The sequence below is a fragment of the Protopterus annectens genome, chromosome 9.part0 (assembly GCF_019279795.1).
Source record: "Protopterus annectens isolate FY-2018-M chromosome 9.part0, PAN1.0, whole genome shotgun sequence".
NCBI lineage: Eukaryota > Metazoa > Chordata > Ceratodontiformes > Protopteridae > Protopterus > Protopterus annectens.
Genome location: NC_056743.1, coordinates 791,761,775 through 791,833,863, shown reverse-complemented (window position 1 = coordinate 791,833,863; position 72,089 = coordinate 791,761,775).

Sequence of the window (72,089 nt, the reverse complement as noted above, 5' to 3'; positions counted from 1 at the left end):
TACAGCACAAACACTAAGACATCTGCTAAACAAAGCAATGCAATCTCACAATGAAAACAGACTTAGCATTAAAACTTCTCTGCCCTTGAAACTCACATTAATTGAAAGAGCATAGAAACCCACATTCAAAGAAAATACATTTTGCCAGTGATAGATAAAGATCAACTTTGGGCTGTTTTCAAATAATAGACCCTTTGCACATGAAACATACACATGGTCTTTGATACACCTTTCTGATTTTATTAAATTATATTCCTTGTACAATATACTACAGCTGTAGAGGGTGTTTTAAATTTGTTTTGAACATTTTTCCAGTAAACAATGAAACAAAATGCATGCACCAATAATGACAAAACTGCCCAATTCAGAACATTTCTATCATAAAAGTCTACTCAAACTTCTACAGTGCACCAGTATCAGTAAATACGCACAATCTTTGAAGTAAAAGTCATCTAAATAATTCCACATTAAAGAAATCTGTAACTAATGAAGAGGTTGCTGCTAGCAAACAACTTTATATGTCATTGTTTCATCTACAAATAAAGTGTCTGTTGCCCTTGAGGAATAAATTGCCTACGTTTCATTAAAAAATGATAAGCTAGTAATATTGCAATAGGGAATGCATGGCAAACTGATAACAGGTTCAGAGTTACATGGTATCTTAACCAAAAAGGACTGCAGCATCCACCCCCTTTACAATACAGTACAGTATCAGCAATTAATCTACCTACTGTGGGAGCAGAACCCACAGCCTTCTGCATCAAAAGCAAGTACACTATCTGTTGTGCTAGTAACAATGCAAGCAGACTTAGCATAAGCATCACTAAACTTTTGTTCCCCTGCAGCACTCAGCTTCTTATAAAATCTACTTGACACTCAGCTGTATCTCTGAACTTTGCAGCACAAGAAATCTGGAAAAAGCCAAAATTTAGGGGGGGGGGAACCAAAAAACAGGGACACATTTTAAACATTGCTTGTATAATGTTGGAAAGTTGCTAGAATAAAATGCTGTGTTACCACCATACATTTCGCTGCCAAGCATTGAACCCAGGACCCTGTGCAAAACAGTCAGAGCAACATACCACTATACCAAATCATCTATTTTATGAAAGAGGAAGACTGAAACTTAAATGGCTACATTCAGTTCTCACCATAGCTGTCAACATCTTAGCACAAAACACCTGAACAAAGCCAATAATGGGGGAATACAGCCCCCAAACATATTCAGTGAATTCAGTTCTCACCATAGCTCTCAACCTCTTAGCAAAAACACAGACAAAGCCAGTAATGTGGGAATACAGCCCCCCAAACATATTCAGTGAGTTCAGTTATCACCTTGGCTCTCAACCTTGGCACAAAAATCCTGGAAGAAGACAATAATGGGGGAATACAGTCCCAAAAATAGGGGCAAATTTCAAATTTCCATCTTATAAACTTAGAAACGTACTATAATAGTAGGTTTTGTGTTACCATGTACTTTCTGAAGAATATGAAGTCTGAAATTCCAGTGCTTGTCATTTTTATTTAACATTTGTTAACCAGGGAAGTCTGATTTGAAATAAAAGCCAATTTTTGGCAGAGGAAGAAACACTCCAGACATGTCTTTGTAAGATGAGAGGACACCAGAGCAAACCCACACAAACACAGGAGGACATGCAGACTCCACATAGAAGGCACCCCAGCCAAGAATCAATGGTACCACTGTACAACTGACTGTGTTGAGAAACAAAAATACAGAAACCACAGAATTTATGAGGAACAGAACAAATATGAGGCAAAAATCTGCATTATTTTTACAAATGGTGGTGGGTAGGGAATTCAGGCTCTTGCCATTTGGGCCCAAGGTACAGGGTTCAAGCCTTATTCTCTACCCACCACCATGTAGTGACTGGAGCATTACACACACACAGACACACACACACACACAGTTGCCGAGCTGTATAATCCATTCCTACACACATGTACCTGCAAAGCTCTGAGCTGTACAATCCATTCCTACACACACACACACACACACACACACACACACACACACACACACACACACACACACACACACACACACACACACACACACACAGTCGCCAAGCTGTACAATCCATTCCTACACACACTTACCTGCAAAGCTCTGAGCTGTACAATCCATTCCTGCACCATCATCCCCAGCCAAGCTGTTAATCCATGCAATAGGCAAGCCCTCCTTCCCACGAGAGCACCTAAGGCTCATCCTATCTGTCCCGTGAGACCACCCTGCCTGCGGACATTGCAGTCCAATCCCCTTCCAGTCTATGGAGTTCTGACTGCATAGACTGCTGGAAAAATGTAGACTCACATGTTGTCTTTGTATTATGGACTGCTGGTGGAGACAGTCTGGATTCTGTGCGCATGCTTCAGACTGGTTCACCAGCAGTCCGAATTTTGGAAATGCCGCAAGTGTGAATGTGTGATGTTCCGGGACTCGCGCTTATTTTATTATTTTCTTTTTGTTATTTTTATAATATATTTTGTTTAATTTGTCTTATTTTACAGCTGGGAGGGCTGCAGTTCTACAGTCCAATAGCACAAGTCGCCCCTGGATTCAAGTTACCTATTCCAGGGATCTTAATGTACACTATGACATACATAGGACATGCTGGAGAGACAGATATATCACTTTACAGTTCTCTTTCCTCTGCAGTAGGCTTCAAATCTATGTCAAGTAGACCACATCCATTACCCTGTTGAAGGACAGGTGGAATGACTTCATGTGAAAACATTATCTGCCATGGATCACACTCCTGGACATGGCTGGCCCTTCCTGTACTACTGTATTTCTGTTCTGATGAGATTGGTCTTCAGTGCTGACATACACTCCTGAGCTCTGAATCTGATGGGTTGATTTTGGATGTGCACCCTTACATGTGTGGATGTGCACCCTTACATGTGTACTAAACAATCTTTAAAGAGAAAGTTAGATGTATTAATGATACATTTAATTGACTGAATTCACAGCCCTTATAAAAGCATCCACTATAAAAGTAGATAGATTATTATGCTAGCACCTGTCTAAATGGCTGCACACAATCTAAATGACAGGTACAAGTATTAGTTCAACAGCACTAATGGAGGTAATAATGTCATATTAATATAGATAGTCACCATGTGCATCAGTATACCTTAACCCAAAAGACAGACAAGGATGTGGCAAGTTATCACTTGCACAGAGTGTTGTGTGGGGGTCCAGGAGGCCTAGGCTGACACAAATGGCCGGCGAGTGTGTGTGTGAGTTAGCAAAGGAAGCAGGCAAGATGGACTATGTAAATGTTGCATGTCTGTGGGTGCCTTCAATGTGACATTGGCATGTGAGTGTCTGCATGAACACAGCTAGCTTTGCATGTCTGTATGCCCGACAGCTGTAAGCCATGCATGGTACAGCTGACAGTTTATAGTCCCCGCCCCCAAAATGAGAACTGTCTCTGCCAGGAGTTGCACTGGCACCTCAGTGCCCAAGGTCAGATGCTGTGCTACTACTTAAAGGTGACCTATGTTTGCTGGGCATGCTTCCTTTACAGGACTGCCCAGGAAAACAACCCCATGGCCTGCTACATCTGGGTGTGGACAGCACACTCTCTGCTGGAGAATTGGATGTACTTCCACTATGGGAACATAATCGGTCATGGCCACGTTGGCTCTCAGCAGCTGCACTTGCTAACCTACACCCACAAGGCCGATGCTCCCCTCCCACCAGATGTTCCATCACAGACAATTTACTTTCCATGACAGATGCACTGTGCTCTCTCACAGACACAGCCCATTCCAACATGTTATTCAACTGATCCAGGGAATCAAAAACATGGTGGAAGCAGTCATGGATGTCAGACTGTGCTGCATCTGTAACCTTGAGCATTCTTCTGGACTGTGCCTGTGCCTCCATGACAGCCCTAAACATACGTCGAGTGACATGTGATGAGACACCTGCAACTGGTTGGGGAGGGACAGCAGGCCTCCTCTGAACATACCTATCAATCCGTCTGTGTGGCTCTTCGTCAACAGTTAGGCTGTGGCCATGTCAATAGTCACTGAAGCCGCAGTAGTAGACACTTCCCTGGTCAATGTCCTCCCCCTCCAACTGTCCAATATTGTTTACCTTCATACTGTCGGCATCCAGAATGTCGAACCCACTTCTTTGAACACCGAACTGCGATGTCAAAAAACTTCATATACTGAAAGTCCGAACCGCAAAATCTCGCCCCCTTTTTGACCCATGTTAGCACTTGTTCGTAGGTGTAGCACGGTCGGAAATGTCAAAATATGAGGTTTTGCAATATTCAAAAGTTTTTGCTGTTCTGGTTTCGCAGAAATGGTTCGGTGATGTGGCCGTTCGGTCATCCGTGATCGACAATATGAAGGTAAACCGTCCAATATCTAATGCCTCAGTGGACTGGGTATGCATAGGCATACTACCTGTGTCTGGTGATAATGTGGGGGGGGGGTCACTGGATGTCAACCCCTCAGCATATGCAACCCCCGGCTGTCTCTCATTTTCACCACCATCATCAGAGTCTGATGAGACATTGACATCAGGTGGCATAGGGAACAAAGAACCACTTCACCTGTGATAAAAGGAATTAAAAACAGGAATACATTAATACCTGCACTACTATGCTGCAATATATGTTAAGCAATTTACACTGCCGTCACTATTACAGACATCCATACCTCTCAACTTCTTAGGGCAGGGAATGTGGACAACTGAAGTGGGGCTCATCAATTTTGTGATGGAAATAATTTTACACAACAATTACATTACATTTGAAGGAGAATACTTTAGACAGTTGAAGGTGGTGGCCATGGGTTCTAGTAGTCAGCTATAGATGCTTACCTAGTGATGATCACCTGGGAAAAGAAGTACATTTTCAACACAGACTTCAACAATGACCGAAACCTTTATCTTCGTTATTTGGATGATGTGTTTTTCCTATGGAAGGGTGAAGAAAACATTAACAACTTTTTTGAAAACCTTAATCAAGTGTGTTCTTATTTTAAATTCACGTATTGTTATTCTAAGGAAAATATAGACTACCTGGATGTTACCATTTTATTGATCAAGTGAAAGGTACTTTTACTTCTAAGGTTTTTTGTAAACCAACTTACTCCAATAGTTTTTTGGCATTTAACAGCAAACACTCTTTTTATACTAAGAAAAACATTGTTAGGGGCAAAATGGTTAGAGGAGCAAGAATGAGCTCTACTCTTGAGAACTTAAAAAGTGAATTTGGCAACCTCACACAGATGTTTGACAGAGGTTACCCTAGGGGTTGGGTTCACGAGACTGCTTTGGAAGTTTTACTATGGTGGGGAGCAAAATATAAACCCTTATTAGGTAGTGAATTGACGACTCCCCTGGCTCCCCATTCAGAACAAAATTTTTGTAAATTTTCCAACTCTATGGTAACTTACTTTGGTCCCCTGGAAAGAAAGGTGAGGAACATTGTTACCAAAAATTGAGGAATAAGCGAAGCAAACAGTGAGGTGTTTGACATCTTGGGAAAAGTGGGACCAAGTATGAAATATTATTTTGAACACCCACTACACATGACCACTAAACACCAAGGAACAAATAAATGTGGAGCATGTTAATTATTGCCCTAGTATTTTGGAAGAACCATTTATTATGGTAGGGGAATTTCACGTTCAAGTACACTTGGTCAGTGGTAACTGTAATAGTAGTGGTTTAATATATTTGAGCACATGCCAGAGCTGTAGTGCATTTTATGTTGGAAAAATGGAGAGGACTCTCCATAAATGTATATATGAACACCAGTATGCTATAGTTAATAAAAACATCAACAACACCTTATTTAAGTGCACTTTGACATCTACTGGTGAAGCTAGATTCAAGTTTGGTATTCTTGAAATTATTAAGAAGGACCCGAGAGGTGGAGATTGCGGTAATAAAATACATACAAGTGAACTTAAGTGGCAACTAAAATTGGGGCAAATAGGTCCCAGGTATGAATGAACACCTTTCTATTGTTCCCATTTTAAAAGATAAGAGCACACAACCTATAAATTTTATGTTCTTGGCTTTTCAACTGAGTATTTTAAAGGCATTATTTGAGATTCAAATACAGTATTTTTTATTGTGTTGAGACTACAGTCAAATTTTATTTTATGATAAAAACATCTTAATGAGTAGTAATTAATGTGTAAATTGTTTTTTTAGTTACTTGATTGCACTATTTAAACTGTTTCATCTAGTGAAGCACTATGGTTTGATAAAGTCCTGTTGGTTTGGACGAAAGCGCTTACCTAGTCCATGTTTTTTGGAATATACCTCTTCAATAAACTTCCTAAAGACTTTCGAGTGGATTATTTCTGTTTTGTGGAAGGCCTGAGCCTACTTGAAGTTTTGTGTTTTCGTAAGGGACAAATGTGCTAAAGAAACAGTTTAATGTTAAAAGTCCTCTCAAAGGACCTATCCATAAAACATGTGTGCATAGTTATCACACATCATTAGACCTTCGGCCTACTCTGCATACTCTGTTCCTATCAAATGGCTGGAAAACAAGGCCATGTTATGAGTTGAGTTCTAACAAATGCTTACTTATTCACTTCACATCATTCCTAAGTACATTCCAACATAAGCATTATTTAGGTAACAAAATGGATACATACCTGATGGAGTACGATAACTCATCTGTCAAAATACACTGTTCCAAAATAAATGTGCACCTGATAAAATAAATGAATAATATCAGAACTCCAAGCTTTTAATAATACATCCAGTAAGTGCTTTTGTCATGTAATGACTTCTTCAGACTGAATGCTAAAAAAGAAATACACTATTTAAATGAAAAACATAATTGATAATTAAAACATCAAAGTCAATTTTGCCCGATTTAATGCCTTAACCTTTGTCTTTTTAAAAAAGACTTTAAAATTCTCTTTGTCATTAAGACCAGGGACATTGCTGGCATTTAAGCATAACTGCCAGCAATATTCTTTCCAGTCCAATTCCTGTTCAGCATCAAATCTAATATTATAATTTGGAACACCGTCAATTACTGAAAGTTTAGGTGAACCTTTACATAACTTATTAGAATAGTGTCTGCCCCATGCATTATTTAAATCACCTTTTTCTATAGCATGCAATTGCTCATATATAATCAATTATTAAGGAAAGTGTAGACTTTTATACCTGCTTGGAAGTCAGATTTGGTTGACAATATTAACAGCCTTAAAGACAATGTACACAAGTTGAATTTTAAATTTATTTTTGCTGGATATAGTGATCTAATTCAGCAATCTATGAAGCCTAGTAGTTTTAATCCTCCTTTGAGGCCAGAATTGGAAGCCGTTTTGTCTATCACTGAAAGAGAAATTGGACAGTTGTTGCTGAAAGAACCAAGTTATAAATACTTTAGTGTGTGTTTCTTTTTTAGCATTCAGTCTGAAGAAGTCATTACTTGACGAACGCGCTTACTGGATGCATTATTAAAAATGTGTAACTGAGTTTAAATTCTGATGCAACTTTCATCTGCATTGGTTTGCTTAACTGCACATTTGCCTTTTTATAATGGTGTACATTACTAATTGATTGCATCTGACTTAGTCTGTACTTCAGAGATGCTAATTGCAGCATGCGCTGCTGAACTGCATACTAATCAAATAAACCCGTGGAGGTTTTCAGCAAGATAGAAGGCATCAATGGAGACAATATGCCCTTTCTTATATGTGTAGTTAGGAAATAATAGAATACAGATACAACATAAGCTTGGAGATTGTTAGTAATAGCTACATTTTACATATATTTGTGTGTGCTACAAGCTGAAGCCAATGCTGCTGATGCTGCCAATAGCCATAGACAGAGAGGGTGAATACTCTGCAGGCTAACACAGTAGAGGAACTGAGGGTCCTCTGGCAGCCTTGAGTCACATACAGAGCTAAATGCAGGGATCCCATCCCAGTGGAATATGAGATATGTGTTAAAGTTAGTATGTTAGCCACAGGTACCCTTAACAGACTATCAGGTGACATGCTTGGTGTTTCATAGGCATTATTATCAGCATCTTCCAAACATTCCTGTATGCTATGCTACAGCATGGAAGGGAGCACATGCATTTTAGCATATGTTCCGAGGCGAGGATCACAAGTATGCTACAACTGTAAGATATATCGCACTACTCTCCAGTAATCTGTGTCATACATCATAGTCATATACACAAGAGAACAACACCTGGGGAACAGGGTAGGGTCTACATTAACAATAAGGTTTATCCCTCAAACAACTGCCAAGTCATGCGCAATGTCATGGAAATCATGTTGAACGTGTGTGCTGGCAACCTTTGCAGTTAGCATGACTTCCTTATATACCACATTCTCCAACTACACCAGACGTGTGCTATGGGGGATATCTCTAACGCTCACTTAGGTGTGCATGCATGGTATCCACTGGAGTCATGGCTGAGGAAACCTATCGGAGATGCTCACACACACACACACACACACACACACACACACACACACACACACACACACACACACACACACACACACACAGAGGAACACCTTAATGAGTTACACAGTCCAACCTGTAATGCCACAGAGCATGTTTTTCAGCTACTGCACTCACAGTGCCAGTGCCTACATACCTCTGGCTGAGGGCACCATTACAGTCCACTGGCATGTTCCTCAATGCTCATAGTATGTGCTATGCTACCCAAGTTAATATAGTGGAAACAGCTGCAGCAGGTTCATCAAGGGGATGGAGAACACATCCTACTGACTATGCCAAGGTCACCACAGCCACAGACCAATGATGACTCAGAGGAGGAACCAAAAGCAACTGTGGTTGTAGGCAGACATAGCCATGCTCAGTAAGTCCTTGATTTGGCTATGACACAAGCCATAGGACACTGATAACACCTAGGAGGCTAAAACCATCCTCCTACATCAATATACAGCTGTTCTAGGGATGCATTAGAGACAACAGTTCTCAACCACAACTAAATCATACAACAGGCAGGATACCAGATATGTAGGATAACCAGAGCAACACAGTTTTGTTAGTGCCATAGCAGACACACTTCTTTGTTCCCCTACCCCCAAAAGAACAGTCAGTGCTTGCTTATGACATCCAAAGTGTCTTTCCTTAGTTGGCAGCTGTATATAATATTATTCCCACTTAATATCTTTTGACATTGTACAATGCAATAGTGTACACACTATTCCCCAGACTATGTCCCAGACTACTGGACAGATAACTGATGATCAAGTAACACAGACATGTAAAACAGTGTTGCATGTTTGCAAGCAAGCATCATAATCGGGTGCATAAATCAGTAAGTGCAATATTGTAAAAGTGAAACATTTCACTAAATGTACAGGTAAAATGTAATAGTTTATTACAACTGTACATTATCAGCTTGATTGTGTGCTGCACGTCCCTCTCAACTGTACAGATTTTTGCATAATGTCCAGATGTTGGACTCGTATATTTGGTCTGTCTCTCATGCATTTGTGATTTCTGGCAAACCACTGGCAAATTATTGAGGACTGAAGTCAGGAAATAATGGCACATACAAGTTTCAGACTTCATATCCTTCAGAAAAGTCATGCTAATGCATAACCTGTTAGTCTATCCATTTCCTAAGTATGTAAGAGCAATATTTAAAGAGTGCCCCTATTTTGAGGCCTTTGTCCCACCATTATTTGTGCCTTTGTACAGATTCTTTGATCTAAGAGGTTGAGAGGTATGGTACTGGATGCCTGTTGCTGCTTGCTACAAAAGGTGTATGTTTGAAACACAGAGATAAGGCACCCGCCCTGTGTTTGGCATGTGCTTCGGATGGTGAATTGGACCGTAGACCTGTGCGGGGATATTTCCTGTGCAGTTACATAATAGTGTATGTGATACATTGATTTTATATTCTGCCTATTATAGCTTATTTTTATCTCAGTATTTGGAGCCACTGTTTGCACGTTGCTGTGTGAAGCACAAACTGCATCAGCTTTGCGCAGCTGGTTTGCATACACAGCGGCAGTGACAAACTGTACAAGTGGACCACCCAGGTAGCAGATGGGACCCAGACATCTGAAAATAGATCTCGGATGTATTCTACTAATGTCAATCTGCATAGTGCAAACCCACTAAGCATTGTTATGCTGTGTGTATCAGTGAGAACCTCAGGATCAATATTAATGTACTAGATTTTCATGTAACCTCCCCTGTGGCTGCAGATGTTAAGTGTTGGCCTGAAGTTCACATGGTTCTGGGTTCTGATACAGGGATTGCAACTTGTATTTTACTAATGGGGCCTTGAATTACATAGCAATGTAATTAAGCATACGCATGTATTCTTTAATTCTCCTACTGGCAACAGCTGAAAGTGTAGGACTACCACGGATAAGGTCCAGGGTTCTAACACAGCTGACATCTGTCTTTTTTCAATGGTGTCCCACTTCACATTTTAGTCACCCTGAGCTATAGCAGTTGACCTAGTATTTCTTAGATCCTAAGTATGCTCTTTATGGATGACACAGTAATATTGTCAGTTATGTAAAGATATGATAATATCCATATTAATGAACTTCACTATATTGTTTCCCATCACACAACCACAGGCAAAGTGTTTGCTCTTTTCGACTCAGCGTGCACCATTTTTAAATGTTGCCAATCCAATAATGTGCATTCTCAGCATCTGTCATAACTGAGTGCTGTGATGGGTGTGAGGGATGGGTGTTAGTTTTATTACACATGCACATATATTTATAGTTATTCTTAGCAAAAGTAACAATTTCTATTGTGTCATGATGTTTGTAAAGTCTTGAAGTTTTTAGGTTCATTTTGGTCTTGTTAGCAAAACAATGCAACTGTGAAGTGTAATTTTAAATGAGTGCTGTGATCCACTTGCAGGCAATTAATCAATGAACTCTTCATGATATAGAGTGGATTTTTGCTGGGCTGACTGTTTTTGTTCTTGCTCTACATCTGAAGAAGTTTGAATATTTCCCAAACGAAAAGCGCTTAGTTTTATTTTGTTTTGGTATTAAAGTGAATAAGAACAGCTTTTTATATTTATTTATTCATCGAGCTGAGTGAATACTATAGCTGAAAAAAAGAACACACTGTGAACAAGTATTGGTGACAGAGCAAGGGATACAGTTGTAGTATTGGTGACAGAGCTAGGGATACAGCTGTAGTATTGGTGACAGAGCTAGGGACACAGCTGTAGTACTGGTGACAGAGCTAGGGATACAGCTATAGTATTGGTGACAGAGCTAGGCATCTAGCTATAGTATTGGTGACAGTGGAAAGCCATCATATAACTGTACCCGAGTATAACCATGAATCATTGTCTACAGAGTGAACCGATCTAGTTGGTGTGAAGGGTTTAATGGCATTTTTTTGTGGCTTGTATTTTACAAAATGTGCCACCAAAAGTTGAATGAGAGAGACATATTTTGACAGTTCCAGAAAATGAAGTTGCTTCACAGCCAGACAGTAATAGGATTTTTATCTATGATTAGCTGCAGTTTTAACTATTATGTTCTAGCATTGCTCCATTTCTGATTTCAGAGAATGGTAACAGTTAGTGAAGATAGGAGCAGCATATAATAGTAAAGGGAGAAGATAAGCAGAGGCTATGATTTGTCTGGTGGTCTCTATTAAGAAATATTTGCTGCAGAAGAGGCTAAAGTTTTTTTTTAATTTCCTGTCATGTGTGAGTATCGAACTTCAGACGATTGCCAATGCCCCCCTTTTAATAAGTTAGTGCGGGTGATGATTTCAATGGTTGCATTGCTAGCTTAGGTTACATAAAAAATACCAAGAGACGTGTTGAAAAGACTGTTGATTTTCTGGATTTGGAAAGCATGAGTTTTTTTGCTGCATTTAGTAGAAAGGATGAGCAAACAGTGGGCTTTTTGTAACAAAGCATTTACAAATATGTTAAAGAGATTTAAGCTTCAAATAGATTTTTGTAGCACTCCAACAGTGATGGACAACAATTGTGATATTTAACTTGACAGCTTGATGTCTTTTGACATACACAACACGTTAAAGTTTACAATTTGCCAGCTTTACAGTTCTGCAGTAACAGTCTCATTTTCTGACATATGCAACAACTAAATTTACAGATTTACAATCACAGGAGTTACTTATTACAACTAAAAACAGTAATAGCATTAAGGACAATAAAAGGCATAATGTAAGATGACTTTGAATACAGGAGTGGTGATATGATTAAAGAAATGTTTGAATGGAGAGAGATAGATGGATTGTGAATTATGAGGTTAATGAAAATGAATAGGATTTTTTTCCTAAGCTTTGTCACCCCTGTACTGGCTAAGTGCCAACTGTCCTCTGACAGAACGTGTTCACGTTTATTGCCCTATACTGGTTATGCTCAGAACAGAAGTAAAGGCTGCCTGGAACTATCATTGCCCAGACAGCCATGGGAGTGGTTAATGCCTTCACCAGTGTACAAAAATGAGGTCTTAGAAGTATAGGTGTTAATCCTTCTCCTGGGCAGGTGAAACAAGACCCACTTCACTGTAGGGGCCACTATGCCTTCCACTTTGAGAGTGCTCACTCCCATGTATTCATTATGGAGGCCACAGTGCCTTCCCAAGTGAGAGTGAGTGTACACTCAAATGTACCCAGGATGAAGGTTAGAGCATTCATGGTTTAATGGCCAAACACCTGCCCTAAAGCCTTCCTTGCATTTCTATCCCTCCTCCAAGGGATTGTGGCATTAAATGGCCCATTACCTTACCATCTGGGGTAGACACAGTCATCCTTACCCATAACACCACCAAGAGATGCTCAGTCTGCTAATTAAACCAAGGACACCTGTATCTTATTCCGGGCTTTATCTTTCTGCACCAGAAAATTCTGTTAAAATATTTTGTATTAAAACATGGCATATTTATCACAATGGGAAATAGCAGCTTAGTATATGGCAGATATTTCAAGGTGATGGTAGTTTGAGATGCGGAAATTTTGGTCATAATGAATGCACTATTCCTTAGGGGTTTACCTGAAGTTCCTATGCCCAAAGGTATTATTTTCTTAATAAAATATGCGTTCTGGAGGTTATCATTGGTTCAGTTAAGGTTGACATGAGCAAACATTTAAACACAGTCTTATAAAGCTATCAGATTGTGTAGCTTTTCTTTTAAAACACAATTCTGGCCCCTCACTGCAAATGTATATCTGGACAAGAGATCAGTGTTATTCCCGTTTACAAAACAGAGGATTTTGTGTATGAAAGAGTTAAGTTTTTCATCTTTCCCAGCAAAACAATAGCATCATTTCTTACTGGAGTTTTTTTGTTTAAATTAAACGTACTCTGTCAACATATGAATTGTTTCTGGAGGGAACAGAGCCAGCTATTAATTAGGTATTCCCCTCAATTCATAATGGCATTGAGTATGCTCTAAATATTTACTGAATATTTTATTTTTATATTGAATTTAGCTTGCTGGTAAAACTGGTTCCCAAGGTTGTCTTGGATGGAATATCCCTCTTTTTAATTAGTTACTCACAAACCCCATTTTCATGGAGTATTTCTGCAAACTATAGTAAACTATTTTATTTTTTTATACAGATGTCAGGCAAAATCAAGTTTTTTTCAGCCATGAAGCCCTGCTATCCAAGAAAATAGTAAAAAAATGCACTAAACACTTCAAAACATAAAATAAATTGGAGTAAGAGAAAAAACATATATTTAAAACTAATTATACAGAGAACTAACTGCAAACTAGTAAATTAGCTATGCAATAAGATTTTAGCAAAGGCATCCATGTATTCAAACATTTGATTTTGCAATTGTTTGTGGGTTGTCTACTGTTTATGTTTTCTCCATAAGCCTGTATCAAAAGATTCAGTTGTTCTCAAATATAAAATATTAAAATGTAGCACACTAAGATCACAAAAAAAGGAGTCAAGGATTTTGTTTCCACATATTTGTCTTGGGCTATGCCAAATGTATCTTAGAAGTGAAGTAATCACCCGTAGTTGTTTTCAGCACTGAAGTAAGATTTTATTTTCATTTATAATTGCAGTATTATCAAACAGAGAAGCATTTGTATACCATGTCAGTCTGAGAAATCCATTTCAAAATATATCTGGATTTGATTGAGTTTAAGTAAGCAAAAAAAAAATTCATTGAAACACACTGAACATACTCAGTACACAATACAAAAAAATAACTTATTCTACTTCTTGTGGGATACAAACTCCCTTATTCCATGTAGATATATAGATTGATACAAATTGCTCTCTCTTTCTCACACACACACACACATACACACACACACACACACACACACACACACACACACACACACACACACACACACACACACATGGAATTGTCTTACTTTTTTCTTTATTTTTTCTACCTCAAACCCCCAATTTGCATTTAGTGACAGAAAGTAAAATAAACTATTGAAACTGCTACTGCAGTAAGTTTTTGCAGTTTTTTTTTCATGTTTTTCTTTATCTTTAAAATTTTACACTCATTAAAGAGCAAAGCCACTTTAGAAACAGTAAAATTGGCTGCCTTTTGTTTTTTTCTGTTTAAGCTTCATGGCAGGTAAATATGCTGCTATGAAACAAGCAGACTTTTTTTAACTGGGCAATATTTATTTATTTATTTTATTTATTTTATTTTACATTTGTTAACCGGGCTAGTCTAACTGGATATATTTCCATTTTCAGTAGAGGCCCGGGGAGAAAAGCTCCACACAGAGACGAAAACAGTTACATAGTATGCAAAAAAAAAAAAATGAGCAGAAATAAAATGAGGTGGGAATACACAAATATACAGTATAACAACATAGGATTCAACATTCTTGAAATAGAAGTGGAGAACTTATTTCACATTATTTAATAAATTTAGGATGTAAAAAGAAAGTAAAGAAGAAAAGATATTCATAGAGAAAAGAGTGAGTAGATCAGTTAAATTTCTAAACTGTCAGTAATAAGAAAGGAACCAGAAGGAGGAGAAGGATATTTGAGAGGTAACCCATATAAAGGGGCGGTAGTATAACTTAGAAGTAAAAGAAGGTAAAGGGAGAGGGAGAGGGAAGAGTAGAGGAAATTGTGGGAGTTAGAGTTTTACATGTACAAGTAGCACCCCATCGGAGAACAAATGCTCTCCGATAGGGTGATGTACATTTCAGCCATTCTCTAATAAGTAATGTATGCAGGTTTACTTTTACATTGCATACCGAGGTGAAAATACAGATAAAATCCATATATAAGAATTTGCGGACATCTAAGTCGAGATTTTCCAAACTAGCACCACTCGAGTGGACCAAACTTTTTCACTGTCAACCTTCAGAAAGTCAAACTGGACAGTAAGCGTGCTGTCTTTCTGCATTTCCTTTACTCAGTTATTGAGTCCTTCACTTTTTTTCTCCTGCTTGCACTGAGGCAATTGCTTATATGGCTTTCTGAGTCAGACCTGTCTGATACTGCTTCTGCAATCCTGAATGAATGAAGCAGAACACTTTAAAATGCCAACTAAGAAGCAAAACTGAATACATAGCCATGAAGATTAATAAATGAAATTTAGAAGGATGGTAAAGAACTCCTCACCAATGGTACTCTATTACCATCAAAAGACAGTTAGTAAAAATGATTAAGGTTTTAGTTATTAACAAGCTGCTTCCTATACTCATGGTACAGGGTTTGCTTTATTTTATTTTATTTATTTTACATTTTTTAACCAGGAAATTCCAACTGGACACAGGTCCAGTTTCAGTTTTGTGTATATATATATATATACATACATATACATATACATATATATATATACATATACATATACACACACATACACACACACACACACACACACACACACACACACACACACACACACACACACACACACACACACACAGAGGGAGATATCAGTATAGATATATAGATATCTATCTAAATGTATCTCTCTATATATCTATCTATACATCTATCTAGATATCAGTGTCTATATCTATATATCTATAGATATCTATATTTATCTATGAATCTCTCTCTCTCTCTCTCTCTATATAGATATATATATATATATATATATATATATATATTAATTATATAGGTTCATAGGTAGGTACTAGGCTATCAGCCCTAGGGCCTATATAAGCCTAGCTAAAAAGGTACCCTGGCTTTCACCACCCAAGAAAAATATTTTCCTGTGCCCCTGTCGAGCAGAGCCACAGAAGTGATCCCTGGGATGAATTTCCTATTTCCCATCCAATCATCAAGATTTTTCTTGAAGAGTGCTAATGAGGAGCTCTGTTTGACATAGATAGGTAGTCTGTTCCAGAGTATGGGAAGTCTCTGGGACAGAAATCTATCCCTCCAGCATGTTCTGTTTATTGTGATGACAAGGTTTAGGTCTCTAGAGCATGTAGCTTGGAGGGATTGGGATTTCTTTAAGTGGAGCATATCCAACAGCTCTGTATGCTAGGCAGAGATTGCCTCTGAGTAGGCGATATGAGATGGAGTAAAGCTAGAGTTTTTTTAGACGGTCTGCGTAGGGCATCTGTTTGAGGCCAGTAATCCTATTTGTGAGGTATTTCTGTGTCCATTCCAGTTGTTGTAGATGTCTTGTGATGTACATAGCAAAAGGGGCATTGTACTGTATAATGGGTCTAATGAGTGATGAGTAGAGGGGAACAATGACCTCTTTTTTTCTGGATGAGAAACCTTTTGTGATGAGGTGAGCCATGAAGAAGGATTTCCTGACCACTGTGGTGATGTGATTATCAAAGGAGAGACTACTGTCCATCTGTGTCCCAAGGTCTCTTATCACACTTTCGGCGTTAAGTAGACTACCACTTATATGGTAGTTCATGGGTACAGAGTTTTTACCAAAGTGATGACAATACACTTTTTGGCATTGAGCTTCAGGCCATAGCTTTGACACCAGGCATCTGTCTCAGTGAGGCCCTTTTGTAATATGTCCACATCGTTAGGAGTTTTGATTATGGCTCCTAGTTTGCAGTCATCTGCAAACTTTGTTAGCCAAAGACCTTCTGTGTTTGGTATCTACTTCTCTGAAGTACAGGCTAACAGGAGAGGACCCAGGACTGAACCCTGTGGTACTCCACTTGTCACTGGTCTGAAGTCGGATTTGGAGTCTGCTACGTTCACAGTGTGGGTTCTGTCCATGAGCCAGTTGGCAACCCATCTTGTGACATAGGGATTTATACCTAGTTTAGTGAGCTTATCTATAATTCCAGAGTGGGGGATAGTGTTGAAAGCCTTGGCGAGATCTAGATAAGCTGTGTGAACCACTTTACCCTCATCTATGGCTTTGGTGACTGCTTCAAAGAATAATAAAAACAAAGTTCTGTGCTGGCAAACAAGAATCAAGTCTTTTATTCCAAATAATTCGTAAAATCCAATAACATGAGCGCTTTCGTCTGCACAAAGCAGACTTCTTCAGAATAATAAATCAAAGGTGCCTCAGGTGTTTATACAATCCCTTACCATAAACAATAATTCAATAATTAGTTAATTCTACCCCTCCTTCTATGTGGGTAAAACCGAGAGGGCACTTAGAGAGAGAATTTATGAACATATGAATGACATCAAGGTGAAAAAAGAGACAAGTGCCCTCTACAAACACACTATTTTTTGTGAAGGTTTTACAGATTTTAAGTTTGGTATTTTAGATTTGATAAAAACAGACATTAGAGGAGGTGATACCAAAAACCTTTTATTACAAAGGGAGATTAAGTGGCAGTTGAGACTGAGGTCTAACTATTTTCCAGGTCTCAACGAATATATTAACATAAAGGCAATTTTAATTGACAAAGCTGCATCAGTTTGACCCTTATCAAATTATTAATATATCAGTTTATCTGGTCATTGAGAATTATTTTTAGAATTTTTGTACATTTTTATTAAATAAATATTTATATTTAATATTTATTAAATTAATTAATGTATTTCTTAACATGTATTTATAGCAGTTATTCCATTTTAGTTTTTACACTAATATAAAAGATTTTAAAATGTACAATTTTACAGGTATATATTGTCTTGAAATTAATAATATTATTTAACCTGCTGGTTATTAATACAACAATAACAAACATTTTTCACACCTGGAGTTGAAACAAGTTTATTTACTCAGATTCTGTTCAACTTTTAATTATTTTAAAATATACTATTATTTATCAAACAGTTTGTAACATATATTCAAACATTTTTCAGCACAGTTGCACTTTATATGGTAGTTCAAAAAATGTACAAAACAAGAAGGGTTAATCAAGCCTGAGAACCCGCTTTTTTTAAAAAAATGTTTTAATTTGATTGGTTTAATTAACTAATTATTGAATTAATGTTTATGGTAAGGGATTGTATAAAAACCTGAGGCACCTTTAATTTATTATTCTGAAGAAGTCTGCTTTGTGCAGACGAAAGCGCTCATGTTATTGGATTTTACGAATTATTTGGAATAAAAGACTTGATTCTTGTTTGCCAGCACGGAACTTTGTTTTTATTACAGTTTGGTTCACTACTCTATTCGTGATTTGGACTACTTCAAAGAAGTCAATCAGATTTAGGAGGCATGATCTGCCTTTTACAAACCCAAACTGGGTAGGGTCAAGACTTTGGAGATTACCAATGTTTTTGTTTATGAGTTCCATGATGATACATTCCATGGCCTTGCAGACCAGGCTCATCACGCTAATGGGGCTTTAGTTCCCAGGGTCTGTCGTGACTCCCCCTTTGTGGAGTGGGATAACTGTCATGGTGCGCCATTCCGTGGGCACAAGCCTGAGGTGAGGCTATGATTGAACATAGTACTTAGGTAGGGTGCCAGTTCATTCTGTAGTTCATGTAGAATGCAACCTGGGATATTGTCAGGTCCCATGGATGCTGTGTTCTTGGTTTTGGAGAGTGTGTTTTTTACCTGTGCAGCCGTGATTACAGGAACTTTGCATTCTTCCGGTATAGAGATGGGCCCTCTAAGGGGTGAGAGGGGGGTAAAGTTAGCACTGAACCTATCTGCCAGGATGTTGGCAATATCAGTTGGTTCTGTATATTTAATGCCATTGTGCTGTAACTCAGAGCAGATCTGAGTGTTGCCATTGAGATTCTTGACATAGCTATAGAATACTTTATGGTTGTCTTTAGAGTCAGTGGCAATTTTGTTTTCGTAACTAGCTTTGGAGGATTTTATGAGGGATCTCAGCTTCTTACTGAGGTTGACCAGGGAGTTCCTCCAGTCATGGGATTTTACTCTTTTTTGCAACAGTTTCTTTCTTCTGTTGTAGAGTTTGTTTATGGCAGAGGACCACCAGATTGGCTTCCTGTTTTTGGAGGATAGCATGATCCATGCACTCGTGTAAGTGCTTATAAAGTGCATTTGTGTAGGATTCAGCAGTCGTATCTCTATTGTCCGTCTGCATGGGTGTCATGAAGTTTGCCACTTCTGTCTTAAGAAGTGTGAAGTTGGCTTTGGAGAATTTTTTTATGGTGGTTTCCCTAATTGGGGGTGGGGGCGGGATGTGGATGTCTAGGGTGATTAGCTTGTGGTCGGATCTGACCAACAAGGAATTGACCTCTGGTGTGGAACACCATTTGCCCATGTTGGTAATGACCAGGTCTAGGATATTGCAGCCCCTGGTGGGGGTGTGAATAAGTTGATCCAAGGCATTGGAATTTATGAATTCCAGAAAACGTTGAGCAAAAGTGTTGGTCCATAAGTAGTTTTCCCAGTTAATGGTGGGGTAGTTGAAATTGCCCATTATTAGGGTGTTGGATTGTACCTTAATACTTTCCAGTGTATCAAGAAATGAGGAGTGGGAATCCTGGGGCATGGTGGGGGGTCTGTAGCAAGCTACAATTTGGATTGCGGTCTTGCCCAGAGTTAGTTGCACTTGGATAATCTCGGCTGCATTATGCTGTGCAACTAGCCTGGAGGTGAGGATGTCCTTAATGAATATGGACAAGCCTCCACCTTTAGTTCTTCTTCCGGTTTAGGTGGCCAAAAGGTGTGGTATGAATTATAGCCTGGTAATGCAGGGGTGCTCTCTGGAGCTTTGAACCAGGTCTCTGTCACTGCACACATGTCGATGTTGTCCATTTTAAGGAGTGCCTCGAGTGAGTGCATTTTGAGGTTTAGACTTCTAGCATTGAGTAGCATTACCCTCAGATTTTGATTGCTTGTACCTGTTACGGTGGTGAATTTGTCATTTGAACCTTGCCTAAAAAGGCACTCTAGGGGTGGCAAGAGCCTTAGCCAGTATCCGGAAACCCAAGGATGACAGGTGCAGGCCATCTCTGGCAAAGCATTGTGGTTTGTCGATCATGTCGTCCCAGGCAGACAAATACTGGATCCCCTTAGAATGACACCAGAAGCTTAGCCAATTGTTGAAGTCAATCATTTTGTCCTTGTACTGTGGTATCATTCTGGGTGATGGCAGGATGCTACTTAGGGCTAGGTTCATACCTGCCTGGGCTACAAGATCGGAGAGCTCCTCCATGTCTCTTTTCATGTAGTACAGGGAGGTACATCTCAGGTCATTCACACCAACATGGACAATGACAGTGTCATATTTGTACTTATTGTGGAGTGACCTGAATGCATGCGTTATGTGGTGGATCCTGGCACCTGACAGGCAGCTGACAGTGACTTTCAACTTGTTTAGCCTGGTGAGTGGAACATCAGTGTGCCTGACTATAGAGTCACCTATGACTACAGTGTTGGGTACATTATGCCTTATGGGCTGTGGTTGAGTGGCACACTGAGTTTGTGGGCTATGTGCCATTTGGGTTGCGTTGGGAGGTGGAGTTTGCTTGCATTTCTGCTTTGGAATTCCCTGATGCTTGGGCAGGTTTTTATTGAGAGCCTCCGTGAATGTAGGTGTGTGTTTTGTGTTTCTATGTGTGTGTTTTGATGGTGCAGGTTTTGAGGGACTATGTGATGAGTGTGGTGTGGTGCAAGTGTTTACCTTCTCCTCTTGACTGTCTAGTCCAGTCTTGGGTGAAGAGAGCTTTGCTTCCAGTTTGGCTATATAAGTGCATCTCTCACAGGTTGTAGTGTTGGGTGGTAGGAAGAGAGGGTTGTCTGTGTACATGAGGCAATTGCTGCATTGCTCCAAGATGCCCAGATTCATCAGGTAGACAGGAGAAATCACCGGGAGCTGACCCTTAGACATGCCTGGATAGGTGCTTATTTATTAAGTACTAAAAACTGCTTTCCTCTAGACAAGTGAGGAAAGTTGAGTGCTGTAGTAATTTGCAGCTTATTTAGTGCTTACAATGAGTTCTGAACAAGCGCCGAGTTCAAAGAAACAGATTTGAGTGCTGAAACTAGAAAACTGGCTAGTTCTAAGAAACAAAATTAAGCTAGAAGGCTTCCTTCCAACACAGAAAGGCTTGGGGGCTCAGAAGCCTGCAAACAGTCTAGACCACTTACAGGAAAGGCAGGAAAAAAGCTTAACATTTTTTTTTCTTTCCCAGATGATTTCTTTGTACACAGTAGGAGTGCCTGAAATCAGAATTTCATCTCACTGCACTCAGTTGAGTGATCAAATGAGATGGGCCCAGGAGGAGTATCCAAACACAAATTTACAAGAGGGGTGGGCGATTTCAACGCCACCAAGATTAACATCAAAACAAAACCAGGGAGGGTGGATGGGGAACTAACTGAAAAAACAGAGTCAAAACTTCCAGTTCAGTTAATATCCAATGCAACACAAACAAATCAATTAAAATGCTGTTTTATTTGAAAAAAGTGCAGATAAAAGGTACTTAAATTCCCGTATATGTCCAGTTGAATTCAGCTAGAGCTTAGTGTATATATATATATATATATATATATATATATATATATATATATATATATATATATATACATATATATATATATACACATACATATACATTTATACACACACACACACACACACACACAAACATGTATGTATATATATATTTTTGAAAGTACATGGCAACTGTTTAACTGATTAGCAGACCTTTTTACTGATTTGAATGTGCTGGTAAATTCACCCCAACCCACAAAAAGCAAAGCTCTTTTACAAGAACGACACAGGTAGCAATGTGCTACAGTGAAATATACAAACAGTAAAACATGAAATATCATATGCAGACAATTAAGAATCAAGTTTAAGTAAACATGAGCATACAAATAATAAACATGCACATAATGTTTATGCACACAACTATACTTTTATTCAAAGGAATAGGAGTATAGAAAAATAACTTTAGAAAGCTATGTTTTGAGACTAAATAAAATTAATCTTTATTTCATCAGCCATGACCTAGCCAAGTGTAGAAGTAAAGGAAGCTTGGGGCAAGGTTTTTATTTGTCTAGAAGTAAATTTCAAATTCTAGGATTAGACACTCTGAATACTAATCAGCCTTAAGAGCTATAGCAGAAGAACATTATGCAATCACTTTGTATACTTTAATAGTTTTAATTTAGTGAACTACAGTGATCTTAATAGTGAAATATCCTTTGCACAACTCATAGGCTCACAAAACCTTAGCTTGCATTTCTGTAGTGTGGTCAATGCAAGAAAGAGGAAAAACACATTTGGATTAATAAACTAGCTCTTTTTAGGCATAACTGGCTAGCTAAAGTGAGTCACACTCATTTATTAACATGTGCATAATTCTGTCAACAGACCAATTCATAATTTCTTCTTTCCTTGCCTATAGGCTGCATTCAAAATGGTTACTCAGAGTTATAAGCCTGGTGTACACCTAGCTGTAACTGCTTCTAATTCACTGGCAGTCCTATTGTGGTGCTGATTGCATCATGGTGCAGGTACGTGGAAGGCTGTCTATGCAGTCTATGGCAAATGCTAATAAGGCATTCTGTGGAAGTAGCCTGTACTAATTAGGTATATGATCCCACCCAGGAAATGCCTCTAGTAAGGCATTTAGGCATTTACGAAGCAAAGCTTGGCTATGTTACCTCTGTAGCCCATGTTATCTTAAATGCAAGAAGTTTAGCAGACAGGTGGTGTGTGTGTGTGTGTGTGTGTGTGTGTGTGTGTGTGTGTCTGTCTGGGAGGACACAGTGGGGTGATTATTTAGGGGATAGATTAGTGATGTTTTGCATGTATGTATTGGTGAACAGGTGTGTGTGTGTGTGTGTGTGTGTGTGTGTGTGTGTGTGTGTGAGGGGGGGTCCGTCATACCTTTGCACTCCCCCTAGCTTAATGACCAAATAAAAGGATTCAAACCCCATACATTCAGCTGTCATGTTCAGCAGTTAGCTCTCTGCATCACTAGTGGACTCAAGCATAACTTATAAAATATTGCTTAAGTCTTTGGAAATAATAAAAAAAAAAAAAAAATAAAGGTAAATGGGGGGGGGGTGTTCAAACCCTGCAGCCTTGACACTGAAAGCAGCTTGTCAAGCAGGAGTCATTCCCTTCAATGGATCTCTGGAAGTTTGCACTGTAACTTCCAGTGGGTGGAGCCGAAGGTTTTTGATTGAAATGTGAGAACATAATTTGATTGTAATTTGAACATAATTTGATTGGACGGTGCAGTGGTGCAGCGGTAGCATTGTCACCTCACAGCAAGAAGTTCTCCTGTTCGATTCTCGGCTGGGGTGCCTTCTGTGTGGAGTCTGAATGTTCTCCCTGCGTTAGTGTGGGTTTCCTCCAGCTGCTCCGGTTTCCTCCCACGTTACAAAGACATGCATCTGGAGCATTTCTCCCTGGGCCTCAACTGAAAATTGGCTCGTTCCAAGTCGGACTTTCCCGGTTAACAAATGTAAAATAAAAAATTAAAAAAAAAAATGTCCATATTTCTGGAATAGGGGTAACTAAAGAAGTGTAAATGATAAACTCCTCAGCACAAAGTATTATGGTAGTGGTAGTATTCTTTAGGTTCTAGATCTTAAACTGGATTTAAGTCACAGTAAACACAGTAACAATTAAGAGTGTAATACTCTGTAAACTTGGAATATCTCAGCAACTGCTTAAGTTATACACATTCTGCTTAGTGAACAAAATGCGGCTGACAGTGACCATTCATGAGGTCAAGCAGTTCTGACTGCGCTATTTGGTTTCCAAGATAATAAGAAAAAAAACATGACATTTATGACAATATAAATATAAATACTATATGAACAATTTATCTTTACCTGCACTAGACAGAGAAATATCTATGCAGTAGTGTTTTCATTGTGTAAATTATCTGCACTAGACAGAGAAATATCTATGCAGTAGTGTTTTCATTGTGAAAATTATAAGATGATTTTTTTAAATACTCTATGTAGCATGGTTTTAGAATTATTAATGTAAATATGAACAAGCAATATTTGACATCTAGAGGCATCAGTAGGATGTAACTGAAGAAACACCTGGAGGCAGCATCTGGCTATAATGAGTTAGCCCACTACACTAAACAATCAGTTTGTCTAGCAGTATTTTTAGCACATACATATGTGCCCTAATGTCCAGCATTATACAATGAGTTTAACAGTCTAAGTTTAAAGGCATAGAGCACCTGAAAAGGGGGCAACAGCAAGAGTCTCCTGTAAGATCAGAAACAGTTGAGAAGGTCAGGAAAGTGTTGATATAGGAGGAGGAGGCTTCAGTACAAATCCAGGAGGAACACTAGATAACCCCAGGGAGAATATTTAAACTGTTACTGAATCTCAGTTAAAAAGTTAATAGTGCAACAGATCTAGCATCACAATGCACTTTAGAATTATCAAGTATGATGCCTGGTATCATTGACTGAGGGCCCATCATTTGTGAGAACAGGGACAAAAATAAGAGGAGACCTTGGGGTTGTTCTGTTGACTCAAGGACAGGTGAAAGGTGTGTCAATGTGCGTTTCTGAATATGTGCATGTGTATAGCAGTATAAAGGGGTTGTCTGTGCCAACTTGATGTGTGGATCATCTCTTGACTACCTCAGGAAAGTGCTGAGAGACATGCAAATTAGCTGATAAGTTCTTTCCTCATTACAGTTAACATGACTCTCAACTGCATTTTCTTACATAATGCAAACAGTCTCCTTTGACCGCAGCTCTTATCACTGGTGGTTGTGTCCTTTTAGAATCTAAAGGTATATTTTGCATTCAAAATGTGCTGTATTTGTTACTACAGGGGTCATGTAAGATCTAGCTATTATCTTCTATCTACGTGGGATGCAAACTTATGTCCTCAAGTCCTTAGTAAATGCAATCACGTTAACAATGTTTTATATATTCACTTTGATATAACAAGCCTAAAAAATCAATGTAAATACAAGAATTTATAAAGCAATAACAAATTAATAAATAACAGCTGTTGTAAAAAGTTAGCTTTGCTTATTAGATTTTTTTTTTTATTTGTCAGTACCGCAGACTTGCAACTAGCTATTTTAAATCAAAGTAAAATACCATATGCATCTATGGATTAATAGATTTATATGCTCTTTTAATATATAATGCCCTATTTAGATACAGGATGTCATTATTCTTTTGGAAAAACTTGGGAGGTTGTTAGAGTAACAATTTATGAATCTATTAAAGAAAGTAAGAAAACATATGCTCATGGTTCTTAATGGCTCTATTTTTTAATTAACATTGCAGTTATAATTTGACTGCGTTTTAAATTTAGACAGTTTACAAATTATCCTCTTGACAGGCACAAAAAAGGAAAAACGTGCTTAATTCTTGTAAAAAAAGTCTCCACAAAAGTTTCAGAGCTGCAGTATGAGGTCTGCATGGACAAGTTCATGCATATGTTAAAATTCTGCAGCTACTGATGGGACAGCTTTTATTGCTGCATTTTCTTGATGTTCATTAATAATTAGTGTCAGATCCAGTGAAGGCCGTTTGCAATTAATTCTTTTTAGGTAATTGAGAACGGCAATAGTTCAGACTATAAAACTTTTTTGAAGTGAAGTTTGCTTCATTTTTTGACAAAGTTGGAGCAGACTTTTTTAATTTCACATTCGCATTACATAGCTTGACAAAAGAACACGGAACTATGATTAACTATGAACTTGATTTTTAGGATTAGTATTTGTGTGTTACCAGAGACAGCTGATGCATACTAAACAGGGGGACTCATTTTTCAAAATGAAGATAGCATAATCTACCTCAGTATTTCAGAGACAATAATAAATGCTTAAATTCCTTTTTTACATTATGTGTTACCTAGGTTACAACATTTAATGTATCTAGGCCATACACCACTATCTCTTCTGTCATTTAATATACGTGAAAAGCCTATTTATACAGCTTGTCATATCTCAGCCTGCCCCATTTTCTGTCATATTTAGGTGACTCTTCACTCTCATTTTCTGGGATTCTGTTTCCTTTGTATTGTTGCCAAAGTACTCCAGATGTGGCACTATCAATGAAAACTCAGTGCTAGGATGACCACTCTTCAAATAAAGAAATAAAACGCATCAATTAATCTTGGGTTTCCAGTCCCCATATACACTTTATCCTTCCAGTTTGCTCATATCTATCATCTGCTACTCTGCTATTAGCCTGTGTCTCCAGATGGACATATGTAAAGATATTTGTTTACCCAATGATATAATTCTAAAGTTATGACTGTAATCTGATTATACTTAGTAACTTAAAGGAATAAGCATGATTTATTTAATTATGTTAACCCTATTGTAAAGACTGTGCCGGTTCATATCACAAACTTATTAAGTTGCACCCTGCAAATTCACTTAGCAGCCCTCAAACCTTACACTTGTGACACTTTTGCAACAGAGGTGTGACATTAAATTTTCTTGGTCATTAAGTTATTGCTGTGCTGTGTGTAAGCACATAGTTGAAAAATGATCAAAAAAGTAAAAGCTATAAAGTTGAAAGTACTTCTTATTGAAGTATCCTCATACCTAATGTAGGTAATGTTCTCTAAATAACACAATCAAGATTTTTATAATTTATGGAAATAGCATCTCTCTCCATTTGTACTGATTTTACCCCAGAGTTAGGTATTCCTATGCATGCTAGCACCCCACAGGCTTAAGAATATAACATATTACTAGCTGGTATGAAATATCAGCAAATAAAATACCCCCAGTACAAAAATCCGTGGCACTCAATAATTTAACACTTTCCAAAACCCAATCAAATAAATATACAAGTTTTGCATGGTGAACGAGACATTGAGCAATTTGCACAAAACACATTCCCAGTGCAAGAAAAAAAATAGTGCTGCACTCAATCATCACGTGTTTATTCTTGCAAACAACCATGAGAAAAGCCTATGTGCTCTACTTTTGTAGTAGTTCTACAAACTTCATAAACTTTCAGAATCTAGCACAGATCAATTGCAAAATGTATAAACACAGAATAATGAAATCATAATTTGAAAAATTCTGTAGTGCCAGTTATTACAATCAATCATACAATATTTTTCAGGAGGTGTAATCGGCAGATGTGGAGTTCATTTACAGCTGTCTTGTTTGTACACACACACACGTGCAGATGAGATCATTATTATGTTTCCTCCAGTTGTCAAAAATATTTCTGCCATTTCTATCAACCACAACAACTTCATTTGACATGTCTTGTTTGTTGAATTTCCTGATGAATAGTCAGTTCTGGCATATTGTGAAGCTGTAATACTAAACTTAACCATGAAAATATTTCACTATCCAGACCAATACATTTAAAACTAAATCACTGAATGTGTTTGGAAAACATATAGTCTAGCCATTACCACAATTTATGAAATAAACTAGATGTAAAATAGGCAGCACTGCCTTCAGTTTTTGTATATGATACTGCTGCACCATTTTACTTATATCTATACGTTCTCATTTTTGACCACGTGTACCTCTTTGCGATTTTATTTATGGACCTATGCATGACAGTTGCTATGCAGTAAGGTACTTTATCCTGTAAAATCCTAAACCTAGAGCTGCAACTGTAAACAATTTCCTGAGTTCTTTACATACAGCATTAAGCCTGGTACTGCGATCACAGCTGGCAGGAGGAACACAACATCCCATAGTTGCAGATCTGTATAAGCAACTCAATAACTGGTCTTATGGGCAGAAATATACTGCACTGTCATGCTGTGATCAAATATATTGTCACTGAAATTCACTTCTGTCTTGGGAACACAGAAAAGCCTAGCATGTATCTGTGACTTCCTTACAAACATGGGTTGCAAATTAATATCAGACTGATCTACAATGGAGTACAATTAATTCCAACTGAGAATATGCCAGCTCTGTTGTATGAATAATGACTGAACAGTGGGGATAGTGTAGGAGAAGAAATTAAATTGAATATGAGACAAGAGAGTTACTTTCTATTATCTGGTGTTGACCTTTGCATGACTGCATTGTTGAAAAGTGCAAATTAGACCCACTGAATTATACAGGTTTGATTTATCCAGCCTTTCAAGATAGTTTTTTGGCATCAGTAGCTACTACAGCAGTACCACTAGCATTATTATGCTGGCGGCAACAAGTCTAGGTGTTATTGTGTGGAAATGTGGGGTTTGAATGAACAAATGAAACGTGGGTAACTATGTTTGAATGAACAAATGATTAGCAGACAGAGTGTTAAGACAGTGGGGTACAAGTTATAGCAGTAATAAAAAATACAGCTAAATTGAGGTAAAGATCCTGATTAAATCAATACACACCTACTTAGCTAAATATACTTGGTTATGGTTATATGGAGGGTTGATTAGTGGATATATCTGTTGCAGTTTCAATGGATAAGGGAACTATTCAGACTAATAGCCTGAATTATGAGATTGTGAAAGAAAAAAATACTCTGTATTCTGGGAATGTTACAATAATGTTACAGTAATTTATCAGCAAAGATGCATACAGGCTGCATATGGAAGTAGCGTACCAATGAAAACGTAATTACCATATGGATCTTTATTCATCAATCACCAAATTAGTTGCATTATCCATTGTGGATTGCAATACTTTTCATTATGGCTGCATAAGATCTTTACAATACTCAGCCCAGCTGCTCTCTGCAGATCAGGAGACGTTGTACAACAATATATGGCATTTATCACTGTGTTACTTGCACTCCAGTTTACTGATAATCACTGCAAACATCTGCACGGGTATCAGCATGATAATACCACTCAGTGTGCTGGATTAAGAGTTTGCATCAGTATTTCCTGTACATGAGCAAATATATCATTTTCATGTAGTGATACCACAATGGTGTGAAATCACAAAGCAGAATTATATACGAGTGTCATTCAAAAACATGGGCATTCATTTTAATCAATTATTGGCAATCATACCACATACAGCTATCATTGGCTAGTCATATATTCCCCACAGAGCATCATCTTTTATTTTGGTACTGGATACTTGAGATGCCTGAAGATAAGAATGCCAGAAATGACCAGAGTTGCATCACTTTTAAGCTGCCTATTAAACTACAGAGTGCTGCAAAATAGGGACTCTCAGTGATGGCCCAACTTTGCAGATGACTTTCCTAACCATTTAAGTGGACCAGATAATGTTGTGGCATAATATACCACCAATTTGTACTTACAAACCCTGATAGGTGAATTAAAATAAGTATTTTAAGATGCACATATTCAGGAACTACATTTATTTTCACATTAAAAATAAACCGATTTTGAAGATCCACTCTGTGCAGATAAGTAGCAAAACAGAAAAGCAGTATCTTCAAAAAGAAATTACAAAAATTATTGAGCAATACCTGCCACTATTAACCTGAAAAATATTCTTCTTGATCAATCAAATTGGTTACCCTGCCCTGTGGGGTATCTTGTGATACAAATGGAAAGGCTGCTCCACAGACCATAAACCTTCAGACTCAGTTGGCTTCCCAACCACAGCAAAGCATGATAGTTCAGATATTTGCATAGGAGGGGATCTGAACTCTTATCTTGCCATCATGATCTGTATAACTAGGAGAATCTTGGCAGGTCATCATATAGCTGAAGAGGTTTTGTACAGATATTAAGGTATTATATTTTAGTCTGTAACTGTGTATATGCCATGGCCAGGTGGCCAGAGCAGGACAATGATATTGCCTCCTTGAAATAGCTACAGTAGCTCTGGGCAGAACAGGTTTCCTCTAATGGACAAAATATGGCAGCTGTATCTTGCAATGCAAGAGCAGCATAAGACAAACAGTGAAAGCCTGTACCCTATGCTTCATTGTCTAGTTAACAATGGGAAGATCTGTGAGAGCCTGCACAAAAGGTGTAGCTTCTGATTAATTCTTAACATTCAGCATCATGTGAGATTTTATAAATAGCCGAGGTATGGAGCATTGAGGATCTTGTAGGGCTTTTCAGTTTATCTTTCCTGAATTTAGCTTTCCAATGTTCATGGCCCATCAAAAGATAATTTTTTTAAGATCAACTAGGTATCTCTGATGCTGCAAACGAGACTGAAATGATACCCCACGGCATTACTTGAAGTAGTAGTTGCTGTGAGATGCTTTTTGTGGGCAAACAGACCATACAGAAGCACAGAAAGCAGAGCAGGCCCAGGAAAGAGACTTTGCCAAATGTACACTACGATAGGTTATTATCCACAATAAAATCTGTATCAGTATTTCAAGTTGTAGAATAATTTCCATTCCAAGCCAATGACTAGTCATTAATCCAAGCTTGTTCTGTTTATACATCAACTGTAGGTAAAAATGGAAAATACTGAAGTACACTCTCAGTAACAAGACATGCTTGGATAACAGGATATTGCAGCTACTTATATTATAACTGGGAAAAGCTGAGGTCGATTTCAGTCTGCCACTCTTACTATTTTCAGCAGTTAAACATCCATGAGGTGGGTATTTGTACTCTTGAACCCCAGCTGCCAGGGGGGAGACATCAGAGGAAGACTGCATTCAAGGAGTTCATTTCAAACCTCTCTCTGCTCCTTTTTAATGTTCAGGACCAGGAAAACAGAGTATCAATGAAAGCTCATCAGGAGGCTAGATTAGTTATATTTAAAAAAGGAGTTCCTGCTACTACATCTTCTGCCAACGTGGGTGAGGTTGAAAGCTTTACTAAGACATTAAGAGAACTTGAGACTGATTTGTATAAACGAAAATGCTTTGTATGGCAGCGGTTACACTTGGATGCATGTCTACATTTTCGCATTATTCCAAGAGGCATGCGAGTTCTATGCATGCCGACTTGTGGTGACACATACCCAGAGTTACTTCGGCAGTGGCAGCAGTTGAATTTGGACTTCAGTTTCAAGTATATTACTCTTATGCTTGATTTCTTTAAACCTTTTGAAGATGAATGATCTTTACGAACTGAACGTATGTTTTCTGATTTACGAACCCGGTATCCAGGTGAGCACTTCATGAATTTATTAGACAATATGTGCTCCAATGTACTTTTATATGAATCCTGACTGCAGCAAACCAAACAAAGAAAACTTCAGTGGGATTATAATGATTTTCATGTTGGTAATGTTTTTGTATGGCCGAGGTTTAATAGTGAATCAGTGACTGATAACAATAATTCTAATGAATTGAATAAAACACAAAATACTCCAATAGTTTCTTCAGTTATCCAAGCAGTTTTAAATTTGGAAACTCCTGCATCACAAATTATAACTCCAGCAATGCCAGAGATTGACCAACAAGTAGGAGGTGATTCTGGAGATTCTATGCCTCTGCCTAATCTACAAGTGCTAACGTATGCACAAGCAGGAGCACGGCCCAATCTTTGGCTCCTGTAAAACCCAGGAGTATTGAGCATTTTTTACCCCTACCAATTCAACAAAGAACCTTCAACCATTCTGTCAGTCGGGGGAGACAGAAACGGAAGTTCTCGGGAGACCAGGGCCAAGTGCACAGTTGGAGGACATGCAGATAGGTAGTCTTGTTGTTAACCTATCTAATTATAACTTATCTACTAGTGAGATGTCCTTATTGAACAGAGGTTTATCTTTCGTTCCAGCTATGGCAATGAAATACTTTGACTGATATAAGACTTTTTGCTTGAAATCTTGCTTGCAAATTATTGTTTAATGATTTCATTGTTTCTGATAATGATGGCAATACTATTACATATTGCAGATTAACTACATTTTCTCCACCGTTACCAGCCCACATTGAATTGTTTGTTAAAATAAGTGAAGATGCCCTGTATAAAGATACTGAAAGAGGGAGACTGGGTTTTTTTCATAATTTGATAAACACAGAGAAGAGAAAGAAGCCTTACAAGGCTTAATGAACAGTGATTTGTTAGCTATTAGACTGGCTGACAAAGGTGGGGCGGTTGTCCTTATGAATACTGTTGATTACGTCAGAGCTATGAATGAAATGCTGGATGATCATGATGTATATGTTAAAATGGACAGATCTTATGTTAGAATAGTTACTAATAGGGTACATGATTATTTAGATGAACTATTAATGAACAGATTCATAGGTTCATAGGTTCATACTAGGCTATCCTAGGGCATTTATAAGCCTAGCCAGAGTGTGTTTGGCTTTCGATACCCATTTTAAATGAATTTTGCTATGCTCTTTTTCGAGGTTAGTATACTGTGCCTCTGTCTAACAGTGACACAGAAGTGATACTCGGGGTAAACCTATGATCTCCCATCCACTCATCAAGATTCCTCTTGAAGAGAGTCAATGAGGGACTCTGCCTAACCTGGACTGGGATTTTATTCCAGAGTGAAGGGAGCCTCTGGATTATGAATCTGTCCCTCCAGCATGTCCTATTTATTTCAGTGCTGAGGTTCAAGTCTCTCGAGTGCGTAGCTCAATGGGATTTGGATTTTCTGAGGTGCAGCATGTTCATTAATTCTGGGTTGGACATGGCTTTATACATCAGGCACAGATCGCCTCTGAGCAGGCAGTGTGCCACTGAGTAGAGCTGGAGTTTCTTTAACCGGGCAGCATATGGCATCTGTTTGAGTACTTTGATCCTCTTGGTAAGGTACTTTTGGGGTCTTTCCAGTTGCTGCAGGTGTCTGGTAAGGTATATCCCAAAAGGGGCATTGTACTCAATTATGGGCCTGATGAGGGATGAGTAAAGAGGCACGATGACCTCCCCTGATCTAGATGTGAATCCCTTCATGATTAGGTGGGCTATATAAACCACTTTGGCTATGTGGTTGTCAAATGAGAGATTGCTGTCAACTTGGGTCCCCAGGTCCCTAATTACTTCTTCTGTACTTAATGGATTACCACCTATGTGGTAATTTGTGGGCACTTTGTTTTTGCCAAAGGGGATGACTATACACTTTTTGGCGTTTAGCTTGAGACCATGGCTCTGGCACCAGTTGTCTGTTTCTATGAGGCCCTTTTGGAGGATGCTTGTGTCGGCTGGGGAGTCTATTATGGCACCCAGTTTGCAGTCATCTGCGAACTTGGTCAGCCACAGTCCTTCCGTGTTGGCCTGTACCTCTGAGAAATATATACCGAACAAGAGAGGTCCCAGGACTGAGCCTTATGGGATGCCACTTGTAAGTGGTTTGGAGTCTGACATGGCTTCAGCAATTCTAACCATGTGGGTTCTGTCCTTGAGCCAGTTTGCAACCCATCTAGTGACATAGGGGTTTATATTTAAGCTGGTGAGCTTATCTATAATGCCTGAGTGGGGTATTGTATCGAAGGCTTTTGCGAGGTCCAGGTAGGCTGTGTGGACCACCTTCCCCTCGTCAATGGCCTTGGTGATTGTTTCAAAGAAATCGACCAGGTTTAAGAGGCAGGATCTGCCCTTAAAGCCGAACTGGGTAGGATCCAGTGTCTGTAGGTCCCCAATATCTTTATTTATGAGGTCCATGATGATCCTTTCCATAGCTTTGCAGACCAAGTTAGTCAGGCTTATGGGGCGATAGTTTCCAGGATCCGTTGAGGCACCACCTTTGTGGAGAGGGACCACTGTTGCTGTACGCCACTCTTTGGGTACATATCCTGTAGTAAGGCTGAGATTGAACAGTAGTTTTAGGTTTGGGTTTAGCTCTTCTTGGAGTTCATGTAGGACGCAGCCCGGGACACTGTCTGGTCCCATTGATGCTGTGTTTTTTGCTTTGGAGAGTGCGGCTCTTACCTGAGCATCTGAGATGTCAGGGAGGCAGCACTCTGCTGGAATAGATATTTGCCCTTTTGGTGGGGATGGGGGGAGAAGTTTGCACTGAACCTGTCAGCTAGGATGTTGGCAATGTCTGTGGGTTCGGTGTATTTTTTGTCATTTTGGACTAATTCTGAGCATATCTGGGAATTCCCACCCAGGTTCCTAACATAACTAAAGAAAGCCTTGTGATTATCATTAGTGTCCTGTGCAATTTTTCTCTCGAAGCTGGCCTTAGACGATTTTATGAGTGCCCGTAGTTTTTTGCTAATACTGATCAGAGATGCCTTCCCTTTTTGGGATTTTGCTCTATCATGTACTAGCTTCCTCCTTCTATTGTATAGTTTGTTTATGGCTGGGGTCCACCAGACAGGACGTCTGCCTTTGGAGGATTGGGTCTTGGTTTTATTTGGGATTGCATGATCCATGCATTCCTGAAGGTGTTCATAGAATGCATTTATAAAGGATTCTGCGGTCTGGGCCATATTTTCCACAGGCCCGGGGGCTTTGAAGGATTCCACCTCGGTTTTGAGGAGTGTGAAATTTGCTTTAGAGAAGTTTTTCACTGTAGTTTTCTGGGCAGGGGGTGGGGTCGGGATGTGAATATCCAGTGAGATTAGTTTATGGTCTGATCTTACCAGTAAGGGATACACTTCTGGTCTGGAGCATAGAGTCCCCATGTTGGTGATGATCAGGTTCCAGTATGTTTTCCTCTCTTGTGGGAGTGGTAACAAGTTGTTCCATAGCATTTGAGTTTATAAATTCTAGGAACCTTTGGGCTAGGGTGTTGGAGCTACAGTAATGCTCCCAGTCTATGTTTGGGTAGTTGAAGTCGCCCAATATAATGGTGTTTGGAGAGACCTTCATATGTTCCAGTGTTCTCAGGAAGGCCGAGTAGGGTTCCTGGGTTTGGGAGGGTGGTCTGTAGCAGGCTATAAACTGGAAGACAGTTTTACCCACTGTTAGTTGCACATGGATAGTCTCTGTTGCTTCGTGCTGTGCCACCAACCTGGAGGTATGGATATCTTTGACGAATATTAATACTCCCCCTCCTTTTGTGGTTTGGTCCAAGTTTTGGGACCAAAAAGCATGGTATGAGGTATAACCTGGTAGTGCTAGGGTGCTCTCGGGAGCCTTGAACCAGGTTTCTGTTACTGCACAGATATCGATATTCTCCATGCTAAGGAGAGTTTTGAGTGCATGCATCTTGAGGTTTAGACTTCTGGCATTGAGTAGCATTACTCTTAGTTTCTTATCCCTTGTGATACCTATGGAGGTGGGTTTGTCTTTTGAGGCTTGCCTAAAAAAGGCACTATGGGGGTAGCAAGAGCCTTTGCCAATATCCAAAAGCCCAGGGATGACAGGTGCAAGCCGTCCCTAGCGAAGCATCGTGGCTTGTCGAGCATGTCATCCCAGGCTGACAGGCATTGGATCCCCTTTGAATGACACCAATACTTAAGCCAATTGTTGAAATTGATCATCTTGTCTTCATATTGTGGCATCATTCTTGGTGAGGGTAAGATGCTACTCAAGGTCAGGGTCATACCGGCCTGGGCTACATGCTCAGAGAGCTCCTCTATGTCTCTTTTCATGTAGTCCAGGGAGGTACATCTCAGGTCATTCACACCAGCATGGAAAATGACTGAGTCATATCTGTACTTGCCTTGGAGTGACCTGAGTGCTTGTGTTATGTGGCGGATCCTAGCACCTGACAGGCAGCTCACCGTGACCTTCTCCTTGTTCAGCCTGGTGAGCGGGACGTCAGTGTGCCTGATGATAGAGTCACCTATTACAAGTGTATCAGGTGTGTTGTTTAGCCTTAAGGGCTGTGACTGTTCGGCACACTGGCTTTGTGAGCTATGTGTTGCACGTGTTTTGTTTTGAGGTAGCGGTTGCTTGGGTGTCTGCTTTGCAGGTCTCTGCTGCTTAGGAAGATTTTTATTTAGAGCCTCTGAGTATGTTTTTGTGTGTTTATGTGTTTGGTTTGCTGTCGTGGTAGGTCTATGTGAGACTGGAATTGTAGTGAGTGTGGTTTCCTTCTCCTCCTGACTGGTTACACCAGTACTGAGTTGAGAGAGCTTAGCCTCCAGTTTGGCTATATGGTTGCATCTCTCACATGTGTTGGAATTTGTTGGGAGGAGGAGAGGGTTGTCTGTGTACATGAGGCAGTTGTAACATTGCCTCAAGATTCCCAGATTCACCAGCTGGACCGGAGAGGAGATTGACAACTGACCTTTGGACATGCTAGAATAGTATTGGGAATTCCTTTATAATTGAAAAAAGGGCCAATGGGGAACAAGGTACTCAAGGGGAGTTTGTGAGGGTGTAGTGCTTTTAAGTTTTTTAGTGCTGACTTATATAATTGCTTTACTGAGCAAGTGCCAGGTAACTTAAATGCAATGTGTTACAGGTAACTTAAATGAAAAAATGACAAACAGTAACTTTCTTTTAAGTGAAACAAGGAAATAAGTACAGTAAGCAATGCAGATATCACTAGGGATCCACAGAAGCACTGAAAAGCCGCATTTTAGGTGGAATTAGCGTTTCAGGGAAATAACAAGCAAACAAACAACAAGCATACAAACAAAGCTAGATTCAGCAGGCCTGAGTCACTGAGTCACTGAGTCACTGAGACTTTATTTAGTTCTTTGAAAGTGACTCACCCAGTTATTCCAGTGATCAAGGGACTCCCTAAAATACATAAATCCTTGGTATCACCCCCATGTGTCGGGAGATGGTTGGGTTACTGAATCACTTTCTGTTTATGTTGATGGTAAATTAAAGAAGGTGGTTCCTATGATTGACACCATATTGAGAGATACCATGCACTTCTTAAATGATATCAGTGAATACATTGCCAAAAATTATGTATCTTCTCTTTTGATGGTTACCATGGATGTTAAGAACCTGTTTACTTGTATACCAAATGATTATGGTACAGATGCTATAAGAAGTGTTTTATTACAACAAAGAGCCTTCTCTAATGTTGAAGTTGAGATGGTTTGTACATTCCTGGAGCTTATTTTGTGTAATAACTTGTTTCTATTTTGTGAAGAGATTTTTCTGCAGAAATGGGGTGTCACTATCAGCACCCCTTGTGCTAATTCCTATGCAAATTTAATTATGCACTTTTGGAAGTCAAGCCATTTACATAATAGTCCATATATTAATAGAGTTAAATTATATAGAAGATTTGTGGATGATGTTTTTATGTTTTGGGATGGGGACCATAACTCTTTGCTCCAATTCATACAGCAGTTAGAATTAACTACTGATTTTTTGAAATTTACTGTTACTAGCTCCTATGATCGTGTTGATTTTCTTGATGTATCTGTTTATAAGAATCAGGGTGGGAATGTTTATACCACATTATTTAGAAAATCATGCTGGCAGAATGGGCTTTTGAGCCTTGATAGTACACATCCCTGGCACATTTTTCCAAATATTATTAAAAGCCAATATATGAGAGTTCAAAGGATATGTGAAGGGAGTGAGACCCTTAATTTGGAGATGCACAAAATGAAAAGCATGTTCCTGGATAGAGGTTATGAGAAGAACATGATACAGAATGTGGAAAGTGATATAACAACATATGTTAATAATGTGAAGTCTGAAGCTACAGTTATTTCCCCACCCAGTAACAATGTTCAAATATGGAATAGGAAATATTTTTCCTTTACCACAGACTATACCAGTAACAACAAAGTGATAAAAGATATTGTACACAAATATTGGCCACTTTTTGTCACTGATGATTCTACCGCTGGAATTGTAGGTGAGACTCCTCATTTTAAATTTCGTAATAATGCTAACTTGAAACAGCTTTTATGTAAGGATAAGAGGAGCAAGCATTCTATAGAGAGCAAAAGATTAGGTACTTATGCATGTAGGAAGTGCAAATTTTGTGATGATTTATGTATGCAACAAACATTCAACTGTCCCAACACTTTGTTTACATTTGAACCCAGGTTCTATGCTGATTGTGATACTAGTAATCTGGTGTACTTGGCTACGTGTGATACATGCCCATGTTATTACGTGGGCAAAACTACTCAGAGGCTGAAGGAACGTATAAGTAAACATCTGTATGAAATTCGCAAAAAGAATGAATTGAATGCTTTGGTCAAACATGTAATGATATTTCCTGAACACCGTTTTTTGTTTAGGGTTTTACAACCAGTGTACAATAATATCAGAGGGGGTGATACAAATAACTTCCGTGAACAACAAGAACTTCATTGGATACTGAGGTTACAAACACAAATATCCAGGAATAAATAACAGTATCTCTATTAAGCCTGTATTGAAGGGACGCAGGCTGAGAAAAGTTTGAATTTGTGTTCTGTGTTTTTAATGCTCAATTGATATTCAATTAGCTTTAATTGTTATGAGCTGTTGATTGGTTATACTATTGTATTTAAACTGAAGGTTTTTATCTGATTTTAGAGGATCTGATGAAGCGTACTTGATATGTGAAAGCGCTTGTCCTATTTTATGGTTTATGTCAGTATTAAGAGAGACTTTTTATTGCCGTGGCTGTCCTACTGGTATTTTGTTATCAGAGGCTACATTAATTCTGAAGACCTAGTAGACCAATATAAATAAAATCTGAGAGATTAAAAAAATAACTGCTGTAATTTAACTAAATACTGCCATATATTTCTATCTGCAAAATTTTGGAGGGTAATGAAAAACAGATTATATTCCTAGGAGAAAATATTTGCAATAAGAAAACCATGGAGCAAGACCAGGGGGAATGATAGAACATAACCCGCAGCAATCAATTGTTTGCACATCCACTGCTACAATAAATATACTATTTAGCTGTATTATGGCCCCCCCATAAGGAATACTGCTGCAGGAATTGATATGATTATGAAAGTATCAGGTGGTATAACCTCAACTGGCAGAATTGGTAGGTAGCCTCTAATTACCTTCTCCAGCTATGACTCTAGGTCCACAACCTGGAATGTATGTTTGCACACTTGCCAGCTGAGCCTTACAACCACCAACCACTGCCTTCTGTCCACTTCTGTATGAAAGTGACTCCTTATATGAAGCATTTACTTTAAAGACCATGCAAGGTGTGCGTTGACACTGTGTATGGGGGTAATATGATTTGCAGTACTCACTGCCATGCTTGTGATGCATCCTTCCCCCTTAATAACCTGCCACTTTATTATTTTACTAGGATGACAACACCAGCTGAGATTTTTAGAAGATGATATCTGGTGACTACCAGTTCTGGAGGTATGTAGGGATACTAATCATTAATGAATGCAATCATATCTTTCCTGCCCTTGGCTTGATCTCTAGTAAGTGTCTGCATTTCTAATTATCTCTAAAGCCATAGGTCAGTTAGTTGTGCTAATATAATGAGACTATGTAACTTATTAAATATGCAGGGGTGTCCAATAGACAGAACTTTGGATTTCTAGTGAGGATACTTCAAATACTGTCAGCGTGTTTTATTAAGCCATTGCCTAGTTTTGCATCCCTTAAACTGATTTACTATCACCTAAAACTCCAGTGTTCTCACTGCAAAGTGAATGAGTACAGAAATATGTTATCATATACCTTTAATCAGACTTGTGTTCTATGGCTTGCTGTTCTTGTAATACTCAAGGTGGCAATATTACAAATAGAGCAGTGCAGAACTATTACTCAAAAGAATTTACTGAGAACTTTGATTGTGTTTGGAAATCTCTTTTGTCACGTACTACATCTAGTCTTGGTTGAATTTAGCCTTCTGAATTAATCTACAATATGCTTTACTTCTGTTTTTCTATTACCTGTATCTCAGATCATAGATGACAAGCCATATCACTATCCTACCCACTCAGCTAACAAACTTAGACATCACCAAACTTTTTCATCAATACTGTACTGTGCCAATAACACTTAAATCTCTATCGCTCAATGATTTGTTTGATTACTTGGGAATCACACAATTCACTAAACTCCTGAGGTTATGATTTTTGTATGTTTCAAATATAAATCAACAATATGATATGTGATTTAACATATGTATAACTTACAAAAAGTGACTTACTGTTAAGCGGCAGTGAAAATAACAGTGGTGATGCATTCTTTGGTTGTAATTTAGGATGGAAGGATTTGTACTTTGTATTACATTCAAGTCTATGTCAACAATAGTAATGAGGTTGTGCTAAATTGATGGTATGCATGAGCCAATATGGTTTCACCAGGTGTACTGAAGATTTTGCTGCTTTGCGTTACAAACTGCAGGACACAAAATGCCTTTGTTTTCCTCCATGAATGCTTAATCATGGGAACAGACATTGTGTGACTGGATACAGCAGTATATAAACAATGAATACAAAGATATATTCATTACAGTTTTAATACGTCTATCTACAGGCTTCAGTCTTTCAGTTTCATCATATTATGTCTGATGAAGTAGAAGAGTGAATCTTTGTATGTAGTTTTGTAATAAACTGCTTTTTTCCTTAAGTAGCTTTTTTATGATTTTTGTAATAATTTGTACAGCTCCCAATCTATGTTATTTGCATGCTGTCTTTATTAGCGATTCCGACTTGCCTTCTGTTCTTAGTAGCTGCTTTACTGCGTGGACAGCAGTTCACACTGTCCTGCAGGAGAAGAGCTGTTGCAGCTATTTCTAACATCAATTACTATTGTTGTTCAGTACATATTTACTGCTAAAATGAGCTGTAGTGTAGATAAGCTGCATGCTTCATTATAATGCCTCATCCCGCAGTTAGGTCCTGAATTTCGTAATACATTCACCTGTTTTTGAGTGGATCACCAAACTAAGATTTGCACTTGATTGAATTCATAATAAAAAGAAAAAAATTGTGCAAGGGGACAACCCCTCTACACCTCTTCTGTATGGAGCTTTGATTTCAACCCCTCTTCCTTAGGTCTACTAACTCATTGGTTGCACAACAAAGGGGAAATATGAAAAGACAGCAGTGTTTCATCAGCCCACACAATTGAAAGTGCATTATGTTTTAACAACAAGAAATTAAAGGAATTTGTCACACGTCACACGTGTATCAGTTTGTTCAGAACGATGGAGTTTCATGAGTAATATATGAAGACTTTGGATAAAAAGCTACATTGTTTTGATTGAGTAATGTCTGATATAATGATGGAGACAGATCTCTACCTTACATTTTAGTACTAGAATGCTGTAAAATGTTATAATATGACACATTCGTAACATGGAGAATGCAGTTTGCATCCTCTGTGTAAAATAATATTTCTACAAGTGTTTAGTTCTCTCGATCTCTCTCTTTTTTTTATAAACACTTTGACGGGAACAGACCCCATTCCAAAAGTCAGGACATTGAAGCAAAACTGTCAGGCGTGCAAAATGTACTCAGAACTACCTCCTTTAGTATTTTATGTATAGTGACCTGAAAAGATACTGTATCCAAGTAGGCTTGAAATTTCTCTCTTTTTCCTAATGGCTCCTATTACGGGAACTATTTTTGTGTTCTTGTTCTATACAGTTTTAGTTTCTACTTGCAATATCTTCATATTTTATAACTTTATATCTTTCAATACATAACACAATATACTCATTGGGAGTCACTAATTTAAGAATTAATGCTGCTTTTCACTTCAACTACAATATCTAATTTTCTTGCTTCATCTTTAACTGTTATAGTTATGTCGCCCCACATGATCGTTACTATATTACTTTCAGTAATTCCTTTTTGTTCAGGCTTCCAATGCTTTCACAGCTACCTGCATGTTTTAATGGTTACAGTCTCTAATTTAAGACTGCTGCATTATTGGTCCTTTCAGACTAGAAACTCTCAGCTGCAGGAATGGTCTTAGGTAAACTGGCATTCTAGGCAAAAAGACTTCATGGTGCCACCCCGTTTTCATTTTCCTTACAGTTTGTCTTGCTTGTCAGTGTTTACTTGCAGGTATTTATTCATTCAACTTGTTTTACTTAAGCAAGACTGTACTTTGCCTGTAAAAGAAACAAGTGCACACAAGGCCCTCCAGAAGCTATTGGGTTTCTAAATGCTTTGTTGTGCATTTTAGAGTTTTTTAAATAAACTTTTCATCCAGAGATTACCTGAACAAAATACATTATCAAAGAAATTGACCTGCCCCTTACATTTTTGTTTTTTTTTCCCTGTATGTTTTCAGCACATCCTGACTAAGCAGGCCTACAATGTAATTACTGCAATCAAAAGAGAAGTATTAAGCTGGGAGTCGGGGGGCAGAACTCATAGGGTTTCTAGATGCTCCAACATTCATTTTTTTAGTTTAAGCAAATTTTGGTTCAATTATTGCCTGAACAAAACCATGATCAAATAAAAAATAGTATCATTCATCTTCTTTTTCTTGCATGCTTTCAGCTCGTTCTAACTGACTATACTACAATAACTGCAGTGGAAATAACTGTAATAAGTCAGCCATAGGGTTTCTAGTTACAGCCATTTCATCCAGTGATGGTCTGAACAAAAGCCACGATGGACTGAAATTCAGTGTCATACAAACTATTTTTCCTGCATCCTTTCAGCATATCCTGACTAAATCTACCCTGTAATAACTAAATGGAGCTGGGGGCCTGCCAGCTGAAGGGCAACCATAAGCTGTGGAGTTACAGATGCTCTGAGGTACATATTAGAGATTTTTTCCCCAATCTTTAGATCCAGTGATGGCCTGAACAAAAATTATATGTGCAAAAAAGAAATTCAGTCTTACTTTATTTCAAGGAAAAAATAAATTGCATCCACGTTTTAATGCTGAAAGCGGACAAAACACCAGTTCACAATAAACCAAGATAAATGCTTGAGAGGCTACATAAATGATATCTAGGCATACTATGTATCCTTCTACCCCCCCAATCTCAAAAGACATAGTCATTTTCTGTGTATTCCATTCTAGCATTAAATTGGGATTAAATTTAAGGCACAAATGCCCACAGTCATATTTCAAGCGGCTGCTGTCATATTTTTATATGAAAGACAGACACCTTCAGTGTATCCTTCTGATGTCAGACTAGGACAAAACTGAAAAACAAATAATATATTTGCTGTCAGACATATATAACCAGCATGCTTATTTACTCTTCCTAAGATTAGCCAGCTGTATGTGCATCAGATTGTGAGAAAAAAATAAAACAAATGATTACAATAATGCTTCCAACTTGCTACTTCTAGAGACAGTACAGTGCTCCTATAAAAGTTATAGTCCCCCTCTGTATACCCCTATGAAATCTGTGAAGAAAATTAAAGAAATAATTACCATACTGTCCCCAGTCCAGCCCAAGAGAGTGTTCTCTGAGGTTTGGGATGAATGTTAAAGAAATAATGACAATGTTAATATTAGGACCTCCACACACGTACAGTGACCTATATCCTTGAGACAGGCTGGTCTTAGATGATGCAAGATTCAAAGCAGAGGTGATAAAGCTCATTTCAAAATCCACTTATACACTACAAGTGCAGAAAACAAGAGTTATGAAGATCTGGGCAGCAATGTACCTAGGGCAGGGTGAGAGGGCAACCAGGATCACTTTTGCGATCAAATCTAAGTGCTGTAGTGCTCTGTGCATGGTCTAAACTGTAATGCTCCATGCAGGCAGGGTATAAACTGTAGCAACTGTTTGCTACATTTGTAGCAAGCAGTTTAAAAGGTTTCTTTGTTTTTTTTTTTATAATAAAATATGTTGAAGGAGGTTTGTGAGAAGGGCACAAGAACGGGACCTGAATGGCAGGGGTGTATGTCATGTAACAGGAGAAGGATGCTTGTTTTTTGCTCTTCAGTGGAAGAGCTGGGGGAGACCACGGATCTGACTGTAAGCTGATTGCAAATACCATAGTGTTTTTTGTTGTTGTTGCGTGCTCTTCCCTTGAAGAGATGAGTAAGTGGAGTGCTAATTCCTGGTACTGGCACAGGGCTCTGGTTTAGCCAGCTGTGCTTCTGGATTTGGGCCTTCTGTGATATATTTACCCCCCCTTTTTTTCTGAACAGATGACTGTTAAACTGAGGAAGAGCAAGTAACAACAGGGTCAATTACATTCATCTATATAGCCCCCACCAAGCAGTTATGGTCACTTCTACCTACAACTTGACAATAAGAGCACAATAAAACCTATAAATGAACTCAAAGTACTATAAACTGGTTGAAATAATCCTTTTACTTCCAATAAATCCAAGATTTAAAATGACATACACACAAAGTGAAATAAGCAATCAGTAAGGTAAGCACTTTCGTTTGGCGATTGCCAAACTTTTTCAAACCTTTTGAAAATGTGAAAAAGTTTGGCAACCTTACTGATTGCTTATTTCACTTTATTTGTATGTCATTTTAAATCTTGGATTTATTGGAAGTAAAAAGGATTATTTCAGCCAGTTCGTAGTTCTTTGAGTACGTACAACTTGGTCATCCTCTTTAGTCACAATTAGATGTCTATGTAATGTATTTAACCATTGTTCCAGACAAACATTTGCCATACATTAAAATATTGCACGTGGCTTCACATAATCATTTTAGTTCTGTAATGCTAAAATAGTAATGTTTTCCCATTTATGATTAAAATGTCTCTAAAATGAGTAAAATCGTATATTTCAGTGACCACATAACTGTAATATTTGGTAGAGAACAGAGAAAAAATAAGATGGGGAAAAATGGCAAGGTAATAAGTGCAGGCATTTAATTTAGAAAATACAGAACAGTGGAAATAAAGAATACTACTGGGGTATGAAGTTTAAGACTAAGTGGATTAATCATAAATGTAATAAGAAAAAAGCTTTTCCTCCTAAAGTGCTTAAGGCTAAACACAAAACATTTTTTACGTATAATGGTGATTAAAGACTCCCCTTGCACAGATATATAGAGCTGAATATGTCCCTTTAATCACAGATGTAAAAAAAATCATGTTGTTAGTGCTGACGATTGACTATACTGATTACAAAGTGAAGTAATACCATGGATGGCAGACATAAATTCTGATGTAATATAATCCATACAAGCCAATGTGTAGGGAAAATGCACGCATGCTCTGACAGCCTTCCTTGTAAAAGGTCAAATATTAGCATGACCTAATTATTCATTTTCAATCCTAAAAATGTAATTAGCCTTCGGAAGTCATGAATCCAATCAACTGGCTTGGACAAAAATCCTACATTGCTGTTTAATTATCTAATTTTGAAGGTCAACTTGTATTTTTCTTCCCTTCAGTTTTTGCCCCACTATAAACACAGCAAATTAAAGAGAATTATATCCCAAATGTTAAGTGATCATCATCATAACTGGATTGAAGCAATACTGGGAAAAACTAACATCTTACTGCTGGAACCTTAATATTATGAGACCACCAGAAATAAGACAAGACTTATTAATTCATTACTAAGCATTTCTTAGGAAAATATTGCAAATGTAATTTTGTCTTCATTAACAGCTTATGTGGGGGTGAAAGGAATGTGTACTGCCAGGGGTGTAGCCATTTTTTTTTCTAAATTGTACTCTAGGTCCCACACTACTGTTCATTCAGCATTGGTGCCCCACACACCTGCAGTCCTCCATGCTAGTACCTCCACCCAAATGATGACCCACCTCCAAACTAGTGCATGATCACTCAATTCAGAATTCACTTAACCTGTGATTGCATATTAGTTCATAAAATCATGTTATTATGAATCCTCCTGTTTGGGATTTTATAACACATCGCCATTCAAATAAGTGTTGCAGTGCATAAGCATGTGTAGCAGAACACAATCAGTCCTTCAGACGTACACACAAACTTCTGTTTTTTTAGCAGTGTTTGATAGCACTGACTAGCTTTGTACCAAGTCAAGGTATCCAGTCATGCAGAAGTCCACTCACAAAAAACAAACATACAGCACAACAGACTTGTACTTCTCATTTGACTAGTATGGTGAGCTGTTTGGTGCTCTGGTTTTAACCTAACACCACCTTTACCTATCCAAGTCCAAACACAGCATATATATACATACGCTATCAACCACTCAAATCTAGAGGGACATCAGGTGATTGCCAGGTATCACAGTGGGTTGTAACTGTACTGTCTGTCTAGTGCCCCACACCCTTGTTAGGTTTCAAACCACCACAATAAAGTATCTTTCAGCACCTCACACTTACAGACTTTCACTGTGAAGATGAACTGTTTGGTGCTTGGATTTTGGTTTACTTAATGTTAACAACTTAAATTCTTGTACTTTTAGGAGTAGCACATAATTATAGCTTTTATTAAGTAACTGGGAATTCCTATAATATTTTATCTGCAGGCTGTACTATAATTATAGAGGACTTCATGTGGTATGTCTGCAGCTTCACAGATGGATGGGCAAGATACACAGTTTGTTAGTGCGTGATATGCACAAGTAATCCATTTGTGGTAGTAGAAGTGAAAGCACCCTAGCCTAACCAGAGCAGTTGATCAGATGCTCAAAAGTGGGGGTGCATGCAGTTTCTGGCTGTGTAGCTAGCTGCTCCATAAACTGAGATCCACTCAGAAGCAGAACAGACTTCAGATATAAAGCATTATTCTTAATAGCCATTTTGCTTAGGTACCACCTTCAAACTGTTGTCAGAAAAAAATTGTAAACCCTCAGCATTATTTAGGCTTGGAATAGTTCCAATTTCATGTGGTCAATTTCTGTTAATTTTTCTTTTACAGTTCATATGTAGATGAATCCATCATTAAAAAAGTTCCAGTGCTCTTTTATATGCTTTTAGTTTAATTTAACAGGGGTGCAACATTGAGTCACATGGAACATGTTCACACTCGGTCCAAAAAGAGAGAGTACAGGCAAAGGAGGAGTAAACTATTGCCTGCATCAGATGCAACTGGAAGCATTACCTTCCTTAAAATCCAAAGAGAGAGAGTACAGGGAAAGGAGGAGTAAACTATTGCACGCATCAGATGCAACTAGCAGTATTACCTTCCTGCAAAGCTTTTTATTAGCACTCTTGTCATTACTGGCATTCTTAGTATTTTGTACCAAACATATCTGTTAAGTTCGAACAGACATTCTGCCACAGGTACAACTTGGAGAGCCTCTACCTCTATGGGTGACCTTCAAATACTTCCTAACAAATATACCAATCTGCAGAATACTCACAATATCACTTAGTGGAGATGTAATAGGCCTTGCTTATATCAATAACACTCTGCAGAAGACGCATGTTGCTTGTCGGGCTGCAGTTTGAAAAGTATGGTGCAGTTGTGGTAAAAGTAATGCAGTCAAAACATTCCCATGCCATAAATTAACCTGCTTTGAAAATCTGGCCCACTGCCTTAACTTTATGAAAATCCATCCATAACCCCTTTCCCATTTTTGCACATAGGGTTGGGATGTCACGTAAAACAGTGACAATCATCTAGATGGCATGTTCACACCACTGAGTGACCAGCCTTGCTATAGTTCTTTCATGCCCCCAAACACACACACACACACACACACACACACACACACACACACACACACACACACACACACACACACACACACCTATGGCCAATTTTATTGTGTCCAGTCCACCTACTGTGTATCATTGGAATGTGGGAGGAAACCAAACACCTTAGCTCCGAGTTTTATAAAAGCCATTATAAAGCACTACAGAATATATTGGTTACCAACATAAAAGTAATCAAATTACACCTCAATGACACTGCAACCAACTCCATAAAGGGATTACTATCTTGGTATTGTAGTAGAAAACCAGAAAATGCTATAGTAAAACACCATGACAACACAATTGTATATAGTTTAAAGCTTTTAACTTCCAATAAGCTTTTCGTCCGTATGAGAAGAGACTTCATCACAATTCAGCCATTTCAAACTTCAGTATTTATAAAATTGTCTAGACTACAAGAACTGCATTTCATCATAACAAAACTAACCTTTACTAATACATCTGAAGCATATTACTGTTGTATATGTCATGTTTCTGATTACCAAACATGATCTAAAATAATATTTTCTCAGTTATAAACCTGTATAGAATAAAAGACCTCCAGTGTCTCACAAAAAAGTGCTACTGTCTAGAGTGCATAATTTTTGGGTGCTATGTTTTTGAGTCAGAAATATCTGAAAAAAAATTAATAGGACTGAAAACCTTGCATTTTTTTTTTTGGACTCGCACGACTGCTGGTCTTGATTGACCAAAGGAGGAAACAAAAAGCACCAGGAAACTGCCAGACTATAATTGGATTAGCTCGGGTGCCAAATGGTGCCTAGGGCTATTTAGGGTTTGCTGCTTCTTTTACAAGTTTGTCTAACTGATATATACTTCAACTTCTTTGCTTAAGATTTTGGACAAGGCCAAAAATAAAAGTGAGTCAAAGGCCCAAACTCAAGGACAATTTTAAATATTACTCTGGTTTTGCCTAAACATGAACTTTCTAAAAATGTACATTTTCTGAATAAGAAGCATATTACTCATATCAAAAATCGTAAAGAAATGGGGCAAAAATATAAGGAAAATCAGGGATGTATTGCAAAATCAGGGACAGTTTAAGTTTATTGTCTACCCTGTGTAATGTTCCTGTTGCCAATACTGAGAAAAGTTGAGCAGTTACAGCATTCTTTTTTGAATCAGACCTACTGGACTGCTGGCAACATTAAAATAAATAAATATTAAAATAAATAAATATTAAAAAAGGAAACTTAGGAGTAGTCCTGATTTCTCAGTTCCATCTACCAAACGTGCACAGTATATACTACAGCAGCAACAGCAAAGTGAATTGCCTACCCAATGGGACACTGAAAAGAAGAAAAAAAAAACCTAGACCAAATATCTCAAACCAGGATGAAGAAAATAGTCCAACAACTATCCAGTCAGCTGTACCTCTGTTTAGTTTAGTATTCAGCCCACCAAACTAATGTAGCCAATGACTTTAAGTGACATGGCACTGTCACCATCTGTATACAGTAACTTAACTAATCTGATTACTGGCTCCATAATCTCAGTATGCTTTTTATGGTTACAATCTCTCCATCTTTGCGAGGGACAGTGCCCTCTTTGGGCTGCTGCGTCCTACAAAAACTAAAAAATGGACAAATGTCCTGAGATCTGAGATTTTAGGACAAAAAATCCTAAGTTTTCTTTAATAGTTGCATAAAACAGTTATTTTGCATCTGAAGCACCAAAATGTTAAATGAAATAGTATAAGCAACTGAAATGATACAAGAATAAGTTTTTATTTCAGAAAAAAAGTGAAGTTCTGTCCTTTGCACTGGCCATGGGTATGTTTTGTCATGTAAAACCTCACATTTCTAGAAAAATGTTCCACTTTGGGCATTTGAAAAGGTGGCAACCGCATATGCTTTTGCTGCAGCTGCACTCCTGTCCTGCCTTTCCCTTCCCACATTTCTACCTTCAAACAGGCTGCCTGTCAAGTGCAAATTAATAAATTCACCCCCCCCCCCAGAACCAGTGACCAAAACATTTATTTCAACAAAACAGGAATGGGAAGGAAATGGCTTTATTATCTAAGGCAGCAGCAGAATATGAATGAACAGAGGTAATAATTACAGTGGACATCGGTGCCTTAGAGGTATGAAAGCAAATGTTATAACTTGTAGCAGCTAACATTCTTTAGTGGGCAATACTGCATTACTAATGGAAAAATACATATGCAGGAATGTCACTGTACAAACGTGTTTTTGATACCAAGGGTGCCAGAACTGTGGGGCAAGGGGGGGAGGGGTGATGTCATCCCCTCCCACACTTCAGCATCATGATGCCCACCTACCTCCTGCCTTGCTATAGGGAAAAAATAAACACATTTTCTATTTTCTTGGCTAAGCAGTTCACTCGGTTTAAAAGAGGAAAGAAAGATGTCCACCTTCATGGCTAAGCAGCTTCATTTTCACATTTGTGGTTGTGCAGCTGATTGCTTGCCCTATGTTTCCCACATTCATGGTTGTTTGCCTGGCTGTTGGAATATGGAGGGAAAAATTAAACAAACTGTTTTGCGTCATTATGAAATACATTATATTAAGGACTCCAGTGTGTTTGGATAGTAATCGCAGCTTGCCTTTCTTGATTTGCGGACATTTCTGTAAGAATGCAGTATGGGATGCTAATTGACAGCAGGCAGTTTTCAAGCATCACTACAGAGTCTTTTAAGAATTTCTGCTTTTCCAATATTGTTTTTCGAGCTGAGGTGGGCAAATTTCAACTCAGTTACAGAGTTACTGCAGAAAGTTGTTGCTGGTAAGTGTGATCTGCATTACTAGTACCAGTCTTTCATTCATTGACATTTGCTTAACCTTTACCCAGTCTAAGCAAGTGAAATGTGATACTCACACCTGCAAAGCATAAGCTAGTGTGTGCAGACTGGAGTTGGCTGGGGCTGTGGATGCAGTGTGTATATGTTTTTTAGGATTATGAGGACCTTTCTTTTGTGCCACAGTATGTTATCTTTTATAGTATGCTGTTGACATTCGTTATAATACCAGGTAGAATGCAATACATTTCATTTTGTGTTTTTAAAGCTTTGAGGAAATACCACTTTCTCATTGAGTGGACCATTACAAAAAAGGTAACCCTCTGGGCTGTAGCTATTGGATGGGAGCAGACAAATATGTTTGCTATGTAAAATAATCAAGTCTGTCATGCCTCTTTCTGCCTTACATTGCTGCTAAGGAAAAATGTGTAATTATCCTACCATGCTTCACTCTGTACCACATGCATCCCAACAATTTAAGTATTTCCAGTAGGGAGAATGGCAATGCAGGCATTAACTTTAACTTAGTTTAACTGCTCAGCAATACTTGAAATGTTTTGTTTAGAATACCTAGGTCTTTGGAACATGCCTTGCAAGTGTCCTCAATTTTGCCTCATATGTTTGACTGTAATCTTCAGTGATTTCCCAGTCAGTAATGCCAAACATTAGATTTTCATATTTCTTATTGTTCAGAAAATACATGTTAATGCAAGTCCTCTTGTTCTGTTAACTTTAAGTGAGTTAGAGTAATAATTTTTAAATTGTCAGTTATTTCATGCCTTCCCCATTATTTTCGGCTTTGTCCCATCTTCTTGAGCAAAAAAGTTGACAGATATGCTTAGGATGCATGATTTTGTGGTCTGCCTTCTAGTGTAAGAAGTAGTCTGAGTAAGGGTATAATTGTACATCTCTATAGCATTATGCATTTTCAGATAGTAGTCCAAAACCTGCTCAGTTAGAAAAATAATTTACATTATCATCTATGGTGCCTTGAAAGATGGAGGTTGGGGCGATTTTTGAAGACACTTCTGCAGGTGATACATCCTACCTGTTTTTGTATGCACTGCAGGTGTGACTTCTTTCAACTTGCTCTATAGCTGTTAGTCATGTGAGTAGACTATGTGGCATGAGTCAGAAATGGCTAGTTTTGGGTCAACTTGATACTGCTGAAGCTCAGATGTTGATGAAACCTACCTGAAACTGATCTAAATGGTCATCAGACCCTTTCCAATTATGACTTTGTCCAGTTAAGTGTAACAAGCAGAAGAGCATGTTAAAGAAACAGCACAGTAAAAGCCGTGAAAAATATCTTTATATCTCATCTGTTTATTATATATAAATGAAAACAGCAGCTGAGTAAAAGAATAACAAACAATGAACTGTTGTATAATAAATAGGCAGTAATGTTTAATAATTCAAAACATTTGCATAGTAAACTTGACCACTTGTATAATGAGGCATTCAATTTGTAAAGCTAAAATAATGTGCGTGTGTGTGATGTACTAGATCATTGCCCATTGCTCCTCAAACCATTCATTCCCCCTTGAGTAGACAGTGTAGCTTTAAAGCCTTATGATGTTTTTTGAGTCTTTGTAGTACCTGCTAATTGATTGCAGCAGGCTCTCTCAGTCTTGTAGATTGCCTTTTCACCAACTGCCAACACAAGTACAGGTCTGTTCAGAGTATATTGTTTTCTCTGAGGGAATATACATACTCTCTAAAGGAGAGTTTTGATAGCAAAAGTGGACAGTGCCAGAGCTTGTACTACTTTGAATATAAAGGTAACTAATAGAAGTTTTGCTCTGGCTGTCACTGGAAGCCACTGAAATGAGCATCTCGTAGAAGCAAGCAGTACTCTGGGTGTGTGGGTCAGACAGGAAGGTGAACCTACAGATGTTGTCAACTGCAATTTGAGGAAGGTAGGAATTGGTGCTGGAGCAAAGAGCAGTTATATGGCTGCCTTAAGCTAGGATATGTAATATGTGCCTTACTTTTGGCTTATAGGGGCAATAGGTACAAGACAAGTATAACAAAGTTTTAGCTGGGCCAGCATCTTTTATATGACTGCTTCGTTATGTTTTTTTTTTTTTTTTTTTTTACTTTTGTAAAACAAGAATGTTTTAGAATAAACTTTTGTATTTCTATTCATATAATTTGAGATAGCTACATTGTAGTTTATCAAGCTTTTTTAATATATTTTGGAATAAATTGTCTCAATGTCTGATGCTCAACTCTTTCTGACTGCTTCCTTTTCAAATGCCCTAAGTGGGACTTTTTTAACAGAAAGATGATATTTTGTAGGACAGGGCAGATTATACCCACAATTAGTGCTAGGGTCTGTGTTTCCCTTCATTTACAAAAATTCAGAGACATTGTGGCTCCATGTGAATTCCTTTAACTTTTCAGTTTCATCTCAAGAATTTGCACACTGGAGCCACCATACCAGACTTTTTTTTAGTCCAGTGTGTTAGTTGGCATCAGACAATTCACACATTTTAAAAGAACACGACCTCCCTGGACCGCAGATTCCTTTAGTGTTGTAATTTAAACTAGCAAGGAGGGTTTGTGGTGGGTATAAAGTGTAAAGTTTTTTTCTTATTTCTTGCCTTATGAAGACGACAAACGGGTTCATGCCTGTGCTTGGGAGGGGGTTTATAACATTACTGATTCTGCTTCCACAGTAACTTATAAAAATTGACTGGTGTGCTTCATTTCTCTCGATGTTTTCTTTGCATCTGGAGCACTCCACTTTGATCAAGGACAGAGAGACTGATCTGCTCTCCTTTTATCTTCATTCAATCACTACAGCCCTACAGCTATGTTCTCAGAGCCAGCTCTCCATTTTTTTTAATCAGGAAGGCAAACTTACCTCTTAAACTCTTGGAACAAGAAATCTGGATGAAGCCTAAAATGTATTTATTGACATTTCATTACCAGGAAAGTCTAACTGGATAGAAGCCCATTTTTAGTGAAGGCCTGGGCAGAAAAGCTCCAAATTATTACAAAACATTGTAACAATAATATTTTTTAAAATCTTCAAAAATAAAACAAAAACATCTGCAGTTTAAATAATTAAAACAAATTAGACATAATATAAAAGCACTGATTAAAAGTTGATACACAGTATAAGACAATCATTTAATATTTAGACAAATTTTAGACAGTTTGTAGAGAAATTAAAGGAAAGGTAAGTCTAATACAAAGAAGAATTGCAATATGAAGAGAGGGAAAAACAGGCTAATAGTATATTTAGATTGAAAGTCAAGGAAGAGAATTTGATAGCAGTAAGGAAGTAAGTGAAGAAGGGAGAGTAAGGAGATATAAGGAATGAAAAGGTACTTGTTCACATTTAGGGATATAGTTTATCCTGGTTTTGAGCAAGAACAGAGACGGCTTTTAGCTAGGAAGCCTTTCAGGGAGGTTTTGAAAGACAGGAGGAGGGTATAGACCTGATGGATACAGGTAAAGAGTTCCAGGCCTTAGCAACCTTGTATGAGTACAGATAATGCCCTGCAGATCTAATAGGTTTATAGATAGGCAACATTTTTGGTCACTGGGTGGCAATGACCAACTGGGAACATAGTTATGCAGAATATTTTTTTTAGTGCTGGACAGGCAGATGGATGCTGGATAATTTTATAGGTGGTAAGAAGCTGTGTATATGTTAGTTCATCAGGTAGTTCTAACCAGTTTAGTTTTTTTAGTAGTATACAGTGGATGGTTCTGAAAGGGGTATTTGCTGCAAATTTATCAACTTTATTATAGCATTGTTCAGGTTTTAATTTTTGTGAAGCCTGGAGGTTAGTAAGGATGGGAGTGCCATAAAGAAGTATGGGAAGGAGGTATGTAGTGGCAAGTGTAGCTTTAATTGTATCATTGAAAAAGATTTTGGCTCTGTAAAACATCCCCAGTTTTTGATGAGCTTTCTTATGCAATTTTGTATGTGGAGGTTGAATGCAAGCTTATCATCCATTATCACCTCTAATAATTTGCTATGAGAAGTGACTTCAATGTTTGTATCATCGAGAGAGAACGTTAAATGTTGTTTTTTCATGATAGAAGGATTTTGGGGAAAAAGTAGCAGTTCGGTCTTTTAGGGTTGAGCATGAGTTGTGAGTTATGAAGACATGTTTTGGTGAATGTTAAAGCTTCCTGAGTAATTTTTTGGAGGTGTACCATATTGCCAGATGTGCAAATGAGAGTCTAATCATCTATGTATTGTATTAGGGTGGCCTATTGTGTGGATGTATAGAGGAGGTTGGTGAAAATGTTAAAGAGGAGTGCACCAAGGATAGACCCATATGGTACAGCAGCAGTAGGTGGGAGTTAAGAAGACAGCAAGGAGGGCCATTTTAATTACTGATACCCATTGGACAGGTAGCGCTTGAACCACAGAAGGATGGGTTGAGATAGAGACCTAGTGAGGACATTTGAAGTCGAAGTTTGATGTGACAAAATGTGTTGAAGGCTTTACATGAGTCTAGAAATAAAGAAAATGATAAGAAAAATAATGGGGAACAAAAGCCTAAAAATAGGTCCTTGCTCTTATAAAGACAGAAAGTTGCTAGAATAGGATTTATATTAAACATTTTCTGAAGGATTTAAAGTCTGAAGCTCAAATGTTTGCCATTATTAAGTGTTTTCAAGACTCAGTGATTTTTTTTTTCTTTGTTCATGAATTTTGGGCAAAGCCAATAACAATTGAAGGGACCCAAATTATTATACATATTGTGCTTGTAAATTGAGGTAGTTGCCAGAGCAAACAGATTTTGCATTAAAGTGCATTTTCTGAAGGATATAAAGTTTAAAACTGCTATTGCAAACCAAGAAAGTTGCCAGAATTACATGTTTCACATTATCATATATTTTTGAAGGATATAAAATTTAAACTCAAATGTTTGTCATTGTTCAGTACCTGGAATCCTCCAACATTTCATGGTTTTGTCTTCAAATCCTAAATTTTATGAGAAATGGACTAAAACCTGTGAGCAAATCTGTACATTCTGCAGATGTTTTGCGGGGATAGGGGTGCAAAGATCAGGGACAGATTATAGGTATTGCACTTTTGTGTTTTTGTGTATGTCAATAATCATTTATTTGAAAGACAGTGACTGTGTGTAAGGGACACTGGAAGACAATGAGGTTCATGGGACAGGAGCCTGGTCTACTAAGTTAAAGTGTTATTTCAGTAAATGATCAATGCATAGTCCTGGCTTGGGTGTGGATGTTGGAAGCCTAAACCCAAGTCAAGTGTATATTCCCTGTTGCTCCAGAGACCATGTTGCATTTGTTTGAACTGGTTAGTGGATTTGTCTGCATCTTTTCTACTCCAATCTGTTGGGTATCTGATGTCTGAAGAGACTATCCCTCTGCTGGAAAATGACAAAAAATGTCTTTCCCCTTTTAATTCTGATGTAATATTATTTTGTTTCTTTATAGCTTAACAGACTTGCAGTAAAAATGCATTTCATTTAGTGTCAGACTTCATTTATGGGAAGTAACTTTCTATTAATTGTGTAACTGCATCACACAAGTGAAGAAAGGTTAGAGTAGTTACTGCCCTATTTCGTGTTTTTAATGTTTGATTGCAATCATTGCTTTGTATTTTTGAAATCTATTTGTGATTTATTGCCACTTCTTTTCTTGCCAAAAGGCTTGGCTTGGATAGCATAATATAATCATCTGCAAAACAGCTCTCTTAGGCCTATGAATATAACTGCAGGGCTGAACCAGTGCTGGTATTTATTGCAACACTGATCTAAGGTTTGAGGGACAGAAGTGCACATTGCTTGACATTTTTCATTTGATCTCTTAGCTTTATCTCTGTGAACCCTGTTGAAAAGGTAGTCTTGGGCAGAATCAATTAGTGCTATGCAGGAAGGTGCTGTACGTCTTAGTGTGAGTGGGATATTTATTATTATGAGGCCTACATGATTTTCATTTCACGGCAGAAGACATTTGCTGCTGATGTTTTGATCCTTGCAAAAATTGTAATTAGTTTGAATTGAGTTGTTGTCAAAAGATGTTGAAATGGAAGACAAATATTATTAAGAAAGCACTAACAAGATTGGAATGGTAGACTCAATGATAACTGCATTTTATAATAAGTTTATTTGTCAAGCCAGTAGCGACTGTTTAACAATGCAATAGAATGACAAAGCAGATTGATGGTAGTTATAATTTTTGCATATACTAGTTTAATTTTCATATAGCAGGTTTTAGCATGATCAATCATCATAGCTTTTTCTTATTCATTTTGTGAAACTCTTGGTTAGTAACTAGTGGGTCTGTCACTTTTTTATTTGTGTTTGATGTGAACTAAACCATAATCATTTTACATATTCTAAGGGTGTGTGTTTGTGTGTCTAATATTCTTTAGGATTGGAGAAAGTACTCATCAGTGACTCTTTTGTTGATATTTTGTGTATGGGGTGATAGTGAAGGCCACACATTAACTTTACTTGCTACCTATGTAGGTGAACTGCTCAGTTGCCCCATTTTAGCTATGGCCAAGACTCATTACAGAGTGAACAGCAATGGGCATATGTACCTACGTACAACAATGGTGAAAATCATATCACAGTGGTTAAAGTAACACGTGAAAAACAGAGGCAACATTAATGACAAACCTAAAGCCAAAAGAAACACAAACTAATAAAATCCAAAAGGAACCAAAAAAAACACGCCAGACCAGCTATGGATAAAGTAAGCACTTTTGTTTACTTCATAAACAAACTTCATCAGACCTTGGCACTTACTTTATCCATAGCTGGTCTGGCATGTGTTTTTGGTTCCTTTTGTATTTTATTAATGACAAACTTACTCATTATTTACAATGAAGTACTTAAGGTGTTCACAACAGAACTTAGCATTTATAATTCAGGTAGTTTTTAACCAACACATTGCCTGATATTCAGAAACTGTCAGAAGATATTTTCTCTAAAGGATTTATCTGCATTCTGTCTCTTTGAACTGCTGCAGATGTTTCCTATGTGTGAATGTTTTCAGATATAGGATTTCAGGATGCTACCGTAATATTGTCTACTTAGGTAGTTGATTGACGCTACTGGTTTCTTTATTACAGCAAAACAACAATTTAAATTATGTGCTTGGTTATAACTTAACATGCTCTCTAAACAGGTTTCAAATACCTTCTGGCATCCATGTGTCTGTGAACCAAGTCATTGTCTTGCCACCATTTTTAGCATGATTCTTTTTTGTGTGAGACAACGGAAACAAAGGTCACACATGCATTGTTTATTATGATAGTAGTGTTTGCACTTGCAACTAAACTGGAGGCTTCATTGTTTGAGGAAAGAGTTGTTCTGTGGCACCTGTTAGCAAGTAATTGAATGGATAAGAAACCTTATGTCCCCACACTGAAAAAGTAAACATAGAACCAAATAAATGGTGGTGTACTTGATATTAAAGATGAATAAATGCCTGCTGAGTTTATATAGTACTAGAAGGGAAGTGGGAGGACATAGAATAGGTTTCACAGGTGGTACACAACATGCTCTGTTAATACTTTAATGTAAATATTTTTTATGCAAGTATCAAAGTCCTTTGACAAGACTACATAGTGACCCTGACTATGGGCAATGCTATTCAGTGAGGCTGACCAACTCTCTTTGGCAGTAGACTGACTATCATCTGAAAGTAAAGATGCCAAAATCTGACAGAAAGAGGAAGCAGGTAACTAAAAAAAGAACTAGGAGATATTGCTGCAAAGACCCCTCTGAAGCTAAGTTATTGGTTTGGTTCCTAGACAATGCACACATCTCATCAGCAGCGATAGCCTGAAAACATCACAGACACCCCAGGCAATTTCTTTACCACTGCAAGCATGCAGATCATCACACACCACAGACCAATTCTGGATAAGAAACCACTTCTGAAAATATTAATGTAAACACTCCTGCTTCGAGTAACAAAGCAAAAGAGGACTTCCAGGAGATGACATTAGATTTGGATTTTGCCTACTACAATGACCCTGAAAATAGTGATGGTGCCAGATGTACTTCAAGCAGAGATTTTGATGCTTCCACCACTACTGTTAGTGACATTCACTGCCCAGAAGTGCCATATACTGTGGAAGATACAGAACAATGAGGAGGAATTTCTTCACTGCGGACAAGGGCTCTGACAAAAGAAATGCAAGCAGAGATCTGCTTTTTAAAAGCAATCCTACTTTAAATACTTATTATGTAGTGGAGAAAATGCCACTTGCTCTAGTTGAGACAACATGTATGGACTACTGATTCTTCCTGTTTTCTAGCATGCAATTCAGTTTGTTGCAGCAATACTAATGAGAATTTCCAACCAGGAAATAGAAAATAAATGTGTATTAAGCAAACTGTTGTGAGAAGTAAATCAAAAAGTGAACGCAGAAGTTATCAACCAAAGGATCATAGGAAAATACTGAAAACAACTTCAGTCACCACCATGGAATAGTAACTGTTAAAATCTTCTCTTTAATAACCTCCAGTAAAAATACAGATAAAATGAATTCCGATAAGCGCTTTCGGCAATTAATGACTTCTTAAGAGTGTTATATTCATGAGAATAAAAATCTAAATTTAAAAGCCTATCATCCAATCAAAATACAGTTCAATGGGAGCATGAGCCAAGGATCATAGGAGGTTACTAGGCTATTGTCCCTAAGGCCTCTAATAAGTCTAGCCATGTTATACCCTTTTTCCCTTATGGACCAGGATACAAAGTCTATGTTTGCACACAAATCTAAGATCAGCACCAGCTGCACCTGTCTAGGAGTGACATAGGTGAAACCTTCCATTGTAAATTTATGGTTTCTCATCCAGTTGTCCAGGTTATGCTTAAATAGGGCCATTGAAGAGCTCTGTTCTACATGAATTGGAAGTTTGTTCCAGAGTAGTGGCAACCTCTGGGATACATATACGTCTCTCCAGCATGTCCTGTTAATATCGCAGGATAGGTTAAGATCCCTAGAGTGAGTGAATCTTATCCCATTGGATTTGCATATGTGCAGCAGCTTCATCAAGGCAGGGTCATAGACTGATCTGTACGTCAGGCACAAGTCACCTCTAACCAGTCTATATGATATTGAGTTAAGTGATAGGGCCTTCAGTCTGTCCGTGTAGGTCATATTTTGTATGCCCTGAATTTTCTTGGTGAAAAACCTTGGAGGTCTTGCCAGTTGCTGCAGATGCCTGGTGAGATATGTACAGAAGGGAACATTGTACTCTATTATTGGTCTGATGAGAGCTGAGTAGAGGGGAGTTGTAACCTGCTTAGCTTTGGATGCTATACACTTGCTTATGAGGTGTGTAATGTAGAAGGTCTTCCTTACTACTGTGAACACCTCATTATCAAAATTAAATCTGCTGTCAACTTGCTTTCCTAAATCTCTCACTGGGTTTGAACTTAGGGGGATATTATTAATGCTGTAATTCTCCTTTGTTGAAAGGGATGATAATGCATTTTTTTATGTTTAGTTTAAGTCCATGGCTTTGACACCAATCATTTGTCTGTGTAATCCCATTTTGTAGTAATTTTACATCTTTGGGGGTTCAATGATTGCACTCAGTTTTTCAGTCATCAGCAAACTTGGTAAGCCATAGGCCATCTATTTTTGCCTGGACTTCTGAAAAATAAAAACCAAACAGTAGAGGGCCTAGCAAAGATCCCTGTGGAATACCACTGGTAACAAGTCTGCTAGTGCAGTTGGCATTCCTCCATTTTGATTGTATGTATTCTGTATGTTAGCCAGTTGGCAATCCATCTAGTGACATAAGGGTTAATCCCCAGTGGGTGAGTTTCTCAATGATGCCAGAGAGAGGGATTGTGTAAAAGCCCTTGGCTAGGTCGAGATCGGCAGTGTGAACTGTTTTTCCTTTGTCCAGGGCATTGATGACATTCTAGAAGTCCAGCAGGTTTAGTAGGCAAGATCTGCCTTTAATGAAATGCCAAAACTAAGACAAACTGGTAAAAACAAACACCAATGGCTGAATATGTCATGGAATTGCCACATTTTATTAAACAAAAATAAGCACGATTGTCTCTAAAATGCGAGACTTCATCAGATAAATCCTCCAAGAAAAATCACACTTTTATACTTGTTCTATCACATGATCACAGCCCAATTAGTCCAAGTGAATCAACATTTTAATAGTTAAATAAATGACACATAAAAATGAATATAAATATAAAAATCTCCTATGAACTTATTTAAAAAAACACATATATGTATACACAAAAATTATTTGCTAAATAATGACCTCTTATTTGAACATTATGAAAGCAATTACTTAAATATGCTTAAATCAGTGGACGATTCATGTAGTAACATTTTCAACAGAAAGTTGGTGAAATTTAGGAGAGATTTGGAAGCCTATGCAAAAAAATGAGGCATATGCCTGGCCAGTAGATTACCATGATAGCCATTCTCACAGTCGAGGTAATGGTCCAATCATCAATCAACAGGAAGAAGTCACAGCACAAAGAAATAAAAATGCAACAGTTCCAGGGGGGCACCCCTTTAGAAGTCAGGAGATCAGAGAGAGTCAGCAGCCGGAAGCAACATGGGGAAGATCAAAAGATGAGCGAGGAGAATTACATTCAACAGAGAGCCAAACCCAAATGGAATTACAACAAATGAAACAATTATCGGCAACAGAATTAGCTAGAAGAACAGATGAAACCTACAGCCAAAGAAAACTGCAAATAGTAAGCAACACTTTTAAAGACTTTAGCTATCACATTAATTTGTTTAAGTATTCAGATAAAACATTTACTGAAGCTCATGCTAAATGAGTTTCCTTTGTCCTAGCCAGAAGGACAAACTTAGTAGAGACAATTTTACATTTGAAATTGTAAGGAAATTAAATCTAGCCTTAAGGTTTCCTGAAAACAGCAACAGCATGCTGAAGTTAAGCTGTTCTAGTTGTTTCAATCCCCCCTTGAATGTTCAGATGAAAATGTTTGAACAAATGTGTGAACATGATACAAGATGTATTTTGTCAAAACCAAGTGAAAAGAAAAGCTTCAGTCTATCTATCTAAAACTGAAAAGTTAATGTTAAATGACATGTGTAATGATAATTCTATTAGAGTCATGAAGCCAGACAAAGGGGAATGTTTGGCTATAATGAACAACATTCTCTACATAAGTAAAATGAAGTATGTTGAAGATGAAGCTTACACTGAAAGTTCTTTAAGTGAAATCAATAGGACATACTACCTTGTAGATAGCTACCTTTATGACATGTTGATGCAAGGACAAGTGGCCAAAAGTGAGTACGAATATATGTATAATGATAAACCAATAGTGACAGGGATATTTGGTACCCTAAAATTACATAAAAATGTAGATGATCCTCCTTTTAGGCCTACTGCAGATTCCACCAGTTCCAAAACGTATTATATAGCAAGATATGTGAACTACTTGGTCAAGAGCAGTGTTAATAGAATAAGTCAAATTTGTCATGACTCCTGGCATTTTTTAGGCGTAATAAATGAACTAGAGTTTGATGAGAATGTCATTTTTGTCACTGTTGATGTAAATAATTTGTATTCAGTAATACTAAGCATGCTGGAGTTGCAATGGTTTGAAGAGCAGTTAAAAGGGATAGCAGAAATGGACACAAAATTTGCGTGGCAGTAACCCTGATGGAGTTGGTATTAAATAAACAACTTCATATATTTTGACAAGCAATATTTTAGACAAGCTAGAGGAGTAGATATGGGTGCTGTCTGTGCCCTAGCTTTTTTAAATTTGATCATGGCATGCTGGGAGGAAAATTATTTATTTAAAAGTGAATTTAATAACTCCTGGTCAGGCTTTATATGGCTTTGAATGACATTTTTTATTTTGTGGAGAGACACTACTGATAAATTAAGTACATTTTTGGAATTCATCAATAACAATGTGGATTTTTTGAAGCTTAGTTATTCAATTCAAATTGAAAGTGTCAACTACTTAGATGGGGAAATAAGAAAAGATAGAGCACAGGCTAAATTTGTTTCTATTTACAGAAAATCTACTTTTTCTAACAATTACCTCCACTTTCTTAGTTGGCATCCTACATACTAGAAAAAGGCTATAGTAAAAGGGCAGCTAGTAAGGCTGGCAAGAATGGTGTCAGATTTGGATACCTTTCTTGTAGAGTGCAAGGTATTGATGGGTATGTTTTCTAGGAGTAGGTACCCCCAAGAACCTTTAATGGAAATTAGGGACGAAGAAGTGCTCAAGAGAAGATATGGTATTTATTGTGCTATACTGAGTGCAAACAGTAATATACATAATATGGACAAAATCAATAATAAAACTTTAAAGGTTAATCATAATAGAGCATTTATTTTGACATTCAACTTGGATAGTAAAGCCATAGATGACTGTTTGATAAAGAACTGGGAGATCTTTCATGTAGATAATATGTTTCTTAAGAAACTAGTCAATAAGCCCATGTTGGTATATAAGAAAGACAGGTCATTCAAAACATTATTGGAGAGTTCTAGGAAAAAAAATCAAACAGTTAGTACCAGACCCCTAGGAATGTTTTAGTGTAGCCACTGTACACAATGCAAAAACAATCTGGTAACCAGTAGTATTGTAATTAGAAATAAAGAATATTTTGTCACAGGGCATTATTGTTGTGAGACAAAAAATGTGGTATATGGAGATTTGTGTGCTAAGTGTCCTGTTTTTTTTATACAGGGAAAACCCAGAGAATGCTTAAGAATCAAATTTATGAACACATGCAAGATGTACAAAAATTGAAGACCACAAATGCCATTTTCAGACTTGTACAAGAAAATAAGGACCACAATTTAGCTTTTGTAGTTATGGAGCAGCTAATGAAAAGTAAGTTTTATTATAGAAGAACATCTTAATAAATGTGAATTAAAATGTCAAATTTTAGTTAATGCAATGTTTCCCAGGTTTGAATGTTTCAATGGCTATTAATTCTGTTTTAAAGTTGAAATATTATGACACTACATAGTGCATTATTTCTGTTTTTATCCTTGTGTATAGTTTTACCTTGCAATCAGTTTTAATTGGTAGGTTGGACCTATTTTAATTGTGTATAAAGAAAGTGTCATTAATAACAGATTTAGTTCTGAGGAAGTTCTATGTGATGTACAGAATGAAAGTGCTAAACTTGTTTTAATACATTTTGAGTTTGGAATACAGTTGCCTTCTTCTTGGTACTACAGAATGTATCAGTCTGTGTTTGGTGTGTTTCTATGCTGTGTTTAATTTTACAAAAAAAAACAATCACTTAAACTGGGGATTTAGTTTTAACAGGCAAACAGTAGATGCCGATCTGTTTAGCCCTGGCCACCAAACAGCATTAAAATATAAGATTAAAAAAGTTCATGTTTTTCTAAATATAAGGACCGCATTCCACCCCTCAAATTATGCTCTACCTGCTCAATAATAAATTTAAAACTATGCCTTGAACAATCTAAAATATGTTTAGTACAATGCATTCACCATTTTCTCTCTTGAATTTCATATTGGTGTTCATACATCCTATCACTTAAGTCGCCTCTCTGATTTTCCAATATAGAATACAGAGCATTCTTATCAAAGGGCTTCATAAATAATACCCATCCTATTACAGTTATATTTCTCCCTTATTCTAAAGTAATTTCCATTAATTTCAAAACATTCTCCTATAATCAATAAATTTACATAATGTACAACTACCACGATTTCTCATATAAGCTCCCCCTTTATGCTTATTCCTTATTGGATGTCCTAACAAATTCTTCACGTTAGGACCCTTCCTATATGTAATAATAGGGCTTTATAATAATAGGGTTTCCCTTATTTTATCTTTAATTATCTAATCTTCATTCATAATGGTCCAGTTTTTAAAAATAATCTAACTAAATTACTATCCATGTTAAAAGTAGTCACAAAGCACAACTTAAACTTTTCATTTTTCAACTTATAATTTGTTCCTGATTCAATTTGGGTGCTGTATCATAATTTAAAGAACTTAAAATAGTTAAAATAGCCATTACTTCTCTTAATAATCACTTCATACATCAGATCATCAATGACGTCTATAGGGCAACCTTTCATTAAAAACATTTAATAAGTCACAATCACTTAAAAAGTCTTGCATGACACCTAACCAATTGTCCTTTAACCACTGATTTTTTTTCTGTGAAATAGAATGGGAGCTAGTAAAACTTAAAAAAATCTGTTCAAATATCGTGGTTTCCTGTAAATTTTGAAACAAGCCTTTTATTTAGCACATCCTTCTCTAAGGGTACATCCAAATAATCTGGTTAACACCCATCTCTAAAAAAATTTTAAAACATCAGTAGAACTGTTAAGATACTCTATAAAGCAAGCAATTAATTCAAAGCCCCTAGTCCAAACAATAAAGATGTCATAAAGAAACCTAATATAAAATGCAGAAGTTTTAAACCAATCATTGTTAAAAAGAAATCTATTCACCCATTTATATTATTCTGTTTGCTTTTATAGGTTCAGAGGTGCACACTTGGCTAACAGACTGGTGCCTTTAAAAGCCTAGCCATCCATGCCAAATGAGAGAGATGCACTTATATCACCAAAGTGGAAGCTATGCACTCTCCAGCCAAGACCGGACAAGCTGGTTAAGAAGAGAAGGTGAACACCTGCACCACACCACTTGGAACACACAGCCCTCCAGAACACCCACCATCAAATCTTTCACATAAAAACACAAACCACACACCCACCTTCATGGAGGTTCTCAATAGAAATTTACCCAAACAGCAGAGACCTCCAAGACAGAAATGCACTCAACCACAGGACTCATACCTCATCTCCAAAGTGTGCTCTTCAACCTGTGCTCCTAAGGCTAAACACCTTGCCCAATACACTAATCATAGGTGACTCAATAGTGAGGCACACAGATGTCCCACTCACTAGGTTGAGTAAGGAAAAGGTAACAGTCAGCTGTCTGTCAGGTGCCAGAATCCTGCACTTAACACATGCACACAGGTCACTGCATAACAAGTACAAGTATGACTCTGTCATTATCCATGTGGGTGTGAATGACCTGAGATGCACCTCCCTGGACTACATCAAAAGAGACCTGGTAGAGCTCTTGAATTATGTGGCCCAGGTAGGTATGAGCCAAGTCCTGAGTAGTATCCTACCATCACCCAGAAGGATACCACAGTACAAACAAAAAATGATTGACTTCAACAATTGGCTAAGTTTCTGGTGTCATTCTAAGGGGATCGAGTATATGTCGGCTTGGGATGACATTACTGACAGACCTCGATGCTTTGCCAGAGATGGCCTACATCTGTCACCCCTGGGCTTCCGGGAACTGGCCAAGGCTCTTGCCACCCCTATAGTGCCTTTTTTAGGCGGTGTTCCAAAGACCAAATTATCTCTGTAAATGCTATAAATAAATGCAATCTGAGGGTCATGCTGCTCTATGCTAGAAGTCTAAATCTTAAGATAGACTCACTTGAAGCACTCCTCAAAATAGAGGACATCAATATTTCTGCTGTAACAGAGACCTGGTTTTAAGTAGTAGAAAGCACCCCTGCACTACCAGGTTATAACTCATTCCACACCTTTCGGCTCTGAAACATAGACCATAGCTCCAAAGGTGATGGTGTCTCCATATTCATAAAGGATAAACACACCTCCAGACTAGTAACCCAGCGTAATGCATCTTAGATACTGTAGGTACAACTAACATTGGGTAAGATGGCGATCCAGGTCATACCTGCTATAGGTCCCCAACCATGTCCCTAGACTCTCGCTCCACATTCCTAAGCACCCTGGAATCTATCAAGGTCCAACCCAACGCGCTCATACTAGGAGACTTCAACTACCCCTCCATCAACTGGGAAAACTACTCAAGTACCAATACACTGGCCAAACGCTTCCTGGAATTCATCAATTCCAATGCCCTGGACCAGGTCATTCTGACCCCCACTAGAGGAAACAAGAGCCTTGACCTGGTTTATACTAACACGGGCGACTGTTGCTTTACACCAGTAATCAATCCATCCTTGGTCAGATCTGACCATAAATTAAACTAATCACCATGGAAATCCACATCACACCCAACCCCCCCGCAAAGGTAACCACCTTGAAAAACTTCTCCAAAGCTGACTTTGGGCTCCTAAAAACAGAGGTGACTAATTTCATGGCACCCATGCCAATGGAAAATAGCTGCATGACTGCTGAATCATGCACCAATGCACTGTATGAACATATACATAAATGCATGGAACTAGCCATACCCAACAGAACCAAGACGCTCTCCTCCAAAAAGAGGAAGCCAATCTGGTGGTTTCCTGCCATTAATAAACTCTAAAACAGAAGGAAGAAACTGTTGCAGAAAAAGGTGAAGTCCCAAGACTGGAAAAACTCCCTTATTAGCCTCAATAAAAAGTTGAGATCCTCATCAAATCCACTAAAGCCAGATATGAAGGCAGAATTGTGGCAGACACTAAAAATAATCACAAAGCCTTCTATACTTATATTAAGAACCTCCACAGCAATACCCAGATTTGCTATAAGTTACTGAACAATGGGACCTCCTATACTGAGCCAACAGATATTGCCAACATACTGGCTGACAGATTCAGTGCCAACTTTACCCCTCTCACCCCTCCAAAGGACCAATCACAATGTTGTAAGAATGCCAGGCACCCAGCATTACTGCAGCACAGAGTAAAGCTGCATTGTCCAAGGCCAAGAATACAGCTTCCATGGGACCCGATAATATCCCTGGCTGTGTTCTACATGAACTACAAAGTGAACTGGCACCACATTTGTGTGCCCTGTTCATCACAGCCTCACCTCAGGCTTTGTTCCTACTGAATGGCGCATTGCTACAGTCGTACCTCTCCATAAAGGAGGAACAACTACAGACCCTGGGAATTATTGCCCCATTAGCCTGATGAGTCTGATATGTAAAGCTATGGAGCACATCATCATGGACCTAATTAAAAGAGATGTAGGAAATCTCCAATCACAAGACCACATGCAATTTGGCTTTGTGAAAGAGAGATCATTCCTGCACAACCTGTTTAGCTTCTTTGAGTCAGTCACCAGGCCTGTGGATGAAGGTAAGGCAGTGCATACCACCTACCTTGATCTGGCCAAGGCATTTGACACCATTCCTCACCAAACTAGGCATCAACCCCTATATCACTAGGTGGGTTGCAAATTGGCTCACAGATAGAACACAGTGTGAACGTAGTAGACTTCAAGTCAGACTGCCTACCAGTCATGAGTGGAGTCCCACAGGGATCAGTCTTGGGTCCTCTCCTGTTCGGCATCTACTTCTCAGACGTTCAGGCTAACACAAAGGGACACTGGCTGACCAAGTTCACAAATGACTGCAAGCTGGGAGCCATGATTAACTCCCCAAGTGATGCAGACATTCTACAGAAAGGCCACACTGAGACCAGTGACTGGTGTTGAAACCATGGCCTTAAGCTTAATGCCAAAAAATGTGCTATCCTCCCCCTTGGTAAAAACTCAGTTACCACTAATTACTACATTGATAGGAGGCAACTTAACACTATAGGCATTATAAGAGATCTGGGGACGCAGGTTGACAGCAACCTCTCCTTTGACCACCACATTGCCACTGTGGTCAGAATGTTCTTCTATGTGGCACATCTCATTACCAAGGGTTTTGCATCCAGGAAGAAAGAGGTCATCATCTCTCTCTACTCTTCCCTCATCAGACCTATCATTGCGTATAATGCCCCATTTGGTATGTACCTCACTGGACACCTGCAACAGTTAGAGAGACCTCAGAATTACCTCATGAAGAGGATCCTAGGCATTAAACACATGTCCTACATGGGCAGACTCAAAAGACTCCAGCTATTCTCTGTCTCATATCACCTACTTGGAGGCAATCTTTGCTTGACTTACAAAGCCATGTCTGACACAGCTCTGTTAGAAATGCTACATCTAAAGAAATCCCAATCCCTCTGCACCACATGCTCCAGAAACCTCAACCCCATTACCACAATCAACAGAACATGCTGAAGGGACAGTTTCTCACCCAGAGACTGCCCATGCTCTCAAACAGACTTCCCATACATGTCAAGCAGAGCACCTCCCTGTTCCTCTTCAAGAGGAATCTTGATGAGTGGAAGGGTAACAGAAAGTTCACCCCGGGGATCACTCCAGTGGCTCTACTTGATAGAGGCAATGGGAACTAACGTTGGATGGCACAATTCCAGGGCACTTCTATGGGCTAGGCTTGTAAAGGCACCAGGACCATTAGCCTAGTACACACCTATGAACCTAGGAACCTATGAAATGTATCCTGGAAGTTTTGGTGCCTTAGAGGTTATTTTAGGGTGTATATGCAAGTTAGGGTATGATTTACAGACTGGCTCTCCATTAGAGGTTATGATTGAAGAGGGTTAGGGAAGAACTGTTTGACATCATACCTCTCAACTGTCCAGATTTTTACCTCATACTTTTGGTCTGTTCCACATAAAATGTGTGTTTTCTGGAAAATCACTGGGATGATTTGAGGATTGAAGTCACTAAATGACATACATTTGAGTTTCAGACTTCAAATCCTGTTACTTTAGCAATTATTTAAGTTTACAAGAGCAATATCTAAAATCTGTTCCTATTTTTTGTGTTTGTTCCCCAATTTTGTCAGGTTTTGTCCAGATTTTTTGCACTAAGAGGTTGAAATGCATGCTTGGCATGGATAGGAAGCCTATTCCAAACAAGGGGAGTTATCTGATGCAAATATATGTTCCTGCAGCATGTCCTATTTATGTTGTAGGCAAAGTTCAAGTCCCTATATCAAGTAGTTCTAATATTAATAGGTCATGCAGATGCACAAACCATCCAGCAGAGCTGGATCCAAGGATGCTTTGGATGCCAGGTACTGATGGAGACTAATATAAACATAGGGCTTTGAGGAAGTCTGCACAGAACAAGTTAACACCCTGTATTCTTTTTTTGTGAGAAACCTCTGTAGATGTTCCAGTTCCTGCCTGTGTCTGGTCAGGTATATACCCAAAGGAGGCATTGTAGTCAATGATGGGTCTTATGAGGGCTGAATATAGAGGAACAATCACCTTTTCTTGAACCTAGATACCATGCTAATAAGTTGAGCAACAGAATGTTTCCCTTACTGCCTTAGATGCAAGTTGGTTGAAAGCCAGTTTACTATCCATATTCAATCACCAAATCCCTGTCTAATGAGTCCACCCTTAGATTCCTAGGTTGTCTAACTTTCCAAAGGGTACTGTTCTGCATTTCTTGGCATTGAGTTTTAAGCAGTGGCTTTGGTACATGTCAGTTGTTTCTGTTAGTTCTTTCTGTAGGGTGTTAGGGTCTTAGGGGAATTCTATGATCCCTCAAAGATTACAGTCATCTGCAGACTTGGTCATCCAGAGGCCTTTGACACTTTCTCTAACCTCAGACAAGAAAATAATAAAAAGGAGAGGGTCAAGCATAAAACCTCGAGGGACTCCACTAGTGACTAGCCTCTTTGTGAAGATGGTCTCCCCATCCTAACTTCCTGGGTTCTATCTGTGACAGACAACTGGTTATCAAGCACATAACACAGGGATTAAATGCCTAATTCCATGAGTTTGCTTACAATGCCCAAGCGGGGTATCAAATGCATGAGCCAAGTCAAAGTAGGCAGTATGCGCCATTTTGCCTTAGTGGCCTTTTCAAATAAGTCTGCTAGGTTAAGTAGATGTGGTCTGCCTTTGACAAAGCCAGACTGGGTTGGAGTCACTGTCCAAAGGTTTCTTATTTAATTAACATTCATATCCATGATAATTCTTTCCATGGCTTAGCATATGAGACTAGTCAGAATTAAGGGTTTGCAGTTCCCAGTGTTCATTGATGGACTGCCCTTGTGCAGAGGGATGATCATTGCAGTCCTCTGGTCATGTGGCATAAACCTGTCTGGAGGCTGTGGTTATATATCGACTTCAGATAGATCATGATTTGTGGCTTAGCATATGAGACTAGTCAGACTTAAGGGTTTGTAGTTCCCTGTGTCCATTGATGGACTGCCCTTGTGCAGAGGGATGATCATTGCAGTCCTCTAGTCATGTGGCATAAACCTGTCTGGAGGCTGTGGTTAAATATCAACTTCAGATAGATCATAATTCAGGTAATTAAGGAGACATTCTGGAATATTATCAGGGCCCATTGATGCAGTGTTATTAGCCTTGGATAGCACATTTAGGACCTGCTCCATAATAGTTGGGAGTGGTTATGTTTGATGGTATTATTTGGGGGGGGGGTGGCAGGGGAGTGGCAGAGGGAGGATAAAACTGGATCTGAATTTGTCAGTCAGCAGATTTGTTATATCTTCTGACTTCATGTAAATTACTCCATTAATGATCAGTTCCACACAGTGTTGTGTCCTACCTTTGAGGTTTAGGACATCAGTAAAAAAAACTCTCAGGACAAGGGCGACCACAAGATTATCTTTACCTCAAAATTTGGTAGACATTTTGCCCTCCAAGTTCTTTGTTTATTCTGAGAGAGTTTTTATCCAGCTGGGCATTGCTCTTCTTAATTTGAACTATGACTTTTTTTCTTTTGTTGTACAGTCTGTTTATGCTTGGATTTCATTGGGGTGGTTTGTTTTTTGAGTTTGGTCTGGGTTTGTTTCTGACAGCTACAACTTTATCTATGCATTCATTAGCATGATTGCACAGGGTTTCTGTGTACAGTTCTGCATAGGTAGCTGTGTTCTCCAGGCTAGGGGAGGGGGGCTTAAAATTGTCAAGTAATCACTTAATAGGTAGTTGGCATAGGCAGCTGTTTTGTCCAGGGTGGGGGGGGGGGCTTAAATAGTCAGGTAATTGCTTAACAGGTAGATTTCATTAGAGCAGTTCCCAACTGTTATAAGGTTTACTGGGGTCATAGCACTGATTTTTATTTGAAGGGTGACAGTTTCAGTGTCTGACCTTACAAGAGAGGACACTACACTGGGGGGAAGGGGTGCAGCATTATCTGATATTTGTGAGTCCAGATCCAGTATGTTTGCCCACTGGTGGGTGTATGGTATAACTGTTCAAGGGTGTTTGTGTTTTCCAGAAATCTCTGGGCCTGCAAGTTTGGGCTTGTGTAGGACTCACAGTTTAAAAAGGGGTAGTTAATGTCCACCAGTCCACCATGAATATGGTATTGGGTGGAATGCTAAGTTTCTCTAGTAGGTTTAAGTATGAGCTGTGGGTTGTAAAGGGTAATCCATGGCTTGCAAGGATATGATGTGGGACTCTACCTAAGGTAACTTGGACATGGAGAAGCTCAAACTCTTCATTCTGTTTGACTAACCTTTATGTAGATCAAGACACCTCCACCTTTACCCGCTGCCTGTACAGTAGCTGGTCTAAAGGCGTGAAAGGCGTTGAAAGGGTGCTCTCTACTGCTTTAAGTTATGTTTTTGTAACTACACAGATGTCTGCATTCTTCAAGTTGAGGAGAGCTTGGAGGGAGTAGAATTTGTTTAGGCTCCTAGCATTAATAAATAACACCTTTAGATTCCATTGGGTTGATTTTGCTATGTTGGAAGGTCAGTTTGGCATTGCCTAAAAAAGCTCTATGGAGAAGAATGCTTTAGCCTGTATTTGAAAGCCTAGCAAGGATAGATGCAGACCATCCTTGGCAAAGCAACAGTGTCTTTTGACCATATCCTCTCACTCTGAGAAATATTGTACCCCCTTTGAATGATACCAGAGGCTACAATTATTTAACTCAATCATCTTCTGTTCATATAATAGCATCACTCCTGATGAAGGTACAGTGCTGCTCAATGTTAGGCTCATACCAGCCTGGGACACATGACCGGAGAACTCCATAATCTCTCTCTCCATAATCCAGTAAG